Source organism: Dipodomys merriami, unplaced genomic scaffold (genome assembly GCF_024711535.1).
Source record: "Dipodomys merriami isolate MVZ:Mamm:240054 unplaced genomic scaffold, mDipMer1.0.p SCAF_3, whole genome shotgun sequence".
Lineage (NCBI taxonomy): Eukaryota > Metazoa > Chordata > Mammalia > Rodentia > Heteromyidae > Dipodomys > Dipodomys merriami.
This window is the reverse complement of record NW_027204492.1, coordinates 6412179-6484267: the sequence shown is the minus strand read 5'-3', so window position 1 is coordinate 6484267 and position 72089 is coordinate 6412179.

The window sequence follows — 72089 nt, the reverse complement described above, 5'->3', positions numbered from 1 at the left end:
TATGTATATCTGTCTCCAATTATATCACCTTAGACAAATGCAGCTGATGGAAAGGTCCACATGGTTTCATCTTGTTAGCAGCCCCATGCTTTGGTCAAATCTATCATCTGATTCTAGGATTAATAAATGCCCCAAGGAATGCTCATTTTATTTCAGAATGTTTCTCCCTCTTCAGATTTGTTTGCATTATAATTCAGCTTGATTTGATGTTGCTCTGCTATTTTCAAATATATTACTTTTTAACTGTATCTGCTTTTTGTTTTCATCATGAATATTGATCAACAATGTACTGTTTTATCTTCTTCAGCTGCAGAATTTCAGATCAGCTTTCTGAAAACTTTTGCTTTATACAGTCTTTGATGTTCAAGAAAAGATAACAGAAAACATTTTACATATAGTAAAATACATGTTCCTGGTACAAGAAGACATAGATTTCTAAACTGTCCAAATATAACAAAAATAGCAAATGCATATGAATGGCAGAAATAACAAATAATAGCAGTATATGTATATTATTTAGCTATCTAGGGAGTCATACAAGAAACAGCAAAGAGAACTGAAAATAGTTTTAGCAGTTTGGCAGGATGATAGCTGTCATTTCTTAAAAAAATGATATGAAAAAGTTTCATTAGAATTAATGTTTATGTATAGTAGTTTTCTTTGTTGCTTGCTTGTTTGCTTGCCTTGCCTTCTTTCTGGCTTTCTTGCTTTCTCCCTTTCTTTTTCTCTCTTTCTTTCTCTTTCTGTTTCTCTCTCCTTCCTTCCTTCCTTCCTTCTTTCCCCTTCCTTCCTTCCTTCCTTCCTTCCTTCGTTCCTTCCTTCCTTCGTTCCTTCCTTCGTTCCTTCCTTCCTTCCTTCCTTCCTTCCTTCCTTCCTTCCTTCCTTCCTTCCTTCCTTCCTTCCCTCTCTCTCTCTTTCTTTCTTTCTCTTTCTTTCTTTCTTTCTTTCTTTCTTTCTTTCTTTCTTTCTTTCTTTCTTTCTTTCTTTCTTTCTTTCTTTCTTTCTTTCTTTCTTTCTTTTCTTCTTCCTTCCTTCCTTCCTTCCTTCCTTTCTTTCTTTCTTTCGTTCTTTCTGTCTTTCTGTCTTTCTGTCTTTTTTGTAGGTCATGGGGCTTGATCTCTGGGCCACAGCACCACTTCTGGTTTTCTGGTGGTTAATTGGAGATGAATTTCACAGACTTTCTTGTCCAGGCTGGCTTTGAGCTGCAGTCCTCAGATCTCAGCCTCCTGAGTAGCTAGGATTACAGGCATGAGCCACTGGCGCCAAGCTAGTATGCTTCTTTTTAAAATTTTTTTTTTCCACCCCCCACTCCCCGGCCAAAGTTGTAAAGTTCGTTTTCCGACATAAGGACTTGCATATCTCATTGTTGCAATGGGTCCACCTGTATCCCTATTTAAGCAATTTATTTTTTCCCTTCCCCACCACAAATTATACCAACATCAAATACAGTGAAAGCGGGTTGGGGGGGTTATACCGTAGGGGAGGGACATACAAAGCAACAAAGAAATAATCTTATAAATATGTTAGGACCGATCGCATGAAAGAAAAAAAACATTTGAATACTTACCTTGGGGTTCATTTCACCTAACATCAACTTATCTGACCTTCTAAAATATACCTAGAACTCAAAAAATGAAATCCCCCAACAACAAATCCTCAAAGAAACAACTGCCCAATAAATAAGTGGGCTAAACATTTAAAGAGAAACTTCTCTGAAGAGGAAAGAAGGATGGCCAATAGACACATAAAGAAATGTTCAACCTCCCTAGCCATAAAAGAAATGCAAATCAAATCTACATTGAGACACCTCACCCCAGTTAGAATGGCTATAATCAAGAACTCTAATAACAACAGATGCTGGAGGGGATGTGGACAGAATGGAACCTTACTGCATTGTTGGTGGGAGTGTAAACTTGTTCTGCCACTTCGGAAAATAGTATGGAGGTTCCTCAAAAGACTCTACATAGAGCTCCCTTATGACCCAGCAATCACACTTTTGGGTATTTACCGAAATGATCACAAACAAGACCATACTAAAGGTACCAGCAGAATTATGTCTATTGCAGCATTATTTACCATAGCTAAGTTATGGAACCAACCCAGATGCCCCTCAGTAGATGAATGGATCAAGAAAATGTGGTATATATACACAATAGAATTCTATGCCTCCATCAGAAAGAATGACATTGCTCCATTTGTTAGGAAATGGAAAGACTTGGGAAAAAACTATGTTAAGTGTGTTTCTTTTACTATACTACAGCTTAAAATTCTGTGAGAAGAATATAAATAATTCTAAAAACTGAGACTGAACATAAAGAATGAAATCAAAATGATTGCAAAAGCTTTGACATATTTAATGAAAAAGGACATACAAACAGTCAATAACCCCCCCCCCACACACACATACACACACTTCATTTCATAGGAATTTTAGTTTCTCACTTCAACCGAGTGGAAAATAAGCTTAGTTTCCATAAAATGTCGCCAAATTGTAAGAGACTTCTTCACTATTGATATACCATATCACAGTGGTTATAATTTTGTTATATTAACATATTTTTATTGTTTTTAATCGATTTAAAATTTCCAGAATTCCATATAGTTTTCTTACCAATGTGTGGGCATTTCAGATTGCTGTTGTCACATCAATATTCATGTAATGTTCTTGCATTTATTTTCATGGCTTGATGATTCATTTTTATTTTGTGGATATGTCACATCTTATTTGTTCACTATTTATTAAATGATACTTTTGCTGTTTCTATGATTTCTAACTATCAATTTCACTGCTATAAACTATGGGGGGAACTTTTCTATGGTAGCCTGTTTTTAATTGACTTGATTTAAAATCCAAATATGTAATTGCTAAAGCATATGAACAGGTAATGTTTGGGATAGTAAGATGAAGGTAATTTCTCTTTCAAACTGACTCTGCCATTTGGCATTACTATTTTGCAATAAATATAACAGTACCTTGTTGGTTAATATCATGATGAAAACAAAAAGTAGATACAGTTAAAAGGCAATATATTTAAAAGTAGCAAAGTGACATTAAATCAAGTAGAATTATAACTGAAACAAATCTGAAGAGAGAGAAACATTCTGAAGTAAAATGAGCATACCTTGTGGTATTTATTAATCCTAGAATCAGATGATAGATTTGAACAAAGCATGGAGCTGCCAACAGGATAAAATGAACCACGTGGACCTTTCCACCAGCTGCACTGGACAAAGGTGATATGATTAGAATATATATATATATATATATATATACATATATATATATATATATATATATATATATATATGGCTACTTTTCCATGGTGTACCTCAAAATTTTTCCAAATATATTTTCACATTTTATAGATTTGACATGGTACCATAGTCTTAGTACCAAGTTTTGTCTTTAACCATTTGAGATGTCCTAATAAATATTCCACAAATGTTCTAAATATAAAACAGATGGTTATTTTCTTTTCTGTATGTAATTAGATGATACAATAAAATGGAATACGAATGTAAGTAAAATAATTCATAGTGGTGAATAGACAATACTCGATCGAGTAAATTAAAAGTTCAGGGAACTTGATCTATTAAGGAAAGGTCTTGATATATGTTCTCAAAGAATGTGCTAGGTATGTATCAGTGGTAGAGCTTTTGATTAGCATGTTTAAGGCTCTAAGTCTGATCCCTGAAAATTATAAAAAAAGGTAAGCAAAAGGAATTTGACATTTTATTTAAGACATCTTAGAATTCTAGAAGTTATATCATGAATATTATTGTGCTGAGAAATATAAAATTTCAGAACAAGTTTTTGAATTTGCATAGGTTCTAATTTTTTCGAAATTAGAATGAACAGGATAAAAATTCTCCCTAGTAAATCTTGTATATTTCTTAGCAAAGATTATATTTGATTTTTATATTATACAAAACCTTTTTATCTGACATGCCTCAAAAGTTTGTGTTTATGTCATTTATGAATCCATAAGTAAACTCTTGTGGCAATTGCACTTGATGCCTTCTGATTTAAAATCAAATGTTTCATCTTGAATGTTTTGCCTAACTTATTTTACCAGTATATGTTTCTCTTGATTCTGTCTGATTAAATTGTTGGCAATTTTCTTCTCAGACACTTTAAAAGCAATTTTAATTTAAACAGTCAGCTTTCAGGTTAAAAGTGGATGAGATTTTACACACACACACACACACACACACACACACACACACACACACACACACACACACACACAAACATACATATATCAAAAACAAACATTAAACAAAATACAAATTGAATGAAAATATGGCCATATTAAGCATGTATAAATCTATCTTCTTCATTTCCTGTAGTTATCCATTTCAAACATGCTCTAGAAAAGAAGAGGTATGTGAATGGATAGCCCACCAAAGAACTCATTCTTTAAAATTGTTTACATTTTATTTATTTATTTATTTATTTATTTATTTATTTATTTATTTATTTATTTATTGTCTGTCGTGGGCTTGACTTCTGGGCCTGGGCACTGTCCCTTGGCTCTTCAGCTCAAGGCTAGCACTCTACCACATGAGCCACAACCCCACTTCCAGTTTTCTGGTGGTTTGTTGGAGATAAGTGTCTCAAGGACTTTCCTGCCTGGGCTGGCTTCTAACCTTGATTCTCAGATCTCAGCCTCCTCACTAGGATTGCAGGTGTGAGCCACTGGTGCCTGGCTTACATCTATTTTTAAACAGTTTTATAAAGGGGTTTCAATTCCACAAATTAGACTATAAGTACAATAAATCTCGGTTAATGTCAGCATCATTCAAACAAACCCCAAGATAGGGACACAAGAGGTTTTATCTTTGTTGCTGTTGTTTTTAATGTACTTATAATGTACTGTGTGCTTTGCTTGTTTCTTTTGCTTGTTTCTTCCCCCATGGTATAACCCCTGTTTTCACTGTATCTGATTCCGGTGTCTTTCGTCTTGTATATACATTTTTTCTAATTTGGGGAGGGGAAAGGAAATAACAAGATGCTGAAACAAGGATACAGGTTGACCCATTGTAACAATGAGATGTACAAGACACTATGTTGAAAATGAACTTTACAGCTTGGTGGGGAGGGGAGGGAGTTGGGCAGTGGGGAAGGGAAGGGAAAAACAAAAGGAGGGGGTAACAATGCTTGATAGGAAGTGTAGTCATTACCTTATTCATGTAACTGTAACCCCCTTGTACAGTATCTTTAAAATAAAAATATATATTAAAAAAGAAGTTATGTTTAATTCTAAATGAAGAAGCATCTATATGGAGTTATATTCTAACATATATGAAAATTGCATATTAAAATGTTATCATATATTTTACCATAAATTTTCATTTGAAAACATATCTGAAATAATTTAAGTTAGTGAATGAGTTACGATTTCTTCTTAAGGAAACAGATTCCTGATTTAGGACTAGATTTTCTGCATATAAATCTATAATTTTATTCACTTAAGACTGATAAATAACACATGCTTTAATTTTGATATTTTTTTAAATTTTCAGCTAACTTTTACAGAAGGAATAATTGGTAACTATCTCTAATGAATTGTTACTCTTCATTTATTTTAAAATAATTGTATCTAAGGGGACATGAGTTGTAAGCACTAAAGTTAGGATCAAAACCATGATCTCATAGATTTCAAATTTTGAATAGTTTTGTTTTGTTTTTTAATCATGAAAATACCGTACAGAGGGGTTACAGTAACATGGGCAAGGTAATGAGTACATTTCTTATCAAGCATTGTTGCCTCCTCCTTTGTTTCCCCTTCCCATCCCTCCCCATCTCCCACCCCCCACTCTGCCCCTCCCCCGGGCCAAAGTTGTAAAGTTCGTTTTTCGACATAAATATTTGTACATCTTATTGTTGCAATGGGTCCAACTGTATCCCTAATTAAATGATTTGTTTTTTTCCCTTCCCCTCCACAAATTATACCAACATCAAATACAATGAAAGCAGGGGTAATACCCTGGTTTTAGTATGTTATGCCACTAAATTTTTGTAAGTAAAAGGTAACCAGAGGCTAGGATCAAGTATACCCTAGACAGAAATTCTATTTAAAAGAAATGTTTTATTCTGTTTCAAGATGATAAGCTCAGTACACATTGGAGGTTTAAATTCCCCAAACAAATCCCTAAAAATATCAGAAAATATATGTGGAAAATCAATCAAGTACCATGCTGAAGAACAAGAAGAGAAATTCTAAGAAAATCATTAAATATAATAAATCTCAAGCAGAAGGTAAGCTCATGTTCATAAAAATAATGACACAGAAAATAACATATAAGGAAAACCTGCTATGAAAACTAGCCATCTGCTCTAGGGTAGAGGAAAATACTAATAGAAGAGGTTCACAGAAATTGACAAGATGATTACTTTGGAATAGTATATTAGCAGAATCTTGGTCATGCAATTTCAATAAGAATAGGGCACATTCATGCCCAGCTTATACCTACCAAATCCCAAATCCCAATCCCAAAGCATATCCTGACCCTTTTCATTTTCCCTGAATATAGCTTTTAAAAGTTCTTCACAACCTTGTTACCAGTATATTATACTAGCAGATATAGCAAACTGTCAGCTGTCAATGTCATATAGAAAGAATAAATAATGAAGAGTAGCCAACCAGGTAAAGACAGTTGATATCCGAACATAACAGAAGATTTCCAACATAAAAGAATAAGTAAATCAAGAAAACATTTTAAAGAAAATTAATGCAAACTAATAAATGTGAAAATCTATACTACTTGATCTAACATCGTTCCTTGTATATTCTTTCCCATCTAACAAGATGGAGATCACATTTGAAAATCTGAGCTCCAAACAGAGATCTCTTTGTTCCTAAAACACTTAGCCAGACAGTTTTCTTCCCAAGAAAAGTAAAAATTTAGCATTTTCCACACAGTGTCTATCTGCCTTTTATTAATGCTAAGTTCTAAATGGATATATGTGGAAGATTGAGACTTACTTCTTCCCACTCTCCACTGTAGGAGTTATATCTCTGTTGGATGTAGTTACTATGAATACTGGAGCTCTTTTCCTGGTTCATGAGATGTTGTTTCCATGCCACGAATACTCAAATATTATGGGGGAGACATGTCATTCAGGAAAAGATTAATACAGTAAACTTGTCCTGCAGTTAATAAAGTATAAATAAGTGTGCTTAACGATAAAAAGCCCTACCAGTATCAATGTGATAATTGAGTGTTGATGTATTCAAAGGTGATTCCTTGGGAGGAATAGCAGAGAAGAGCTTGTGTGTATGTGTTGGTAGGCGTTGGAGCTGGAGAACCTCACTAAAGTAATGTAAGCTGCCAAAAAATAAATAATCAATTTATTGAAGTGGTCTAGAAATTACCTAGAAATTACCACAGTATAGGATCTAAAATTATAAAAATGTTAAGACAGTAAAGTACTATACAAATATGTAAATCAAAACAGGCAATATAAATTGTTTTTGAAAGTAACCAGACAGTGCTACAGTGAATATGGCTAAACAAGTGTTCCTACTTTCTTGTGACTTGTAATATTTTAGATAAATGCCCAAGAGTAATATCACTGGATCACAGGATAGTTCTACGCTTAGTTTTTTGAGGAATCTCCAAATTGCCTTCCCAAATACTTGCACTAGTTTACATTTCTACTAAGAATGTATTAGTATTTCTTTCTTTTTTGTTGTTGTTGTTGTCAGTTGTGGGGCCTAAACTCTGGGCCTGGGCGCTGTCCCTCAGCTCTTCAGCTCAAGGCTGTGCTCTACCACTTGACCACAGCATCAATCCCAGCTTTTTCTGTTTATGTGGTGCTAAGGAATCAAACCCAGGGCCTCATGCATGCAAGTCAAGCATTCTACCACTGAGCCACCTTCCAAGCCCTGTATTAGTATTTCTAATGCCCTACATCACCACCAGCATGTGTTTTGTTTGTATTTTTATGATGGCCATTCTTTTTGGGAGAAGTTGAAATCTTGATTTGTACTTCGTTTATGGCCAAAGATACTAAACATTTCTTTATGTGACTATTAGCCATTTTTAGTTCTCTTGAGAAATATTTATTTAGCTTACATGTCCTTCAATGGATGAATGGATTAAGAAAATACGCTATACATATATGCATACATATAATAAAAGTTTATTCACCCATGAAGAATGGTATTATGTCATTGAAAGAAAATAAATGTACCTGGAAAGAGGTATGGTAAGTGAAGCCAGTCAGGAACAGAAAGACAGTGGATGTGACATATGGCTTCTCTCATATGTGGAAGTTATATCTAAATTATATATGCATGTATCTGTAACCATATGCAGGGTCATATACTCACACATTCACCCACATATATATACAAAGGTATTAACTGTAGCATAGTATATACAAGGGTGGACTCCAATGGTGTAACTGATTTAAAAAATTAAATTACATTTTAACAATGAATAACACAGCTGGAACATATGTGGTGAAATGCACTCGAGGGGGTATATTAGATGGAGAAAGGAAGGGTTGGTGAACACAGTCATAATATTCAAGTATATATGTGAAAATAGAACCACATAACTTGAGAATATGCACTCGAGTTTGTTAGTTTCCAGCTTCAAGTAACAAGTTTCTTAACCTTGGTCTTCACAAGATTGACTTTGGTCATGAACTTCATCAACTGTGTAGGATTTAGCCCCATGACTTAGGAAGGAGTAGGTTTAAAATGTGGTAAAAATGGAAGGCTCACTTAAAACTTTACATAAATACATTTCATAGATCGTTATAGAAATTGACTCTTACTCTGTGCTGTGCTACGTCATTTGGCTCAGAACCAACACATTGTACAAACACTGAATCAGAGAGAATAGATCAGCTAGAAATCTTAGAAACAGTTGTGTGATTTATATGTCCATAGAGCTATCATGGTCTTTATTTTATAAAAGAGCAGTATTCAAAACAGAGAGAAGAACCTTTAATCTTCTTGTCACTGTACCACTAATATCTAATGGGATATAGTCGCACATCCTGACATAACATCATCCATAAAAATTAAAGATTGAATTTGTTTTATTTTGTTGTTTGAATTTATTTTAATTTGTTTTGTCTTTTTATATGTTTTTATTGTAAAAATAATGTACAGAGGGGTTACAGTTACATGATCAAGGTAATGAGTATATTTCCTATCAACTGTTACCTCCTACCATCCCTTCCCTACCACCTCACCAACTACTCTCCCCCCCACCGCCTAAATTGTAAATTTCATTATGCCTTGTACATCTCATTGTTACAGTGGGTCAACCTGTATCCCTATTTAAACATTTTTTTCTTCCCCTTCCCAAATTAGAGAAGTATATATACAAGATGCAGGGCACCAACATCAAATACAGTGAAACAGATTGAATTTCTTTTGGCTAATTTCTCACTGAAAGGGACCCTTGGGAGACAGAATAAAGACAAGTGATTGCATACTTAAGCAAACACACACAAATATTTGGGCTTAAAAGTGCAAGTTAAACAATACATTAAGAAAATGTGGTAGGATATATTTTCTTCAAGGAAAATTCATGAACAATTTAAAGTGATTTTTCCTGAAGGACAAAGCAAAAAATTTAACTCAGTGTCATATGTAGAAATATATTGCCAATGTTATTCAAGGTTCCCAAACTGTCAGGTATTATTAATTTCAGATGCCCACATTTCTATTTTTAGTGGAATTTTTAATTAGAGTAAATTTTAAGTAAAGTAAAGTACTTTGTTAATATTTGAAGGTTTTTTTTACAGCTTATTATAATGAAAGCAATATCATCATTTATTGCTTATGGTACTCACACTAATTTAAAGAAAAAGACATTGCAAATGCCCTAACTAAAGATTTCTTACAAATATTATTTAATTTCAGTATCTTTAAACTTATCTATATACATTATACAGTCATACCCATACATACATATTATATGTATATATATGTATATATATATGTATATATATACAGTTATTTACCACATGATAATTTAGTCACTGTTGGATCACACATACAAGGTGCTAACAAAGGATTATATTGCCTTCTAATGTAGCCATTTTTGCATAAGTACTTTCTATCAATATATAGTGTTCACATAACAATAAGCTTGTCTAAAAATGTGTTTGCAGAAATTGATCTTTTCATTAAAGTATGTGCGACTATGTGTGTGTTGTACCTGTGTGTGTACTAAACTTGTTAATAAAACATAGATAAAACACTTGTAGGAGACTGTTAGATGTCAACCAGTCCTAGTCTGGAAGTTAATAACAATGCCAACTCATAGTATTTACATGAGAATGCTACTTCCAGCAACATGTAAGCAGAAGTATCAATGTGCCCAACTGAAGTAGTGACAAATGATAATTGGTTAAGTTTTGTTAACTAGTATGAAGCAGCCATGAGCCTCAGGGATCTGATACCACTAAAAATTTCTAAAGGTCTGATTAGAATGCTTCTTTATCATGTTTACTTACACATAAAATAAGAAAAGTAGAAATACTTCCAATGTACAGTTTAGGCTTTACCTGGTCTGACATTATTTACTGTAGGACTGAGTTACTTAAAAAATTTCCCACAGATTAGAGATCCTTGACAGGTTTATTATATATGAAGAAAATATATTTATTCAAATAGCAGCTTGTAAAAATTGAAGATATAATAATTTCTTGGGGATAAAAATCTCATTTTTAAGGTTGGAAACCCAGATATTCAAAGACATGGGTGCAAACAGAATAGGAGGATGGAGTTAGAGTCAGGCAGGAGAACAAGTCTTCTACTCCAGGAATCCTTCCAAAGGAAACAAGCAAACAGCCTCTTGAACTGTAGAGTATTTCTAGAGAAACTGATAATGGAAATGAGTCCAATATTCAAGCTTTGAGTAAAATGCAGGTATCTTGCAGAGATATTGTAGAAATAAGACACTTGAAGACACAGGTGGAATGCAACAGGCTGCTGACCATCATTGCACATTAAATTAAATTTCAATCAAATTAACCAGATTCCTATGAAGCAAGGGGTCTTCGTCATTGTGGTGAAGATATGAATTAAACATATTTGAGGCAGTCTAACATGACACAATACTTAAGTGTCTCTTTTGAAACCAAATAGATCAAGTTCAAGCAAAACACATTTCAGCAATAATTATTAACAGTTTAGTAACCATTAGACCCTGAGTAGGTAATTTAGTTCTCTCAGAGCATCTTTCTATAATAGAAAATGAAATGATTGTTCATAGAGATGTTTAGTGTATTAGATTAAGTAATGATACATAGATGATTTTCATTAAATGATCATGTATTCTTTTTTTTTTTTTGTCAGTTGTGGGTCTTGAACTCTGGGCCTGAGAGCTGTCTCTCAGCTCTTCAGCTGAAGGCGGGTGCTCTACTGCTTGAGCTAAAGTGCCACTTCCGGTTTTCTGGTGATTTATTGGAGATAAAGAGTCTCATGGGTTTTCCTGCCCAGGCTAGCTTTGAACCATGATACTTAGATCTCAGCCTCCTGAGTAGCTAGGATTACAGGTGTGAGCCACCGGCACCTGGCTCATGTATTCTTATTAATCATAAACAATCCACGTTGAATCTTACCCTTAGCAAAGAGTATAAGAATGCCTTCTTATTAGTTATACAATATTTGTTAAATTTAAATAAAATTTTTCTGTAAGTATCAAAAGATAACCATTTGCAAAAGAATATTTGTAGTTTATACTATTTTAAAATGTTAATTCTTCCCATTCCAAAACTGTATGGCTTCTAAGTAAGGAGTATCTCTTTGAATAATTTCTAAAATATGCCCATGTTTATCAAATGATCTTTCCGAGAAGATCCAGACACAATGTGTGGAACAGAAAGTGCCAATTTATTTTTGTCATTTCTATCATCTCAAAAAGGCAGCAATTGTGAAAATGCCATCCATAACCTTCTCAGCATAATGGTGACTTTAATATTTTAAAAAGTGTACAATATTCAATATGTGCAGAACATGATGAAGCATAAACAGCATGCAGGCAGCAACCCAATTACTTCAAGAAGACGAGAGCACAAAAAGATCAGTGTAAGATTGAAGAACACCTTAGATTAAAAGACATTTGAAAACTAACAACCAAATACCAGATATGGATCTTCTTATATTCTGATTTGAACAAATCAACTGCACAGATGGGGCATTTTAGATGATTATATGTTTTTATAAACTTGATATTGAGAAATTACTAATAATTTGGTTAATAGTGATGATGCCAATTTTTACAGATAAAATGGAATATTGCATGATATTTTCTTTTTTATTTAAGTTTATTGTCAAGCTGATGTACAGAGGGGTTACAATTACATATGTAACACAGTGAGCACATTTCTTGTCACATTGTTACCTCCTCCTTCATTTTTCTCCCACTTTCCCTTCCCCAATTCCTCCACAAGTTGTAAAGTTCATTTCCAACATATTATCTTGTGAGTATTACTATTGCACAACTATAGTAATAAAAACACCTTGGTACTGGCACAAGAATTGGCCTTAGGCTTGAAGACCAAGAAATAGAACTGAAGACCCAGAAATGAAGTCAGAGAACTATGGCTACCTAATCTTCAATAAAGGAGCCAAAAACTAGGATGGAAGAAAGAAGGCCTTTTCAGCAAATGGTGCTGGCAAAATTGTTTAAACACCTGTAAACAACTAAAGTTACATCATTATATATCACTTTGCACCAAAATCAGTTCCAAATGGATCAAAGACCTCTAGGTAAAATCAGATACCCTGGAAATATTACAGGAAGGGAAACAAGAAACACTAGAGCTCCTTGGCACAGGTTGAAAAATTTCTAATAAAGACCCAGAGACACAACAAATAAAAGAAAGGTTGGACAAATGGGATTGCATGAAATTGCATGGCAAGGGATATAGCTAGCAAGATCAATAGAAAGCCCATGTATTGGGAGAAGATCTTCACTAGCCATACAATAGACATGGGACTCATATCTAAAATATACTTAGAACTCAAAACATTAAATACCCCAAAAACAAATCTCCTAAGAAACAACCACCCCATTAATAAGTGGGTTAATGACTTAAAGAGGCATTTCTCTGATGAGGAAATAAGAATGGCAAATGGACACAAGCAAAAATGCTTAACATCTATGTCCATAAAAGAAATGCAAATCAAAACAATATTGAGATTCCACTTTACCTCAGTTAGAATGGCTATAATCAAGAAATCTAATAACAAAGGATGCTGGGGGGGAGGTGGCCAAAAAGGAATGCTACTACACTCTTAGTGGGAATGTAAACTTATTCGCCCACTCTGGAGAGCAGTATAGAGGTTCCTCAAAAGACTAAAGATAGTGCTCCCCTATGACTCAGCAATTCCACTTCTGGGCATTTACCCAAATGACCACAAATACGGCCATACTAAGATTACCAGCACAATCATTGCAGCATTGTTTTTCACAGCTAAGGTATGGAACCAACCCACATGCCCTGTGGTAGATGAATGATAATGTGGTACATACACAAAATGGAATCCTATACTTCCATCAGAAAGAATGACATCCACCCCATTTGTAAGGAAATACAAAGACTTGCAAAAAAAAAAAGTCATATTAAGTGAAATAAGCCAGACCCAAAGAAACATCGGCTCCATGGTTTCCCTTATTTATAATAATTAGTACATGTCTAAGATAGTCCTAGAAGAGGATCATAAATCTCAATAGCTATGTACTTAAGACCATATAGATGATACTTGTTGAAATAAATTCCAAGATATGGAAACAAGAGGTTTTCCTTTGTTGTTGTTTTTAGTGCACTATGTGAAGTTATTTCTTTTCTTTCAATTTTCATTTTTTCCAATGATTTATCCTTTGTTGTCACTGTATTTGATTTTGGTATCCTGGGAATTGTATATCCATTTGTCTGAATTAAGGAAAGGAAGGAGAACAACAAAATGGTGAGACAAAGGACAAAGGGCAAACCAATGCAACAGAGATTTTCTTTAAAACATGTTTTGGGAAAAAAATAGATGAAAGACTTAATGTAAGACCAGAAATTTCTAAACTGCTGGACAAAAATAGAGGGAAATTCCTTGAATATATACACACAGATAACACTTTTCTGATTAAAATCCCTTTTTGCCTATAAAATAAGAATAAAGAAGAAAGTGTTTAAAATATATAATTTCATCAAATTAAAACCTTTTAGACCCTATGGAATGGGATAAAGTCTTTGCCAGTTATTAACTGGATAATGATTAACATCCAGAATATAATCCAAGTGATTCTAGTTCTTTGAAAAGCTGAGAACAGGAGATTTCAGTTTAGGAATAGACCAGCAGAAAAAGTTGAGAGATCTATTTTCAATACACAATGAGACCCAATGACAATCACCTGTCATATCAAACTGTGTAGGTAGCTAAACTTTAGAGCATTACAGTTCCAGGCCATCTCAAGCCAGAGTATGAGACTCCATCTCCGAACAGGGACAATGGGACAACTAAGCTGATTCAACAAATTAGCAGTTTTCAGTAGTGCTGACTCAATAAATTAGCTCTTTCAGTAGTACTGCAATAAACATAAGTATGCTGTGATTCCACAGTAAAGTGACTTTGATCTTTGTATGTAAGCATATAAATGGTTTATGAAGATCATGTTATTCTTCTCTGTTAGTTATTAGTTTATTATCTTTAGTTTTACAAGAGGCTTCAAATCAAAATGTAGGTTTATGAGTATAATGCATCTTGATCAATGTCACCCTTTTCATTGTTCCATTATTTTAATGAAATTCCATTCTGATCTCCATCATGATTGGACTAATTTCTTTTCCTATCAATATAGAGTATGAGTTTGTTTGAATCAACATTTGTTAGTTTTTGTTTTCTTGATCAAAATCATTCTGACAAGGGTGAGATAGAATCACAATGTTATTTTGACTGGCATTTTCCTGATGAATAAGTAGGTTGAACTTTTTTTCAAGTATTTGTTTTTTGTACATCTTCATTTGCAAATTGCCTGTTCAGCTGTTTGCTCACTTACTGATTAGATTACTCATTTATAGTCTTATTTTTTTCTTTTTTTTTTTTTTTGTCGGTCACAGGGTTTGAACTCAGGGCCTGGGCGCTGTCCCTCAGCTCTTCAGCTCAAGGCGAGCACTCTACCGCTTGAGCCACAGCACCACTTCCAGTTTTTCTAGTGGTTTATTGGAGATAAGAGTCTCACTGACTTGCCTGCCTGGGCTGGCTTTGAACTGTGGTCCTCAGATCTCAGCCTCCTGAGTAGCTAGGATTACAGGCATGAGCCATCCAGCTATAGTCTTAATTTTTGAAGTGTTTTATATATTTTGGATATTAACCCTCTATCAGATCAACTAGAACTTGCTTGAGCTACAATATTCTTTGCAATGTAAGGATGTTTGAAACCATTCTGTCAATATTAAAAAGTCAACAGAAGTTTTGTTTCCTTCTAAAATTCAGTTACTCTTTTAACAAAACTTTTCTCAAACATATTAATTAAATTTTAGCTGTTCAAAGTGCATTAATTGCATAATGAATGAATATTAATTTTGTTATTTTTGAGATGGTAGGAGTTGAATTGTAATTAGTTAAATCTAAATATAGTGTAGTGCTTGCATTTCCTTGCTTTGAATAAGATAACTACAACAGTAAATTACTCAATGTGAAGAGTTCCAGGTATTTTGGATGTTATTTAAGAAGGCTTGAATGAAGTATGCTTTTTCCAAATTTCTTTTTCAACCTCTTTGAGAGAAATAATTGTTATGTGAAGAGACCTCTCAGAAAAGTGGGAACTTTTAATAACTAATGCATTAAGGTTACTCCAGCTTAGTCTAGGGATCATAGTAATTACTCAACAAATGCTTATCTTTCCTCCCCTAAATTGGAAAATATAGTAGGGCCCTAGTATTGGATGCAAGAATATTGGGGTGTAGGGGCAGGAAGTGGGGGCGGGGGAGGGGAGTTGAGAAGGGATGGGAAGGGGAAACAAAGGAAGAGGTTACAATGCTTGATAAGAAATGTACTCATTATCTTGCTCATGTAATTGTATCCCCTCTATACTGTATTTTCACACACACAAAAAAATTCTGTGCCCACTAAGCATGTCACACAACTATAATCCCAATACTTAGAAAACTGAAGAAGGAGTATGGCAAGTCCAAGACCAGCCTGAAGAGGACAATGAGATTTCCATATCACAACTTCAGTGTCTCTCAATCTTGCTTGACTAAAAGACTTTCATTGTTGTCTCATTAGATAACTGTTCTTTAATTTGTTTTAACAGTAAATACTTGCTTAAGGATAAAATACAAAAAATTAAAATATGTTTGGATGAATTTCCATGTGTAATAGCTAACTGGCTCAAGGGCAGTAAAAGTAATAAAAAATAAGTTCTTAATCTTTGCTCATGCATTTACACTCTAAGAAAGCCACACCAAAAACTGATGCTCTTTGCCTAAATCTTCTTAAATCGTATAGTGGTTTGAAGGGATTTCTGTCTATCTTCTTCTCAGAGACTGGGCCTAATTGCATTTAGATGACATTTATATATTTTCTTTCTCTTCTGTAAGCCAGAAATCCATCCAACCTTTGCTCTTTTTACATCTCTTATTGCTGAACTTTCCTTCCTTTATTGGCAGTAATTTGATTTTTGATGTCCTCTGCCTGTTGTCAATCACTACACCTGTGCCTGAGAAAGACAGACTTGCTAAGGATTACTTTGGGCTTCTAATATTAATATCTTACTTATTTTTATTATAGTCGATCTTTCACCTTGAAATGAAATTGTTTAAATCACCAAATTCTCTGTTAAAAGCTGCCCTGATAAGAATAATCTAGAAGTGTTTCATTTCTTCTGCCAGTTCTCTCCTCCCCCACCCCCCCAGCCCCTTTCTCTCTGGTGTGTGTGTGTGTGTGTGTGTGTGTGTGTGTGTGTGTGTGTGTGTGTGTGTGTGTGTGTGTGTGTGTGTGTGTGTGTGTGTTGGAACTAAGCTACTATGAATACTATGCTCTTGTAAACTCTCTCTGAATATTTACCTCACATTCCATCCTGGTGCACTTAAGTGATTCATTCTGTGCACCCAGGTACTAACCTGAACAAGCTTTGCTCTTCTTTGGTAAAATTTTACTTGCTGTGAAAGAACAAGTTTTATTTTCATGGAGTTACTGTTTGTTCGGCAAGTGTGCATATGTGTCTGTTGTGTGTTGGGGGCACATGTTTTGATGCTACTGAGGTTGGAACTGAGGGCCTCATACATTTAGACAAGTGCTATACTGCTGAGCCACACTTCCAGTATTTTCACTATACTCTCTTCTTTCTTTCTTTTTCTTTCTTTCTTTCTTTCTTTCTTTCTTTCTTTCTTTCTTTCTTTCTTTCTTTCTTTCTTTCTTTCTTTCTTTCTTTCTCTTTCTTTCTTTTCTTTCTCCTTCCTTCCTTCCTTCCTTCCTTTTCTTTATTTTGTCAGCTGTAAAACTTGAAATCAGGGCCTAGATGCTGTCCCTGAGCACTTTTCACTCAAGGCTAGTGCTTTACCACTTTTAGCCACAGCTGTACTACCAGTTTGTGAATTATTAATTGGAGCTAATCTTAAGGACTTTCTTGCCTAGTCTAGCTTCTAACTGCGATCCTCAGATCTCAGCCTCCTAAATAGACAGGATAACAGGTGTGAGCCCTCAGTGTCCAGCATTATAGATGTTTCTTGCTTTCCCAAACTGTGCCTTACTTGAACTATAATCCTCATAATTTCTGCTTCTTACCATAATTAGGGTGATAAGTATCTATCTTTATACCCAGCTTCTTCAACTGAGATGGAGCCTCATGAAGTTTTTCCCTGGACTTGCATAGACTGCAATGTCTTGATCCCAATATCATGTATAGCTGAAATGACAGATATACATCACCATGCGAAGGCATTTATTGACTGAGGTTGTAGTCATATGAACATTTGGTCCAAGCTGTCCTTTTATATAGCCTTTTCAGTAGATAGGATTACTGGCATGATCCATGATGCCTGGTCTCAAATGTTTTTATAAGCACTGGCTTTCAACCACTCCATAGCTTTCTCTTTAAATGAAGTCTCCTGCACAGATTTCTATCTGTGCTATGCATTTTAGTGACTTGAAAACGTCTATCTTTTGTTTTTAGACTTATTTCATGACAATGAAATGCATGTATTAACAAGATTATATTGTGGATGCAGTTATTCTTTTTTATTTATTTCTCTGTTCTCAGCTCCTCCATGATTCCTAGTTGTCTAAGTTCCATTCACTTTGGTTTGTTGTATATAATAAAACAGCATTTGCTGAATTGATTAATAAACTGATCCTTACTCTGAGAATTTACTAAATTCTTCCAGGTACCATGAAATTTGTTGTGTCTTCTGTGTACTTGTTAAATTGAAAAACAATCCAACCATTTCTCACAGTAACTGAGGTTTACTGCCAAATGTTTCTTAGCTGACAAGGCTCCTGGGATCTTCCTGATTCTCAGACATGCCACGGGCTATTTGAGCACACAAATTCTCATTGTCAGCATTACAAATGTTTACAATAGGATAGAGGGTGTCAAGTATATTGTTGTCAAACAAACTTAGATATATAATGATACATATATCGCAGACTCACATGGAATGTCTGTCACTTCTTCAATGGTACATGCCTATCTTATTCATCTGATATAATATCACGTTTTTCTGAAAAATCAAATGGTCTCAATTATTTTTCTGTCTGTCACTTTCTTCTTTCTGCCCTTCTCTCTTAAGAGTGTAGGGGATCAAACCCAAGGTATTGCTCTAACATAGAGAAGCACTACTATCTATTCTGTATCATTTTTTTCTGGAAGAAATGCCAAGCTATTATTTGAATACATGTCCTTATTGCCTTGCATGTTATTTGGCAAAATTAGCTCTTCAAATATTTGCATTGAGATAATTTTTATTAGAAATAAATTATTATGAATTCAACAAATGATACTGAAATGTAAAACTAGCATATGCATCACATGTATTTGTTTCTAACATGTGAGAGCAGATCAAACCTATTCACATTGAAAATATGAATGACAGTGCCATGCAGTAAATAATGTGCATTTATACACTGAAACATAACATGTAGTCACTTTCCATTTTAGGAGCATTTAGATCCAGAGATTTTTTCAGAAATATAGAGAAATATAGTTTTCATTAATGATAACATTGTATATTTCCCAAGACAAAGATCTGTTGGTAATTTTGAAAATAGATGATAGCTAACATCACCATCTAATTTTCTCAGTTGGCAGAAATGTGTGTATCTGAGAGAGATCAGGGAAGAGATCAGGAAAACAGCAAAACTGAGACGAATGAGTCAAATGAAGAGAAAATGGGAAAGAAGCAAGTAGAAAATCCTCATGAATTTCTTCATACTTTTTTTATGCCTCACATTTATTATAGTATTTGTATTGGAAAAATGAAAAACTAACCTTAGATGTAGAAACAAGAGGTAAAAATCTTTTTTTACATATCATCAACCCATGTTCTTTTTTTTTATTGTGAAAATACTGTACAGTGGGGTTACAATTACATGGACAAGGTAATGAGTGCATTTCTTATCAAGCATTGCTGCCTCCTCCTTTGTTTCCCCTTCCCATCCCTTCCCATCTCCCCCACACATCCCTTCCCCGGACCCCGCGGCCAACCCTCCCTCCGCCCCCCCCCCCCGCGAAAGTTGTAAAGTCTTGTGCATCTCATTGTAGCAATAGGTCCGCCTATAACCCTATTTAAACAATTTGTTTTTTCCCTTCCCCTCCACAAATTATAGCAACACCAAATACAGTGAAAACAAGGGTTATACCGTGGGGGAGGGACATACAAAGCAACAAAGAAATATCTTATAAATATGTTAGAAAAAATAGCAAGAAAGAAAAACCATTTGAGTCCTTATCTTGGGGTTCATTTCGCCTAACATCAACTTACCTGACCATTTCTGCTTGTCTCAGACATATACTACTTATCGCAAATAAGGGAAACCATAGGACCTATGTTTCTTTGGGCCTGGCTTACTTCACTTAATATAATTTTTTCCAAGTCTTTCCATTTCCCAACAAATGGAGCAATGTCATTCTTTCTGATGGAAGCATAGAATTCTATTGTGCATATATACCACATTTTCTTGATCCATTCATCTTCTGAGAGACATTTGGGTTGGTTCCACATCTTAGCTATGGTAGATAATGCTGCAATAAACACAGTCGTGCTGGTAGCTTTAGTATGGCCTTGTTTGTGATCATTTGGGTAAATGCCCAAAAGTGGGATTGCTGGGTCAAAGGGGAGCTCTATGTGGCATCTGTTGAGGAACCTCCATACTACTTTCCAAAGTGGTTGAATAAGTTTACACTCCCACCAACAATGCAGTAAGGTTCCCTTCTGTCCACATCCCTTCCAGCATCTGTTGTTGTTAGAGTTCTTGATTATAGCCATTCTAACTGGGGTGAGGTGGTATCCCAATGTTGTTTTGATTTGCATTTCTTTTATGGCTAGGGAAGTTGAGCATTTCTTCATGTGTCTATTGGCCTTCCTTCTTTCTTCTTCAGAGAAGTTTCTCTTCAAGTCTTTAGCCCACTTATTTATTGGGCAGTTGTTTCTTTGAAGATTTGTTGTTGGGGGATTTAATTTTTTGAGTTCCAGGTATATTTTAGATCCTGCACCAGAATCAACTCCAAATGGATCAAAGACATCGGAGTCAAAGCAGACACTCTGAAAACATTACAGGATGGAATAGGAGAAACCCCAGGTCTCCTTTTAAGAGACCTGGGTCTCTTAAGAGAGACCCAGAAACACAACAAATCAAAGAAACTTTGGACAAATGACATGGCATGAAATTGCAGCGCTTCTGCATAGCAAAGGACATAGCTAGCAAGATCAATAGAAAGCCCATGGATTGGGAGATCTTCACTAGCCATACAAAGGACAAGAAGTAAAAATATTTAAGCTACAATATATACAGTATAAGTTGTTACTCCTAAGCTATCAGGATTTCATATTTATTTGTAACAGTCATTTTAAAATAAAAATTAATTATACAATATAATTGTATCATCATTGTTTTTCTTGACCCAATAATTGTATTGAGTACAAAATGTTCAATTGAATTGTTAAATTTGGAACTTTAAATCAAACATCATTTTAGTTCACAAAATTGAAAACATTACCAAGCTTTTGTCAAAATGCTTTGAGCAGTACGTGCAGGTGGGGTGCAAAGATGGTTCTTTAAGTTATTTGATTCATTTTTACCCAACGAATCAGTGCACAATACATGTATTGATGTAGGTTCTAAATTAACCATGATTCACTGATTGAAGATTTTACACTAATAACTTCAAAAATGTGTTTCCACTGGAAAAGATTTTAATGACTTCTCTACATATCAATCAGAAACTGCTAATAAATTGGTATTTCTGTCTCATGATTCATAGATATCAGAAATTTCCAATTATATCAAAGATGCAAAATATGCTACCCTGAATTGAGTTATGTCCAATATAACATGACACTTGGTGATAGGAATTTAATAACAAAGTAACTTTTTGTGGATTTAAGTTGCACCTCTTTCTATGAACACTTAACTTGTAAGAGAATACGGAGCTAAGGAAACTGCTAATAAACACTGAAAAATTCAATCTAAAGAAGACTCTCAAAAATGATAATCTTGCTAAAATTATAATTTTAATTTTATTATGTATTTATGGTAAATATGAATCATTTACTACTCTGATAATTTTAGCTTGGTGAATTTTGTTAAGCTAATGACTTTTGAAACTAAAGCAAAATATTGAATTTTCACAGAATGTTCTCCAGATGATTCTGTTAGAAGATACAGATACTCAGTAAAACAAATTTGTTTTGCGTGTCTATTGACATGCATTTTCTTTCATTTTTATTTTTTTATTGTAAAAATAATATACATAGGAGTTATAGTTACATGAGTAAGGTAATGAGTACATTTCCTCTCAAATATTTTTGTTTTATTTTTTATGCCTTCTGTTACTCATTTTGTATATTAATTCAGATAGGGTTGAATTAAATATATTTAAGTTATAGAACATATGTGTGTGTTCCTGATCATTACCACAATCATGATTAAAACTCATGATTTCACAGACTCTCAAATATACTTTAACATGGAAAATTTATTTTATGGGTTTTTCCTTTCAATTTTTATTTCAACAAATTTCTGAAAAATTGAAAATTGCAGATATAACAAAAAATACAAATGATCTCTCCAGATTTATTATGCATATTTTTCTAAGTTTTCTTTGCATTGACAAGTTTAGTTAATTCAAAAATTTCTTCTAAATATGTGCTAGGTGAGAGAACCCTTGTAAATTTTCAGTGGGAAGATAAATGAGTCATGTCATTGTAGCAAACAATCAAACAGAACTACCATATAATCTACCAATTCCATTCTTTGGTGTATATCCAAGGAAATGAAATCAGTATTTTACAGAAGCAGCCACACCCCAATGTAAATTACAGCATTATTCATGACAGACAATATAAGCTATAAAGCTAAATGTCTCATCAACAGATGAATGGATAATGAAAATGTGGTGAGTACACAGTGGAATACAACTAAGATGTACAAAATAATGAAGTCCTCACAGCTGAAATACTTCACATGCGTTAATAAAAATAAAATAATGAAACCCTTAAATTGTTTTAAAGGGATGAACAAGGGGGAAAGTGTAAAAGAAGAGATGAATTTAATTAAAGTAAACTTTATGAATGCATGCAAATACCACAACGAAACCCATTTCTATAGGGAAATAATAATAATAAGATTATTATATAATTATAATCAACTTCCAAGGATTATTATACTCCTGCTTTTGTGGCCATATGTATGAAACTGAATCTCACTATGTAAAGTGATGTTTATCTAAGTATAGAAAGAGAAACACCTCATGATCTCACATATAGTATCTGAAAAAGTCAATTTCACAGAGATTGACAAGAGGATGGTAGGCTGGGGATAGAAGTTTGGAGGGATGTGGAAAAGCTTCATCAATAGATATTGAGTGATCAGATGAAGAAATTTTGGTTTTTATAACAAGATGATTGCAGATAATTATAATGTATTATAAATTTCAAAATGCTAGAAGAGTCTAGAACTTTTTATCATAAACAATATATATTTGAACCTATATATGTTTAATCTGCTTTCAATATTGCATTAATAATGTGTTTCAAAACATTATATGATAATTGATTAATGCTCATAATTTTCTTGGATCTATGATTCAGATATAAATAAGCTTAACTATTAGTCTCATTTGAATTTCATATCATAATTGATATACCAAAAACAAGTTTAAAATAAGGTGAAATGGAGATGAACTTGTAAAGCACAGTAATGGTTGGAAAATGGTATATTTTCATCAAAAATAGAAATTTAACGTCAAGTATCAACTTTCACTAATAATAATGTATCACTTGCCATGGTTCATTAATGGCAAAAAATGTATCACTCTATCACTGTTATGCAATATGTTAACAGGGAGAGGTGTGATCTCCATGGAGAAGATATATGGGGAATCTCCAAACTATCTTTTCAGATTTTTTTGTAAATATATATCTGTTCTAAAAAAAAACCCAGCCTATTAAATGAGAAAGAAAAACCCATGTCATATTTAGACAGTGGATTCTTTTCTTCATGATCACTAACCATTTTATTTTGCTTGTCCCCAAACATGAATCATGTTTTATTCTCTTACTGTCTAGTTCTGACATCTGTGTACATTAATGTATCCATGCCAATGGAGAAGGAGAGTCTGTACTCCTTGTCTTAGGCTTTATGCAGACTATGAAACATTATTACAAGGCATAACACCTTTTCCTAGTGGATTTTCTCTTCAGTATTCAGAATTCAGTTTTACAGAAGTCATAAGATCCTGTCTAAATATTTCTACTTAACACAACTTTAACAGCTACTATGCAAGTGATTCTCATGGTAATAGCAAGCCTGAATGATAGACTCACTGAAGTCAATCTTAAAGAGAAAGTGAGAGGTATCCCAGCAAGAACAAGGCTTGGCATTCTGAGTAGAGGCATGGAACAATTCCAAATGTGAACACAGCACCAAAAGGACAAGGAGATGTTTGCAAAATCTCAAGAGTGACTACCTCTCCATACTTGAGTAAGGAATAAAATGGCAAAGATAGAATTACTAAGATCACACACACACACACACACACACACACACACACACACACACACACACACACACACACACACACACACACACACACACACACACACAATGGAATTCTATGCCTCCATCAGAAAGAATGACACCGCCCCATTTGTCAGGCAATGGAAAGACTTGGAAAAATATCATCCTAGGTGACGTAAGCCAGGCCCAAAGAAACATAAGTCCCATGGTTTCCCTTATTTGAAATAACTAGTATATGTCTAGGACAAGCGGAAAAAATCAAAAGCTATATACATATAACCGTATAAGATGATGCTAAACTAAATGAGCCCCAAGATAGGAACAAAAGAGGTTTTATCTTTCTTGCTTTGTTTTTAATGTACTTACAATGTACTATGTGATTTCTTTTGTTTATTTTGTATATTCTTCCCCCATGGTAAAACCCCTGTTTTCACTGTATTTGGCTCCGGTGCCCTGCATCGTGTTTATACATTTATCTAATTTGGGGAGGAGAAGGGAAATTACAAAATGCTGAAATAAGGATACAGGTTGACCCACTGTAACAATGAGATGTACAAGACACTATGGTGAAAACGAACTTTACAACTTAGGGGGGGGGAGAGGGAGGAGTCAGGGAATTGGGAGGGAAGAGAGGATAGAGGAAAAACAATGGAGGAGGAAACAATGCTTGATAAGAAATGTACTCATTACCTTAGTCACGTAACAGCAAGCACTCTGAACAGTATCTTTACAATAAAAATATATACCAGACAGTTTTTTTTTAATTTTTATAAATGAGAAATCCACAGTAGTCTTCTTTTGCAACAAATGAGAAATTATAGTCCCTTCTATCAGGGACACAGGAGAAAATTGAGTAATAAGATCTCTGTGCCCCCACCATTAATAAACTCTTCCATTCAGTTAATTAGTAATGAGACAGTGGTATTTCTCAATATTGGCTATAGAAACAATCATATGTGATTATATATATATATATATATATATATATATATATATTATTGTTGGCTTTTTAAAAACTATATTCATTAACTGAATATGTACGTAACCAAAAGACAATTTCTGAAGATAACAATCTCCTTCATGATAGCACACATTAGCACTAAATGATATATTTGCAATACAAGATTCGTCTAGAGGTAATACAGTACATTCAAATTGTAATCTGAAGACATGAACTTCAGCCTCAAACTGCTACTTCTAAACTGTGTGACCTTTGCAGGGCTACTTAAGGTCTTTAAAAATTAATTGTGTATAACCTACTTATTTTACAATGGTAGAAAATGAAAATAATGGCGGCAATCTAACAACAGGTAATTAGGAGAAGGAAAAGAAGATTAAATCAATAAAGGGGTTTAAATCATTTTCTAGTACCCCAATAATGATGGAACCACTTTAATTAAGGCTATTTAGCTTACTAATTCTCTTCTATTCCTTAAAGCCAAGGTCCTTGAAAAAAGCTATCACAAATCATGTAATTCTTTTCATTATATCCCACTTCTCTTTAACTCACTTTAGGTTTTCTTCTGGTCCCATCACTCCACAATAATTAATTCCCTCAGCTTTACTAATGACTTCCTTATTGCACAATTTCAGTGTATACTTTTTCAGATTCAATGTTCCTTGATCTCTCAATACCATTGACTAAAGTTCTCAATTCTCTCCCTCTGTATTGAAGATTTTTCACTTCTTAACTTCTGGCAGATTGCTTTTCCACTATAGCCTCTGGCTTCTCCTTGGTGTACTTACTTATCTCTAACTAATTTTTAATGTTAACATTTTTGAACCTATGCTCAGGTCTGTCTAGTTAGTTAATATCTTTTCTGACCTAGATAAATAATTGTCTGGAATTTCTATCCATCTATCTCACAAACATATTAGAGTGCATTCATTTACACCAACTTTTTACCACTAATCACAATTTTAGTATATACAGTTATGTGTTGCATAAGGAAGGACATTTTGGTCAATGATAGGTCCCATGTACTATGACAGTCACATAAGAGTATAATAGAAAAACAAAAATGTCCTGCATTCCATTATTTTTACTGTATACTTTTCTATGTAGTACACTCACATACATTTATCAATACCATTTGGTATGTGCTCTATTGAACCACAGTTTAGGAATAATAGATTGTACCAAATAGCTTAAGAATATAGTAGGCCATAATATCTAGGTTTATGTAAGTACACACCATGATATATTCATAGTAAAATTCCTGTGTGAATATATTTGTTTTTTGATGTGAACACAATATAGTAACTGAATATTGGTTGAAATTAACATTATGGAAACTAGAAAAGAAAAGCTGGAAGAGGAAAACAAGAGCAAAGTTCAATGGAAATATATACCATGAGTTTTAAAAAGACAACTCTGTCTCTTCTTGGAAAAAATATAGTATCATTTGTTGTAGGTAGTTTTAAGTCATCATATTATTTCCATTGAACTGTAAGAGTTCATGAAATATTAATACCTGATGTAAAATGTGTTAATTCTGCCCTAAATGCAGTAATATTAGAGTTTTCCACTGGAAATTCAATGACCTAAAACTGTTGATGTTTACTGAGCTAATCCTTCTCATAACATGTGTTCTCATTAATACATAGGCTCAGAATATTTTCTAATAATACATCACATTTGTCCTCACATACTAAAAGTGAGTGTGCAAGTGTGTATGTATGCATGAGTGCATGCATAGCTGTGAATTATAGTTTAGAAAAAATCACAGATGCGTAGTACATTTTTTTCAGGCTGACACTGCAGATAAATAGCCTATTTGGGTTATAGTGATATTTAATCCTAGGGGAACAGAGGACACAGATTCAGATGCATTCTGCTTTGATGATATCTTTGGTTGTGAATTCTTCCATTTGGAATTCATAATTACAATGTCCCTGTATTTGAGGTTATTCTCAGCATCCAACCCTCTGATAAATCTGTCTACATAAAACGGCAGCTGGTCCACTGGCAATTGAACTGCTTCTGATGACATAATTTCATGATGTTTTTAGTCTTTGAAAGAGAGCAGCTGTCCAGAGCTCTAGAATCATTGTGCATGGGGAACTTTGCTCACATTTCCCTGTGCACAAGGAAACTGTGTGGGTGGAAATTGGTGGATATGGTCAGGTAAATAACCATCTCCTGGAAAAAATTCTCCCTTTGCTTATGTCAGTTCCAATGTTTATTAGGATTGTAAGGTTTGTAAGTGAGAAAATATTTTGATGGAGAAGATCAACAAATACTAGGTCTGCCCAAATTGCTTTTCATCTCAGTCTCCAAACTGAATTAAGTATAAAACAGACAGGAAAGTATAGGTAATCTGAAGGCAGATGTTTCTGTTCTAAGTGGAATTTAATTTTCTTAGCCTATGGTCAAATAAGGGTTTAAAGAAAATTCAGTTTTCTCACAGAATGCAGTGACAAATTGTACTTTTATCTTGTGGTGAGGTAAAATTCTGTTGCTTTTAAGACAGGAAGAATAGACTATGTCAGCCGGGTACTGGTGGCTCACTCTTTTAATCCTCGCTACTCAAGAGACTGAGATCTGAGGATTGCAGTTCAAAGCCAGCCTGGGCAGAAAAGACTGTGAGGCTCATATCTCCAATAAACTACTCAGAAAGGATGGAAGTAGCCTCAGTGATAAAATACTAACCATGAGCTCAGAGACAATATGCAGGCCTTGACTTCAAGCACAAAGACCAGCAAAAAAATATGTATTATAGAAATATTTACTATACAATTTTACTCCAACCCAAGCTAGTTTGAACATTTTTTAAATGATGAAACGCCACTATTTGTCTGATCAAGAGAATAACTTTTTTAGAAATCCTGCTTTATTGAAAATAGTTAAACATTTTTTTATAAATGGTTATTTATGGGATTAACAGTTTTCTACTAACCTCACCCTATGTCACTGCAACACATAACTTCAGAGTATTAAAAGAACTTAAAAATGTAAAAGAGAATCTCCAGAATGATGATGAAGTAAGCTTTTATGTTGATTCAGCGGAGGTTGCACAAACCCATATATTTGATAAAATGGCACAGGTTTGCATGCAAACCCCATATTACCATAAATTGCTTTGTTTAAATATAGTGAGATAGTTTGAAAGGTATAAGTTTAACAGAAAACAGCTGAATAATGAGTATGCAGGAAATATCTATACTCAGTATATTAAAACTAAAACTTAAAATATAACTGGTGACTCATGCCTACCTATTAGAATGGCTGAAACCTGGAGGATTATGGTTGAATCCAACCCAGGAAGGAAAGTCTACAAGACTTCATCTCCACTTAACCAATGACCATGCTGATGTGGAGGTATGGCTCAAGGGGTAGAATATCAGCCATGTTCAGAAAGCCAGGTAAGAATGAAAGCCCCTGAGTGCAAGCTTAGGATACCATTACACAACAAATATCCAATGAAAACAGAAAAACAAGTGGAATAAAAATAATGGGATCTCTTTATATCACATTCAGTGTGGTAGGTGTCTTGCCTATCTAGTCTCAAACCACCATGTTCATGCAGAGTTCTGACTGGAAAATAGAAAATATATAATAGCCTAAGAGTGATATAGATTTCAAAATTGCAGTGTGGAGACTGCAAATATAATGAAATTATATTTTCTTTTCGTAAAATGTAAGTGTCCTCAACAAATGAAAGAAAGGTTGGACAAATGGGATTGCATGAAGTTGCAGAGCTTCTGCATGGCAAAGGACATACTTAGCAAGATCAATAAAAAGCCCACAGATTGGGAGAAGATCTTCACTAGCCATACAACAGACAAGGGTCTCATATCTAAAATATACTTGGAACTCAAAAAATTAAATCCCCCAACAACAAATCCTCAAAGAAACAAGTGCCCAATAAATAAGTGGGCTAAAGACTTAAAGAGAAACTTCTCTGAAGAAGAAAGAAGGATGGCCAATAGACACAGGAAGAAATGCTCAAGCTCCTTAGCCATAAAAGAAATGCAAATCAAAACAACATTGAGATACCACCTCACCCCAATTAGAATGGCAAAAATCAAGAACTCTAATAACAACAGGTGCTGGAGGGGATGTGGACAGAAGGGAACCTTACTGCATTGTTGATGGGAGTGTAAACTTGTTCAACCACTTTGGAAAGTAGTATGGAGGTTCCTCAAAAGATTACACTTAGAGCTTCCCTATGACCCAGCAATCCCACTTTGGGGCATTTACCCAGATGATCACAAACAAGACCACACTAAAGCTACCAGCACAACTATGTTTATTGCAGCATTATTTACTATAGCTAAGATATGGAACCAACCCAGATGCCCCTCAGAAGATGAATGGATCAAGAAAATGTGGTATATATACACAATGGAATTCTATGCCTCCATCAGAAAGAATGACATTGCCCCATTTGTTAGGAAATGGAAAGACTTAGAAAAAATAATATTAAGTGAAGTAAGCCAAGCCCAAAGAAACATAGGTCCCACGGTTTCCCTTATTTGCAATATCTACTATATGTATGAGTTAAGCAGAAAAGGTCAGATAAGGTGATGTTAGGAAAATGAACCCTAAGATATGTATTTAAATGTTTTTTTTTTCTTTCATGCATTTGTTTCTAATGCATTTATAAGATTATTTCTTTGTTGCTTTGTATGTCCTTCCCCCACAGTATAAACCCTGCTTTCACTGTATTTGATGTTGGTATAATTTGTGGAGGGGAAGGGGAAAAGCAAGTCGTTCAAATAAGAATACAAGTGGACCCGTAGCAGCAATGAGAAGTACAAGTTGTCAAGTTGAAAACGAACTTTACAACTTTGGGGGGGGGGTAGGGGAGAAATGGATGGAGAGTGGGTGGGGGGGTGGAGGCTGGGAAGGGATGGGAAGGGAAAACAAAGGAGGAGGCTACAATGCTTGATAAGAAATGTGCTCATTATCTTGCTCATCTAATTGTAACCCTTCTGAACAGTATTTTCACAATAAAAAAATTAATAAAAATTAAAAAAATGTAAGTGTCCTAAGTAAAAGATATCACTACGTGTTCACTGTTATTCCTATATTCAAATTAAAGGGATGTAGTAAGAATTTAATATAAGTACAATTGTATACTTAGTTTCATTAACAACAATACCTTCTAGTCAACCTAGATATTTTATATTCTATAGGGCCCTCCTGTGCACATGGAAATTCAAAGCATGGTCTTCTTTGTCTTAGAAAGCTCAAAAGCTATGTGGCTTCAAGTTGTGATTATTGGAGGATCTGAGATCCATATGAACAATATTCATTCTAAATTATAACAGTCACCACTTCAGTTCCAGTTTGTTTGGAAGAGAATTCCAGAATGATGTAAAATCTGTGATTTTGATAAAAGATCTGGAGAAAAACAAAGTATTGTCTCAAGCCTATTTCAATAATTTGATTTCTAAATCTAATGACAGGAGAATTTTGGAAAGAGAAGAAGCTTATTAACACAAGAATATAAAAAGAGTGAGGATTTTAAAATCAGGGAACATACTCTAACAAGTGAGTAGCAATAGTGACTAATGGGGGAAAACCCAGAGAACTGATAATATGGCAACTCTCATTTGGTAGCAGATGTTTCATCTATGCGAAGTCCTTAAGGACTCCACTGGTTCTTTCAGGTACAATTGAAGATGGGGTATTTATAAAATGTCTGATTCAGTAATTTGTAGGAAAAAAGAAACATCCAGGAAAAGGCTGAATAATCTTGTGAGGTTTTATGAAAAAAAATCTTAATTCGTCTTTTTCCTAAAATTTGTATTTTTTAAGACTGGGATGAAACTCATACTCCTCCAACTTCTACCTCCCATGTTTGGCATTACTGGCATGTCATTATAACTTAAAAAACATATTTTGCAATGGACCAAGTAAACATATAGCACAGCAGAATTGAATATACTTTTAAAAGATGCCTAGCAACTGTAAAAATCAAATCCATGATGTATTTCCAAGTTAATGAACAAAGTACATAACATTTATCTATAGTGGAAAGATATGATTATTTATTTTCTCATAAATCATGTAGAAGAAATTTGCATATCACTTTAACCAAGTACATCATTGGTACAGAAGTCATTTGGGACTGCAGGAGACAATTGTACTCCAGCTCAAAATCTGAAAGATTGGTGAGTTGAAAGCAATCAAGAAGAAGCAGATATAGGAAATTCTCTGCCCTTTGTCTATTTGCCTAAGGATATCATAAAGATTCTCAGAGACAAATAAAAGCAACTAGAGATTGCTATAAACTCAGGAATGAAACTAGAGGAATCTGCAAAAATAAGCTTTCCTAAGAATCTTTTATCTGCCACAGGTTTTCCTTTCTATAATTTGCAACACTTTGACACTCACAGTCCCTTTTCCTTTGTCCTGTTTCTTCAAAATGTATTGTTCTCTGTCAAAAATGGTATAGAAGCTATAATTCAAAGCCACCTCCTTGAGTACTGCTTATTCCCTGGCTGTCATCAATGTAAAGTTGTAAAACACATGATAATAAAATATTTTTCCTGTAAATTCAAGGTTTTCACAATGATTCTTTTCAACTAAGAATTTATGAAGGTTGAAGAAGATTACCTTACTTTTCTTCCCCAATAGGATTAAATTAAGTCAACCTAGAACAAGGGCATGAATGGGAGGAATGGGAATGATTCATGAAAAAGAGTTCAAGCACATTATCTTATCTGACCTTATATATATATAAAATTTTTTTCCTTTTCTAAAACTTTTATTAATCTTTATTGCCTTTTTGAAAAAAAATTTGTTTTACAGTAACTTTTATTTCCCTCTTATAATTTTTATTTTATGAATACGTGAATGTGCGTTTTCCTTTCTTTTCTTGTCTTCTCTCCCTTTTTCTTTCTTTCTTAATTATCTTTTTGTTTTTTGTCTAGCTCTACTGAACTTCTGATGTTTTTTCTCCCTTTCTTATCCTTTACACCTTTTCCTCTCTTTTGTTCTTCTTTATGTGACTTAACTCTTGTCCTGCACATCCTCAGATAAACCCGTAGTTAACTAGTAGACCCTATCCCCCATTTTGTACACACTTAATCCACAAATTTATTACTCAATTCAAAACCTCTGAGACTTAAATTCCTTAATAGCAGTACTACCTCTTTATACCTATATAATATTTTAAGCATTTTCTTAAGTTTTTCACATCTGCTCTGTGTCCCTCCCCTTCTCCCAATATATTCACATTCCTCTCTAAATAGATGGTCTTTTAATCTCCATAATTATGTTACCTTTTACGTTTCTATTTTTTTCTGGTCTCTTTTCGTTTCCCTTTCCCTTTCTTCTTTTTCTCTCTCTCTCTACTTGCATCCTACCCAACCTATTTCCTGCATTGAGATTAGGACATACTTAACTCTCCCTGTGCCTCCCCACACCAATCTATTCCTATTTTCTACCCACATCTCTCCCTAACCCTAAAAATTTCTGGTTTTCCAAATTCTTCTCTGCGGTTCGAAGCCCATTAACATGTAGTTGTTTGATGTTGAATAGATGTATCTGTTGAACTAGAGTGTATCTGTAGACTATTGTTGTACAAATGCAAACTTTGGTTGATGGTTGCCTTAAGATAGTGTTCTAGCACAAAACTGGTGCTATTTTCATCTCAAATGGGCAGAGTAAGCCAGAAAAACACAAGAAAAATGGCAAATCCGGGTATCACAATTCCCAATCTTGATAATCAGGGGTCAGAACAGATAATGAAAAATCCAGAGGAGAATTCCCAAATAGCTCTACAAACACTGGTGGCAAACATGATAAATGAGAAATTTGACAACTTACAAAGGACTCTGTATGAGTGTGATAGGGAGAGAGAGGAGGCATCCCAAAACTTTATAGAGGAATATCATAAGCGTGAGGAAGCTACTCAAAAACTGATACAAGATTTGCGTGAACAACTGGAGAATACTCAAGGAAAAAGGGGGGAATGGCATGAGCAGGCTGAGAACAGTCAAAGAGAACTGCGGGAATCCCACGAATGGGAGGAAAGAGAACTGCAGGAATCCCACGAACGGGAGGAAGCTAATCAAAGAGCAATACAGGAATTGAGAGACCAGGTAGAGAATACACAAAGATCACTAAAGCCATTCATGAAATCCATTAACAAAGAGCTGAAGGAAGTCAGGGAGACCACAAAGGGAATGCTGAATGGAACACAACAGAAGGAATGGGAGTCCAAAGAAACCATAACCAATCAACTAAGTGATTTGAGAACAAACACTGAACACCAAATTAAGGAAATAAAGAAATTCATACAATACCTAAAACAGAGCTTCAACAAAGAACATGAAGCCATCAAAGCTGACCAATTAGAAGGAAAAGAGATAAAAAACAAAGTAGAGAGTCTTGACAGCAGGTTAGACCATGCAGAAGATCGAATCTCAGTGATTGAAGACAGCCTAGATATTATAGAGAAAGAACATACAACCATCCAAGACAAGTCCAAGAAATATGATAAATCTATCCAACACCTGGAAGACACAATCAGAAGGCCTAATCTAAGGATAATGGGTGTAGAGGAGCACCTAGAAACAGAAGTTAATGGTTTAGGAAATTTGTTTAACAGGATCCAAGCAGAGAACTTCCCAAACATACAAAAAGATAGGCTTATTCAGATACAAGAAGCTTTTAGAACCCCAAATAGACCAGACCAGAATAGGACATCCTACCATCACATTATAATCTACACAGGATCAACTCAGACCAAGGAAAACATCCTTAAAGCTGTCAAGGAGAAAAGGGTAATCACCTATAAAGGGAAACCAATTAGAATCACCTCAGATTTCTCAGCAGAGACAATAAAAGCAAGAAGAGCCTGGAATGATGTATGCCATGCCCTAAAAGCAAACAATTATCAACCAAGAATACTGTACCCAGCTAAACTCTCCTTCATAACTGAAGGCGAAAAAAAACCTTCCATAGCAAAGAAAAATTGAAACAATACATCTCCACCAAACCAGCCCTACAAAAGATTCTTAAAGATGTCCTACACAAAGAAAACCAACAAGACCGCAATAAAGCCAAGAAACTTCACCCAAACTGAGAATCCAAGAACCATAGGAAGAACCCAGTTTTCGCAGCCCCCAAGAATGTGGATAACATGGCAGGAGCTCCCAAATACCTCTCAGTCCTTTCTCTTAACGTTAACGGAGTGAACTCTTCAATTAAGCAACATAGACTGTCTAGTTGGACTAAAAAACAAGACCCTTCTATCTGCTGCCTGCAGGAGTCACATCTTGCCCATAAAAATAAACACATTTTCAATGTTAAAGGCTGGAACAAAATCTACCAAGCAAACGGCCCCCATAAACAGGCGGGAGTTGCAATCCTAATATCACATAAAATAGACTTCAAATTAAAATTCATGAGAAGAGATAAAGAAGGTCACTACATACTAATTAAAGGATCTCTCCTTCAGGAGGATATTACAATTCTAAATATCTATTCGCCAAACAATGGAGCACCCAAATTTATAAAAGAAACACTACTTTCCCTCAAATCCCATATAGATCCAAAGACATTAATTGTTGGGGATTTTAACACACCACTCTCCCCATTAGATAGATCAACTCAGCAAAAACTCAACAGAGAAACCGCAGATCTAAACCGCTGCATAGATCAACTAGACTTAACAGACATCTACCAAACATTTCACCCAGCAGCATCAGAATACACATTTTTCTCAGCAGCACATGGAACGTATTCTAAAATAGACCACATTTTAGGTCACAAAGCAAACTGGTCTAAATTCAGAAACATTGAAGTTATACCTTGCATTCTCTCTGACCACAAGGGAATAAAATTAGAACTCAACACCAAAAGCCACCAAAGAAAGTCCGGTATCACATGGAGGCTGAACAACACACTGCTGAATCAAGAGTGGGTCATGGAAGAGACTAGAAAGGAAATTCAAATGTTCATGCTATTCAACAAAAATGAACACACAAATTATCAGCTCCTCTGGGACACAGCAAAGGCAGTATTCAGAGGCAAGTTTATAGCTCTGAGCTCCTACATCAACAAATTGTTGAGATCTGAAACTAGCAATTTAATGACACATCTAAACCTCCTTGAAAAAGAGCAGCAAGATAAACCCCAATCCAGTAGATGGAAAGAAATAATCAAAATTAAATCAGAATTAAATGAATTAGAATCCAAAAAAACTATAGAAACAATCAACAAAACAAAGAGTTGATTCCTTGAAAAATTTAACAAAATTGACAGACCCTTAGCAAATCTTATCAGAAAAAGAAGAGAACACATCCAAATTAATAAACTCAGAGATGAGAATGGAAACATTACCACGGAAACAACCAAGATTCAGAACATTATAAGGGAATACTTCTCAAAACTTTATGCTAATAAGTTTGAGAACTTGACAGAAATGGACCTTTTCCTAGCAAATATTGTCATGCCAAAACTAAACCAAGATGAGTTAAACTATCTTAACAGGCCCATATCAAGCATTGAAATAGAAACAGCAATAAGAGACCTCCCAGCTAAGAAAAGTCCAGGACCAGACGGTTATACAGTGGAATTTTACAAGGCCTTCAAAGCAGAGCTCACACCAATACTCCTCCAACTCTTCAATGAAATTGAAAGAGAAAGCTCACTACTGAACACATTCTATGAAGCCATCATATCCCTCATCCCAAAACCAGGCAGGGACTCATCAAAGAAAGACAACAATAGACCCATTTCTTTGATGAACATTGATGCAAAACTTCTCAACAAAATTTTGGCCAATCGACTTCAACAACTCATCCAAAAAATCATACACCATGATCAAACAGGATTCATTTCAGGGATGCAAAGCTGGTTCAATATACGCAAATCAATTAATATTATTCATCACATCAACAGGAGCTAGCATAAGAACCACATGGTTATCTCAATAGATGCAGAAAAAGCATTGGACAAGATCCAACACCCCTTTATGATGACGGTTTTGGAAAAATTAGGAATCCATGGAACATTCCTCAATACAATAAAGGCTGTATATGACAAACCTACAGCCAGCATTATCCTCAATGGTGAAAAACTAAAGCCATTTCCTCTTAACTCAGGAGCAAGACAAGGATGTCCACTCTCTCCACTTCTCTTCAATCTAGTATTAGAATGCCTAGCTACAGCAATAAGACAAGATGCAGACATAAAGGGGATCCAAAGAGGGAAAGAAGAAATAAAACTCTCCCTCTTTGCAGATGACATGATCTTGTATTTAAAGAATCCCATAGATTCCACTCCCAAATTACTCAAGCTGATTGAAAACTTTGGCAAAGTAGCAGGGTACAAAATTAACCCCCCAAAATCAATGGCTTGTCTGTATGCAAACAATGAGAAAAGTGTGGCTGAAATTAGGAAAGAAACTCCATTTGTAAAAATCCACAAAAAAAAAATACCTAGGAATTAACTTAACTAAAGAAGTGACAGACCCCTATGATGAAAACTTTAAAATATTAAAAAAGGAAATCAACACAGAACTTAAAAAATGGCAAAACCTCCCATGCTCCTGGATTGGAAAGATTAACATCGTGAAAATGGCAATACTTCCCAAGGCTATCTACAAATTCAACGCAATACCTAACAAAATTCCAACCTCAATCTTCAAGGAAATAGAAGAGGCAATCCAAAAATTCATATGGAACAATGAAAGACCCCGAATAGCAAAAACACTCCTCAACGGAAAGAACAATGCTGGAGGAATATCAATACCAAATTTCAAACTCTATTATAAAGCCATAGTAATCAGAACAGCTTGGTATTGGCATAAGAACAGACCTCAGGACCAATGGAATAGAATTGAAAACCCAGAAATGAACCTACAGACCTATAGCTATCTAATCTTCGATAAGGGAGCTAAAACAATAGAATGGAAGAAAGACAGCCTCTTCAGTAAATGGTGCTGGCAAAATTGGTTAACTACATGTAGAAAACTAAAGCTAGATCCTTATATATCACCCTGCACCAGAATCAACTCCAAATGGATCAAAGACCTCGAAGTCAAAGCAGACAGTCTGAAAACATTACAGGATGGAATAGGAGAAACCCTAGGTCTCCTTGGCTCAGGCCGAAACTTTCTGAATAGAAACCCGGAAACACAACAAATTAATGAAAGGTTGGACAAATGGGATTGCATAAAGTTGCAGAGCTTCTGCAGGGCAAATGACATAGCTAGCAAGATCAATAGAAAGCCCACCGATTGGGAGAATATCTTTACTAGCCATACAACGGACAAGGGTCTCATATCTAAAATATACTTGGAACTCAAAAAATTAAACCCCCCAACAACAAATCCTCAAAGAAACAACTGCCCAATAAATAAGTTGGTGAAAGACTTAAAGAGAAACTTCTCTGAAGAAGAAAGAAAGATGGCCAATAGACCCATGAAGAAATGTTCAACATCCCTAGCCATAAAAGAAATGCAAATCAAAACAACATTGAGATATCACCTCACTCCAGTTAGAACAGCAAAAATCAAGAACTCTAACAACAACAGATGCTGGAGGGGATGTGGACAGAAAGGAACCTTACTTCATTGTTGGTGGGAATGTAAACTTGTTCATCCACTTTGGAAAGCAGTATGGAGGATCCTCAAAAGACTTCACATAGAACTCCCTTATGACCCAGCAATCCCAATTTTGGGCATTTACCCAAATGTTTACAAACAAGACCACACTAAAGCTACCAGCACAACTATGTTTATTGCAGCATTATTTACCATAGCTAAGATATGGAGCCAACCCAGATGCCCCTCAGTAGATGAATGGATCAAGAAAATGTGGAATTCTATCCCTCCATCAGAAAGAATGACATTGCCCCAATTGTTAGGAAATAGAAAAACTTGGAAAAAATTGTATTAAGTGAAGTAAGCCAGGCCCAAAGAAACATAGGTCCCATGGTTTCCCTTATTTGTAATATCTAGTATATGTATGAGTCAAGCGGAAAAGGTCAGATAAGGTGATTTAGGAAAATGAACCCTAAGATATGTATTTAAATGTTTTTTTTTCTTTCATGCATGTGTTTCTAATGCATTTATAAGATTATCTCTTTGTTGCTTTGTATGTCCCTCCCCCACAGTATAACCCCTGCTTTCACTATATTTGATGTCAGTATAACTTGTGGAGGAGATGGGGAAAAACCAGTTGTTTAAGGATACAGGTGGACCTGTTGCAACAATGAGAAGTACAAGTTATCATGTCCAAAATGAGCTTTACAACGTCGGTGCAAGGGGGGGGGAAGGGGGGAGAAGGAGAAGGATTGGGATTGGGGGGAGGGGGGAGGCTGGGAAGGGATGTGTAGGGTAAACAAAGGAGGAGGCTGCAATGCTTGGTAAGAAATGTACGCATTATCCTGCCCATGTAATTGTAACTCCTCTGTACAGTATGTTCACAAATAAAATAAAATTAAATTAAAAAAAAGAAATCTGTAACTAGACATAAGGTCTTGTACACCTCATTGCTGTAATAGGTCCACAACTTTGGCGAGGTGGGGGGTGAGGTGGTGGGGATGGTAGGGTGGTGTGGGGGTGGGGGTGGAGAGGGGAAGGGATGGGAAAGGGAAACAAAGGAGGAGGCAACAATGCTTGATAAGAAATGTACTCATTATCTTGCCTATGTAATTGTAACCCCTCTGTATGGTATTTTCACAATAAAAAAAAGAAATCTCTAACTAGAGAGAAAATTAGTCTCAGCTTATGAACATTCATTAAAAATAGTATTTTAACTCACTTGTACCTCCAATAAGAGTGATAAGAAGCAAAGTTTTCTCAGCATTTTTTGATTTCTTTTTCTCTTCTTTATTATACACACAAGTTTGTGGTCAAACGGGATACTTTTGTCAATGCTTTCATGTTCGCATAGCTATAGAACAGCCTTTTACTAGTTCCCACACATTCTGCCCCAAATGATAGTTGAGCTTGACTTGCATTAAAGCTCTAACAAGACAATGTTTTCAACCACTTACCAAAGGTTGGAGTGTTACCATCCTGTGTGCTTAATCTGTTTGTATTTCTGGTGCTGTAATTTCAGCCATGTCTACCCTAAGTGAGGAAATGCCTTGCCTTCCCAGTGAGTCCAAGAATAATGAAAAATAATTGCTTTTGAACCTTTTAAAATGTCTTAATTCTTATCATTTTTAGGCTGCAACACAGATAGATAATATCACCTGACATGTTTAAAACATGCAAAGGCCCCTAATCCTTGTTTGTCTACTCTCAAATCTCTTCAGATGGCAGAGAGACATATAAAAATCTACATAAACATTTTTCATCCTTTAAAGGTAGCCTTTAGACAGTATTAACTATACATATTTCTCCATGTGGCCTAGTTTTTAGGTTTGCAATTGGGACTGTGAGCTTTGTGTTGTCACTTCTATTTAATCCTTTCATGAATCTTTCACCAAAAATGAACTCATTTTAAGATGAAGTGGTGAATTAATGCAATTATATAAGCCAGTAACTACATCTAATTTGAGAGTATGTCAATTAAAATGTAGCAAGGCCTCTGGCCCTTCAAATCAAAATATCAATCTGATGTTGCGGAATTTATTTTCGTTTCTTTTTTAAAAAAAATATATTGTTTGTCCTCAGATGCCTCTCACTTTGAACCTATTTTTAAGTCCTTTTGTATCAGGGACCATCTTTCACTCAGGATGGTGAAAGGCAAAATGTGTAGGTCTAGAATCTCAAGCTTGGGGTTCCAGGAATTCTGGAGTAGGTATTTCCTGTGAGAGCAGCAAGGTGGTAGATGTACACTTTATAACAGTGCATGTAGCTAATGGCTGTTCAAACTTTTCACGTTTCTATTTATGTCTTTCATTAAAGTGAACAAGATAGGCATTTTGTAAAACCATAAGGAGGATAGGCTTACATGTTTGTAATATGGCTAGGAAGAAGAGCATCCACTAGGTAACGTCAGATAAGGCAATTAATTATTCAGCGAAGACATCCTAATTAAATCATAGAGTACTGTACGCATGAGGAAAGATAAATCTTTTTTTTCTTTTTTGTCGGTCATTAGCCTGAACTCTGGGCCTGGCCGTGTCCCTCAGCTCTTCAGCTCAAGGCTAGTGCTCTACTACTTGAGCTACAGAGCCACTTCTGGCTTTTTCTGCTTATGTGGTGCTAAGGAATCAAACCTAGGGCCTCACTCATGGAAGGCGAGGACTCTACCACTGAGCCACCTTCTCAGCCCAGATTAATTTTTTTTATTATTTAGAAGTTGTACAGAGGGGTTATAGTTACATGAGTAAGGCAATGAGTACATTACTTATTGATCATTGTTACCCCTTCTCTTCCTTGTAGTTTTCCCAGTATCCCTTCCCTCCTCCACTTCCCACACTCCTGTTCCCCCTCCCTCTACACTCACCACCTGAAATTGTAAAGTTCTTTCCAATATACTGTCCTCTGGGTATCTTTCTTGCAATGGATCATCCTGTGTCTTGTTTCAGCATTTTGTTAATCTTCTTACCCTCCCCAGATTAGACATATGTATATACAAGAAGCAAAGTATCAAAATCGAGTACAGTGACAACAGGGGATATACCATAAGGGAAAGAATATACAAAGAAACAACAACAACAGCAAAAAATAAAACCACATGGTACATTTAAAACAATAACAAGAAAGACAGACTCTTGTGTCCCTATCTTGGGGTTCATTTCACTTAGCATCATCTTATCATCATCATTTGTACATGGTTTTTGAGTTTTTTCAGCTCATCTGATAAGATTATCTTATGTGTATACTAATTATTGCAAATAAGGGAAACCATGGGAGCTAAATTTTTTTGGGACTGGGTGACTTCACTTAACATGATTTTTTCCCAAGTCTTTCCATTTCCTAACAAATGGGATGGTGTTGTTGTTTCTTATGGAAGCATAGAATTCCATTGTATATATGTACCGCATTTTCTTTTTTTTCAAATTTTTTTTAGTGTGAAAATACCATACAGAGGGGTTACAATTACATGGGCAAGATAATGAGTACATTTCTTATCAAGCATTGTTGCCTCCTTCTTTGTTTCCCCTTCCCAACCCTTCTCATCTGCCTGCCCCCCCTCCCCTTTGCCAAAGTTGTAAAGTTCGTTTTTCCACATAACGTCTTGAACATCTCATTGTTGCAATGGGTCCACCTGTATCCCTATTTAAACAATTTCTTTTTTTCCACATTTTTTTGATCCATTCATCTACTGAGGGGCATCTGGGTTGGTTCCATATCTTAACTATGGTGAATAAGGCTGTGATAAACATAGTTGTGCTTGTAGATTTAGTATGGCCTAGTTTGTTATCATTTCGGTAAATGCCCAGAAGTGGGATTGCTGGGTCTTAAGGGAGCTCTATGTGGAGTCTTTTGAGGAACTTACATGCTGTTTTCTAGAGTGGTTAAATAAGTTTACATTCCCACCAACAGTGTAGTAGCATTCCCTTTTGGCCACATCCCTGGAAGCATCTGTTGTTATTAGATTTTTTTTGTTTGTTTGGAGTTTTTAACTATATTTTCTTTGTCTTTTCTTTTTTGATACTAGAGATCGAACCCAGGACTTTTCACTTACTCGGCAAGCACTTTGCCACTGAGATACATCCCAGGCCTGTTATTAGATTTTTTTATTATGGCCATTCTAACTGGAGTGAGGTGGAATTCCAATGTCGTTTTGATTTTCATTTCTTTTATGGACATAGATGTTTAGCATTTCTGCATGTGTCCCTTGGCCATTCTTATTTCCTCTTCAAAGAAGTCTCTCTTTAAGTCTGTAGCCCACTTATTAATGAGGCAGTTGTTTCTTTGAGGATTTGTTTTTGGGTGACTAAATTTTCTGAGTTCTAACTATATTTTAGATATGAGGCCTATGTCCATTGTATGGCTGGTGAAGATCTTCTATAGAACTTGCTAGCTATATTCTTTGCCATGCAGAAGCTCTACAGTTTCATGCAATACCATTTGTCCAACTTTTCTTTGATTTGTTGTATTTATGGGTCTTTATGAAGAAAATTTCAGCCTGTGCCAAGGAGCCCTAGAGTTTCTCCTGTTCCTTCCTTTATGGTTTTCAGTGTGTCTGTTTTTACTTCTAGGTGTTTGATCCATTTATAGTTGATTCTGGTAAATGGTAATAATTAAGGATCTAGCTTTATTTTCCTACAGATGTTAAACCAATTTTAACAGCATCTTTTACTGAAGAGACTTTTTCTTCTATTCTATTTGTTTGGCCCCCTTATCGAAAATTAGGTGACTATAATCCTGTGGGTTCATTTTTGGGGTTTTTGGTTCTATTCCATTGGTCTTCAGGTGCATTCTTGCGCCAGTACCAAGCTGTTTTGATTACTATAGCTTTGTAGTAGAGTTTGAAGTCTGGTATTTTTATTCCTCCAGCACTGTTCTTTCTGCTAAGGATTATTTTTGCTATTTGGGGTCTTTTACTGTTCCATATGAATTTTTGGATTCCTCTTCTATTTCATTGAAGAATGAGATTGGGGTATTGATGGGTATTGAATTGAATTTGTAGATAGCCTTTAGCAGAATTGCAATTTTCATGATGTTAATCCTCCCTATCCAGGAGTATGGGAGGTTTTCCACTTTCTTAGTTCTGCTTTAATTTCCTTTTTCAGGTTTTAAAATTTTCATCCTAGAAGTCCTTATTCCTAGGTATTTTATTTTTTTGTGAGGCTATTACAAAAGGAGTTGCTTTCCTGATTTCAGCTGAGCTCTTCTCATTATTGGCATACAGAAAAGCCATTGATTTTTGAGGGTTAATTTTATACCCTGCTACTCTGCCAAAGTCTCAAATCAGCTCAAGTGGCTTGGGAGTGGAATTCATGGATTGCTTTAAATACAAGATCATGTCATCTACAAAAAGGGAGAGTTTTACATCATCTTTCCCTATTTGGATCCCCTTTATGTTTGCATCTTGTCTAATTGCTTTAGCCAGGCATTCTAATACTAAATTGAAGAGGAATGGAGAGAGTGGACAACCTGGTCTTGTTTCTGAGTTTAGAGGAAATGGCTTTAGCTTTTTGCCATTAAGTATAATGCTGGCTATAGGCTTGTCATATTCAGCTTTTATTGTATTGAGGAATGCTCCCTGGATTCCTAGTTTCTCCAAAGCTTTCATCATGAAAGGGTGTTGGATCTTGTCACCAGATTAATCATTCTTAACTCTAAAGTGTAACCACAAAAATAAGGCACATGAGTAACTTGTGAACAAGGATAACAATGACAATATTCTTTCTCTTTCTTTGAATATTTCATTATCTTTAAGTAGTACAAAGGAGTTGCTATTAACCAAAACAATTTATGAATATGATTTATGAATATGAATTTATGAATCATATGAATATGATCTTGATCACTGTCACCCTTTTCAAAATTCTCATCTATCCCTCCCAACCCACCCTCACATTTCTTAACTTTAGATTATGTATTGATGTTTTGCCATTTAACAGAGCTCTGTATGCGTAGAAGACATCTTCATTTGCGTCATCGCTTCTATACCTTTGTAACCCTTTGCACTCACCCCTTCCCTTATATTTCTCAATTCTGTGATATATACAATGAATTATTGCCTTGACTTCTCCATTTCCCCCTTCATTTCTTTGTCCCTCTCTCCTTGATTTCCCTCTTTCAAGTATACATTTCCAGCTACTTATTTTATTGCACTTTGGCTTAGTCTTTTAAAAGATTATCTTATGTGCACTCTGCATAGTGTTTGTTCTACCTTAGTTAATTCATTTGTAAGCCCTTGCTTACCATCTAGTGTGTTTAATTGTAGATGTGTTTAAAATTCTAGCTACCACAAATGAGGGAAACCATGCAACCTGTGTTTCTCTGGTCAGTCTTACTTCACTTAATATAATTTTCTTTCAAGTTTATCCATTTCCTTGCCAATGGGGCATTATCATTTTTTCTGATGGATGAATAGAATTGCTATACAGATATAGATATAATCTATGTCTACCTCTCTCTCTATATATATATGCATATATATATAAGTATATTACACTTTCTTGATCCATATGTTCACTGAGGCTACCAGAACAGCTTTGTTTGCTGCAACATTATTTTCAAAAGCCAATGTATAGAATCAGTCCAGGCAACAGTCTTTCTAATGTACTTAAAGATAGAGACCACTAGGAAAAGCCATATTACTGTATAGAGGAAAACACCATTGATCTTGAGTGCTTCCATTATTATCATATTCAGTAGTGGCAAAGAAAAAATTCTTTCAGAAACAGAAATGTTCATATAATTTACCCCATATGTACTAGCCTCTCAAGAAACATTGAATTGACTATGAGTTTGATGAAAAATTATATTATACACAATCCTAATTCTGGTAATGGGATAAGTAGGAATATAGACTTCATATGTGTAGGTAAATAAATACATATCAAACCTGTGCCAAATGTATTTTCAATGCTGACTATATAAAACAAAAGTAAAATTCATGCCTTTTATATTTCACAGCAATTATAAACAGTAAAATTATGCAGGAAATGAAGACAATGTAATTATACTATTTTGAATTATTTGTACAATTCTTGAACTGCTTTTAAGATAAATCAAGAAAAGGTTTTTTTTAAAAAAAGTCAAATTTTGTTCAAAAACCAACAAAACAACACAAACAGAATGAAAAGTTACAGAGGAGAGAAAATGATGAACTCTTTCAGACAAGAATAAGGGGAAACAAAGGAAAAATATAACTGTACATAAAGAAAATAAATTCTATTGGAATAGCATAAATTAAAACACTTTAATAATTTAATACATATAAATAAATTAAACAGCTTAGTAAATATTCAGAACTTATCAGAATTTAAAACAAGGAAATGCTAAATTATATTCAAGTATTATTTAAGTATATAACAGTTGGAAAATAAGCAAACTCCAAAGATTATCCCATGCAAATCATGTAAATCTTAAGTACAACAGACATACATGTGCATATATATGTAGTTATGAAACTGTTTGAAGGGAATGAATGGGAAACAGAAATATATGGAGTCAACAGTATTAAAATGAAACATGTCTATATATGAAATGGCATGATTAACCCACTATAAACTGTTGAGTATTAGAGGAAGAAGAAAAACAGGAAAATGAGAGTAATAGATGAGATCAAAATATAATACTGCATGTATGAAATATCAAATAAAATATCAAAATAAAACCTCTTTGCACATTTAATTGTACACAAATTTAAAAAGAAAAACACAAAGATGCTATCTGTATAACAAAAGAAGCTTGTATTTTAAATTCAAAGGTATAAGGAGAGAACAGAAATAAGAAACAAGAAAGAATAGGAGGGGATTTTATATGATGAAAATATATTATATGCAAGTAAGTATGGAAAACCACAATGAAATCTCCCATGTGATACAATTTACATGTCTTGAAAGTAGTTTTATTATCACTATGATTACCTTCATAGTGCACTATCCAGTAAAAATGTCAGTATCTGACATGGGAGGCCAGGCAAAAAACAAAAGCATGCCTGTTTCTTGATGTATGAACTATGTGCTTTAGTTTGCACTATGTAAGCAAAACGTACAAAATTTATTTTCGAAGCACAAGACTCACATAGAAGCAAATTAAAACAGCACAGCAGGAATAGAATTAAGAAATGAACACAGTTAAACAGTCATAATTCAGTTATTGAATAGATCATACATGAATGTTAAAAATAACTGAGAAACATTAAAATGGTTCATGTAGGGGATTTTAGTATAAATGTGGAAAATATAAAAATGTATCAATCTGTAAGCTACTGCTGTCTAAAACAAAAAAAAACTCACAAAACTTAATGAAAGAAAAAATGATCTAATTACAAAATAGCCACTGTAATCCTACCTACTTGGCAGGTGGAGGTAAGAATATTTAAACCCAAAGCCAGACTTGTAAAAGAATGATACACTATATGAAAAAGAAGCTAAAAGTACAAAGACTGGAGACATGTTTTAAATGGTAAACCACTCGCCTACCAAGTACTAGACTCTAAGTTCAACACACAGCACTAAAAAAAAAGAAAAAAATGATTCAAATTAGCTTTCTTTTTTAAAAAAGTGTTTATATGGGAAAATCATATGGTTTTTCATGGTACTTCATTGCTGTTAAGAAAACTATTAAAGCTCACTCCTGTAATCCTAGCTACTCAGGATGTTGAGGTTTGAGGATAGCAGTTCAAAGCCATCCCGGGCAGGAAAGTCCTTGAGACTCTTATCTCCAATTAACCACCAGAAAACTAGAAATGTCACTGTGGCTCAAGTGGTAGAGCGCTCACCTTGAGCTGAAGAGCTCAGGGACAGCACCCAGGCCCAGAGTTCAAGTGAGCCACTCAATCGATAAAAGAAAAAGAAAAAGAAAAAGAATAGAAAGAACGAAAGAACAAAAGCAAGCAAGAAAGAGAGAAAGAGAAAGAAAGAAAGAAAGAAAGAGAGAGAGAAAAAGAAAGAAAGAAAGAAAGAAAGAAAGAAAGAAAGAAAGAAAGAAAGAAAGAAAGAAAGAAAGAAAGAAAACTATTACCACAAAGCAAAGAGATAAGAAGTATTGATGAAGGTTTGGGAATAGGGAGTACTCAAGCAGGTTTTGTGGAAATAAACTATATTTTAGCCATGTAGAGAATAATATGGAATTTCCTGATGAAATTAAAAATAAACCCATTGTATGGTCAACTAACCCTTCTTTTGAGTATATGCTCAAAGGAAATGAAACAAGCATGTTAAAATTCATCTATAGCATTCATAGCAGCATTCATAGAAGCATTCACAGTACCATTATTTATAATAGAGTCTTCATCTAAGTGTTCATTAGTGGATGAGTGGAAAAAAGCCTTCATGTATGAAAATGGAATATTATCTGATCCTAGAACCAAAAGATGACAGGGTTACAACTCAGAGGAATGTAACATGCTTAGTATGCATGAAACTACGGTTCCTAACACATATATTAAAGGGAAAGAAGAAAAAAGAAGTACTTTGTCATCTTAGCAACATGGATAAATATAGATGACAGGAAGACATTATGTTAAAGCTAAATCAGACATAATAAAATATTTCCATATAATACCACTCATATGTGAAAACTGAGAAAGAGTAAAAAAATGTAGAACTAGAGAATAAAACAAATTGGTATGAGGAAGGAACAGGAGCACAGATACATAGATTATAGAATAAAAACAACAAACATAATGAGCAAATCTATAGAGTTAATATACAAATAAAGCCTTATTAATCAGACTCTATTTGGCTTTTTTCAGTGTTGGTTTTACTTGATCTTGCCATGAAATATTGACAAGTATATGAGGTTGTGAATATGATAATTTTGTTAACTATATTAACCTTTATGCCATGTATCTATAGGCCAAAATACCTTCTAGTTTACCCTTAAGATATACAATAATTATCATAAAGAGAAACTATTAGGAAGAAGTGGAAAATAAAAACCATAAAATACATAAAACTCCTTTGAAAAGCTAATCAGAATCCATGTCTGTAAAGAATCAGTAAACGTGAAGGAAGGTTAATAAAATTACCACAAATTAGATGTGGAGAGGAGCAAAAGAAGAATAACAAGTAAAAATTAAGTTGAAGGGAAAGTACAGTGAATAGAATAAAATTTCTCCAGTTATACAAAAATCATCTAAAAAACCTATAATTAACATTAAAATTTATTGTAAAACATAACACCTTTCCCCTATAACCAGGAAGAGGGCAAGGAAATATTTTACTTCATATGCAACCTTATACTAAAATTTAATACACTACAAAAAGCAAGAAAGACATTAGGAGGCTTAAAATTTGAAAACTTAGAAATAAATTTTTGTTTATCCTAAAAGATATAAAGAATTTAAGCCCTGGAACTGACCTAATTTAGCAACAATGACACAAAACAATCACTATGAATTTTTTATTTCTATGTTCTAGCAGCAAGTAATTACAAAATGAAACAAATTATTTCAATTTTTAATAGCATCCAAACAGAGTAAATACTTAATTTGATAAAGACGTTCATAATATCAGTATATTGCAAACTACACATTACAAACTACAATATGTTGTTAAGATGTATAAAGTAAAATAAAACAAATACAAACTATTTTCATAGACTGAAATCTCAAATGCTCTTGTTCATAAAATGCCTATAAAGTTCACTGAAATCCATATCACTAATTTAGAATTTTTCATATAATTACCAGTATAATGTATCAAGATAATCTGGAAATGGAAAATAAATACAAAATATTTGAACAAACTAGAGTAATTAAAACAGTGTGGTGCTAGTGAATAAACAAATAATTCAAACATAACAATTCAGAAACTGACAAACAACTAATTTTGAATGAAAATGTTAAATCCATTCAATAGAAGAAAGTAAATGTACTCTAGACTGCAGTGCTAAATCCTTATGTGTAAATCTTTTAGAAAAAAATATTTGTGAAAGTTTTGTAACCTTAGGGTGAACAATGCCCCTTTCAATTTTCTAAACTCTGATTAATAATTTCTCTTATGTTTGATATTAAAATTAGAGTTCCTAGCCGGGCGCTGGTGGCTCACGCCTGTAATCCTAGCTACTCAGGAGGCTGAGATCTGAGGATCGCGGTTCAAAGCCAGCCCCGGCAAGAAAGACCATGAGACTCCTATCTCCAATAAACCACCAGAAAACCGGAAGTGGCGCTGTAGCTCAAGTGGTAGAGCGCTCGCCTTGAGCTGAAGAGCTGAGGGACAGCGCCCAGGCCCAGAGTTCAAGCCCCACGACCGACAAAAAATAAATAAATAAATAAATAAAATAAAATAAAATAAAATTAGAGTTCCTTCCTTTCAAAAGTAACTATTAAAATTGGTAGACAAGACAGAATGATAAGTGTTCTCAGCTCAAACCTGCTCTGTTGAAATGCCCATGCTGGAAGACTTGATCAGTCATAACTTGGCTTCTGGCGATATAGGCAGTAAACACTTGATGATGCACTCAATACAATCAGTCATAAGAAAATGTAAACAATATCCTAATAAGATAAAAAAATCCACATTTATTATATAAGCTATAAGAAAATTATACTAGATCACATTTAGGCAAGAATGCAAAACGTGAAGAATGCCACATATAAAACATTGTGGCATTTCATCTGAAGATAAAAACACATTTACCCTATGACCTACCAATTCAATTTCCAGGTTTGTACTGGGAAGACATGAAGGCAAATATCCACAAATTGACTTGTAAAAGATACGATTTATTCATAGCAATCATACCTATAATAGCCCCAAACATAAAACTACCTAAAGGTCCATCAAGAGGAACATGGCTTATCAAATCATGGTTTATTTTTTATAGCAGAATGCTGCTTAGCTACCAAAAGGAAAGAAATAGAGATGAATGCCTAAATATTTCAAAATATGCATGATCTTAATTGAAAGAAGTCATTGACAAACACATTTTTATGATTAAATTTATATGAAATACAGAGAATAAACACTAATATCCAGTGAAATAAGTGAGTTAGTGGTCATCTCTAGAGGGACAGTATAGAGACTCGTTAGGCAGATGCAGGAGAGAACTTCCTGAGTCATGAATGTGTTCTATATTTTCATTATGTTGATTGCTCTTTTTGTCAGTCCTGGGGCTTGAACTCAGGGCCTGGGTACTAGCCTTGAGCTTCTTTTGCTCAAGTCTAGCACTCTGCCACTTGAGCCACGGTGCTTTTTCTGTTTATGTGGTATTGAGGAATTGAACCCAGGGCTTCATGCATATTAGGCAAAAACTCTACTATTAAGCCACATTCCCAGCCCCTATTATATTGAACAGGGCAGAGATTCAAAGAACATATGTGCTTTGCTTTACCATTACTTGTTAGTATAATATAGAACATCAAATACAACACATGAAAGAATAAAAAATAAATACATACATATATGTGACTGAATCAAGAGAGTATTTGAGTTATTTGCAGATCATAGAAAAGGTAGGCTGTAAGTGTTAATCTCTAAGGGTTGGTATTTACTCTGGGCCCCAATGAGACAAGGTAGGTGAGTTCTTCTAGCTGGAGATAGGAAAATATAAGATGCCACAAATAGAAAGGAAAATATGTGTAGAGGAAGAAATGTGGAAACGAGGGTTTGGAGGGCTGTGTTTATTTTAAAGAGGGTATGAAATGATATAATAGATAAGTGGCTGGAGATATTGTTGGAAACAAGATAATAGAGTTTTCTGACTACCTATTATGTTCAGTGATTTTTATCTGGTACTCAAAGATATACAGATAGTTTTTGGTAAACATTTCTTTCAAGGAAAACTTATACTGGGCCCAATAAATAAAATAGAGGAAAGATTCTATTCTGAAGTTAGACAAGGACACCTATAATGTCATTTTTTCCAGATGCTAGAATCTTACCCTACTCAACCTCATCAATTTTGTTTACCTTGGAATAAAGTATTTCTTCCTTCATGCCTTAAGGAACTCATCTGTTTGAGCCAGAAAAAAATGTCATCGCCTTTATGGAACTATAGGCCTTTCAAGAAGAGCACTTGAAAAACAGTGCTGTAGGTAATAGAAAGTTATTGAAGAGTTTCAAACAGGTTAAGGGATTCAGTCAGCACATATCATTTTGTTTTCCTTTTTGGTTTAGAAAAAGACCGCAGCCAAGGGTGACTAAGAGAATCAACAATATAATATCAGAAGGGCAGTACAAATGGAGGAAAGAAGATAGGTTGTAAATATTATGAAATCACATGACCTGTTTAGATGAGAGAGTTAATATGAAGAACAACTCAAGTTTCTCACTTGGGACTCATATACATATGCTATTATGAGAGAATATTATGTTCAGTATAAGTTGGGATGAGTACAGGTGAGAATCACAGGCTTGTAGAAATATTTCTCAAATGTGTATGCCAGTTAAGAGGAAAGAATATGAAGAAATTTCCAAAACTGATACTCACAATTCACTATTAAAAGTTTGTCAATAATGCACTGGCATAACTTTAGTAGAGAGATACTTTTATGAACAAAAAGCAATTTGAAGGAAATAGTTAAGAGTAGATTTTTTTAGAGTGTACCTTCCAATCTGTTGATAGAATTAAAGGACAGAAGGAGAGGGAGATGGCTTGGCTTAGAGGTTCATGATTTCCCAACATTGTTCCTATATACTTGACAATGAAATGGGTGAGTTCTTCTCTTCTGTTTTACTTTCATTTTTTTCTCTTTTCTTCCCCCCCCTTCCCCCTTTCTCTTCTCTTTTATTTGTAAATATTTGGGTTTGAACTCAGGACTTTGTACTTTCAAGGCAGGTCCTTTATTACCAGAACTATGTGCTCAGCCATGTATTTGTTTGAGTTACTTATTAGGTATGGCATAACATCTTAAAATGTGACTGGCGGGGCTGGGAAGGTGGCTCAGTGGTAGAGTGCTTGCCTTGCATGCCTGAGGCCCTGGGTTAGATTCCTCAGCATCACATAGGCAAAAAGAAAAATGCCAGAAGTGGTGCTGTGGCTCAAGTGGTAGAGTGCTAGCCTTGAGCTGAAGAGCTGAGGGACAGCGCCCAGGCCCAGAGTTTAGGGCCCATGACTGGACCACCCACCCAAAAAAATGTGACTGGCTATTGTTTCTAACGTATTTATAAGGTACCATGTGATTATTTTGTTGCTTTGTATGTCCCTCCCCCAGGGTATAACCCCTGTTTCCACTGTATTTGATGGTGGTATAATTTGGGGAGGGGAAGGGAAAAAACAAATTGTTTAAATAGGGATACAGATTTACCCATTGCAACAATTAGATGTACAAGATGCTATGTAGAAAAACGAACTTTACAATTTAGGCAAGGGGAGGGGGTTGTGGGAGTGAGGGGGGGTGTAGTTGAGGAGGTGGGAGGGACAGGATGGTAGGAGAAAAACAAAGGAGGAGGCAACAATGCTGGATAAGAAATATACTCATTACTTAACTGTAACCCCTGTGAACAGTATTTTCACAATAAAAAATTTAATTAAGAAAAATGTGACTGGCTTTGACTGTGGTCCTTCTATTGGGCATCCTATGTTACTGCCCAGCAACATACCCACCTTCTTGATTGAAATGGATCTTTGCCAACACTTTGCCTAGGCTGACTCCTCTATGATTTCTGTCTGTCTGTCTATCTGTCTCTCTTTCGTAGGTCATGGGACTTGAACTCTGGGCTTGGACGCTGTCCCTGTGCTCTTCAGCTCAAGGCGAGCATTCTACTGCTTGAGCCACAGCTCCACTTCCAGTTTTCTTGTGGCTTATTGAAGAGAAATGTCTCATGAAATTTCCTGCCCGGGCTGGCTTTGAACGGTGATTCTCATATCTCAGCCTCCTGAGTAGCTAGGATTATAGGCATGAGCCACTGGCTCCCAGGTTATGATTGCTCTTTATCTTCTCATCCTACATTACACGTCATTTTAGGTTTATATTCTTTCTGTAATTATCCCAATTGGTGTCAATTCCAGTTTACAACAGAGATAAGTCTATTTGACATCCATGGTCAAGAAGATCAATGTCAAATATCTAGTTGTGGAAGTCAGTACTTGGAGAGTTATCAGAAGAGTGTGAAAAGAAAGAAAGGCATACGTGACAGAATACAGTGAAGAATCAGAAGTTGGGCTACCAGTGGGAATTAGATCACTGAGATTATTTGTATGGACCAAGTACATAAAGGCAGTCTATAGTCACTGGGTTAAATGGGTGTGCCTGCTATTTTTATTGTCTCAAGGAGTAGCACAGAACATAGCCTCAGTACATGCTCATTTATCCTTCAAAGTCATATGATTTCAAATTATAGATTATATTCATAGTAATTAAAATACCTTGTGTAATATTTGCAAAATGCGGTGCCTGGAGGCATAAGATTAGCATTACCTGGGAACCTACAATTTCTTAGGCTGCAGACTAAACCGACTAAACCAAAACCTTTGGGTGGGAATCAGTTATCTATGGTTGACAAAGCGCACACAGTGATTGTTATGCACATTTCAGTGAGAAAGCAGGTGTCTCTGCAGACATAGATACAAGCTTATGTATCACACATGTCTTAGGACCACATATGGTCTACTTTATTTCATTATGGTTTATTCTTACATGCTTAAATGTGTTGAAATGTGTGTCAACATATTTACAGTTACTTATTCTCTGAAATGTCAAACCTTCTAACACTTCGTTTATCCAAAGGATAACAAAGAATGTTTATCCTTCAGAAATTTTGCTTAATGATAATGTCTGTTTGAAGATATTTGAATTACTTGTGCTAGTGTCCAGTCCTCACTCACTCTTCTATGATATTTTACTGGAAGTGTCTGCTACTTTCAGGGAGACTAATACACATTTCTCAATGTATTACACACACACACACACACACACATACACACGTGCGCGCATGGGCACACACACATACACACACATGTTTAACATTTCTCTTTAACTGTAACATCTTCTTCCAATACCAAATCATAAATTAGTTCACAGATGGAGCACAATATCTAGATACAGAGACACACATGAAAAATAAAAAGGACAGTTATAAGCAACCAGTCTAATTTGCCAATCAATATATAAATGTTTTAAATTAATTAATGTTTGTCTTTCTGTTCAGCACTATGGTAAATCTTCGTTTGTTCTTGGCTTTATGTCAACAAATGATCCTAAGATCACATTTTACCTAAAATCAATTCTTGCCAAGCCTTGAAAATGTGGAACAAATGTGAAAAGCATTTCAAAATACTTTATAACATTCATGAACTTAACAAGTAGTAAATAATATTGTATTAATAATAGAAATAAGCCCAAATTGTGAACAGAAGGACAGTCCACTACTTGTGAATATTGGGTAGTAAAGAAATGAAAAAAAAATTCTCAGGAAAAAAAAAACAATATAAGAACTGATTCCTTAAGAACAACTATGAGTTGTATATAAGAAGGAGCAGGAGGACTGGGAAGGTGGCTCAGTGGTAGAGTGCTTGCCTAGCATGCATGAAGCCTTGTGCTCAATTCCTCAGTACCACAGAAAAAAAGCCAGAAGTGGTACTGTTGCTCAAGTGGTAGAGTACTAGCCTTGAGCAAAAGAAGCTCAGGGACAGTGCCCAGTTCCCGAGTTCAAGCCCTTAGACTGGCTAAACAAACAAAAAAATGGATCAGGAAAGGAAACAGGGAAGTAGAGAAACAACAGGGCTAGGGGTAAGCAATGTAATGATGTGTTTGCTAATTACATGTGGCTAATGAGAATGGTATCGTGAAGGAGGAAAACAAGGGCTACTAGTATGTACATACCGGATGACACTTAGGCTACTGAAATGAATAGGTAGAAGAACCAACTGGAAGACAGGAGAAAGTTCATATGAGGACTAGCCAACTCTGAGTTAATTTTGGCTTTTGCTGAGCAATCCTTTCCCCATGTTAGTGTTCAGAGCAATGCTGAACACTTTATCCTCCACCACTCTATTTGTAAACTAGTTTGGTAAATACAGACAGAAAAATTATGTTACCCTGAGCAATTTTGTCTTTTGGAATGAGGTCTTGCTAGCAAGTCTAGTGGTTAGATATAGTCTTTGTTGACTTTCTCCTGTTATACATAAGAGATCTGTTTGCCTCCTTGAATCCTTGTTGGTAATACTTAATCATTTTTATTCTAAGTGGTGTAAGCAACTCAAAGCCTTATACTTTCTGAAGTAATAAAAAAAATCTTTTAACATGTGAAAACAATCTAGTCCTAATAAAGCCACTGTCAAAGAGCTGAGTATTGCATGCAATTACCACCAAACAGAAAACTGAAATAAAAATTGATTAAATCAGTTTTCCTTAAGCAGATTCTGCAGATAGCAGTCTACTAGTAAGTATATTGGCCCTATGGTCATCAGTGTTTCTGTCGTTTTTTTTCCCCTTTTCCATCTCCTTCTGTCTGTGTCTTCTGTCCATAGGGTCCTCATTAATGTTCTCAGTAAGGATCACCAAGGGACCACAAAACGAGTCATTCAGTATCTTTGCTAGGCAGAAAGGAAGTGGAAGTAAAGTTGGAAAAGACTCTTCTTCTTCTTCTTCTTCTTCTTCTTTTTCCTCCTCCTCCTCCTCTTCCTCCTCCTCTTCCTTGTTCTTCTTCTTCCTCTTTTCAAATCTCATGAAAAATTTCTACTTCTTCATCTATCACTCACTTTGTAGCAAAAGCAGGACTAGAACCTGCTATGTAGCTCCAGCTAGTCTCAAAGGCTTGTCTCAAATTCATGATCCTTCTAAAGCAACCTCTGAACATGCCCACCTAGTTCTCACTTTTTAAACCCTCTCATTCACTACCAATGTCAACAAACAGGATAATTTGTGCATATATATGTAAATGTATGTATGTGATAATATTCTAAGCACAGGCATAATTTGTATTGCAAACATGGGCATCATCTTCTGAGAGAAAAAGTGTTTTGTATTTGTGCTTTGCAAACTCTATTCATTTGCTTTCCCAGCTTCTCTCTGCTTTTCAAAAATTTTCCTTGAAGAAACACAGTGGGTTGTCTCATTTGTCAGCAAGTGAAATAAAAAGGAAAAAATTAAAAAGAAGCTCATGTATTTTATAATTAGAACTTAAGCTTACATCTGTGTCCTGGAAATTAAGAGTTTAAAAACAACTCCTTAAGGGCTAATTAGAGGAAAGTTGGTGGTTGTGTGTTTTGGCAAGAGTTCTTTGCAATATGATATTTAGAAAAGATGGAAGGATGGCTTCACAGCATAATTCTGAGCTGATGCAAAAAATAAAATCATTCAGCTACTATAATATTGAATATTTTATCAAGCATAACCTTCCAAATTAACCCATTCCCTGGATGTTACTTTGTTCTGATCAGTTGAAGAGAGATAAAGTAAAAAATGAAATGAAACAAAATGACACAATTTGGCATGTAATATAAAGAAACATTCAGTAGATATACAGCTCATATTGCCTCTGACTGATTTTGAAGTTCTCTTTAAATGTCCAGCTTCTTAGACCTGAAGAGTGTTTCGTGGGAGATAATTATTTTCAAACACAAACAGGTAGATGAAAGATTTCTTCATGCATAAGAGTAAATATTTGGCAAAAGAGAATGAGTCTACATGACTACTGTTTTGGTCAATTTCCTGTCTTACTCATTCACAACCCCTGTTGTCCAGTCCATCTTTTTCTGCTATCCTCCCTCATCTCCCTCTACACAAGCAATTATGAAGCTAGTTTCACATGAACTTTCTTTAAGTCCCCTAAGCCAGTTTATTTCCCCAAATAGTTTCATATGAATGCAATGGAATATAAAATTACTTTGTTTTAAAATTCTTAGAATATTGATTCCTGAGTTTTGCATGAGAAAATAAATATGTACATGTTTTGGATACTATAAAGGATCATCCAAAGGCAAAAAAATTGTTATTACCATAAAGAAGTTGAACTTTATCATGTATAATTATAATGCATGGAAAATACAGGCTAACATACATATGCATGTATACATACATACATATATATATATATATATATATATATATTTACACATATATACAGATGGAACCTGACAAGATGGCTTGACATGATTTTTCAACTTATCAGTATATACATAAACTCAAAGCAAATCAAGGAGAAAATGTGAATAATTTTGTAACACTTTAATATACATGTGAATATTTGTATGTACTTAATATATTATTTTAGCTAGCTTAAAGTGGCACATGAATTTTTCACTTTGATAAAGACAAATTGCTCATCCCAACGAATGTATAAGTATACATCTTTACCATAGTCTATAAGATTTCTTGTTTCTCTGCAGTTTTAATGGTATTATTAGTAAATATTTGTGCTAATATTCAATAATAAAAATGGCATTTCATTTGAGTTATCAGATGTATTTATGATGTTGAATATTTCAATACTTATTTTAAAAGTTATTTATTGTCTCTTCTGCAAATAGATTACTTGTATTTTCTGTACTTATTGTTCATTGCTGTACTTATTGTTTTCATTGTTCAATTTCTGTACTTATTGTTTTATTGTTTTCCGTGTAATAAGATAGATTTTTAAATAACTCAAAATAATTTTATAGAAGTACTTTAAGAAATCACTGGATCACTTGCAAAGTACTATGAAAGTTTAGGACAGCGGTATAGGAGAGCTTCAACACTAATAAATTTGTCCACCTCACACAAGACTTCAGGATAAATGAAGTCAAGAGAAATGACACCAGAAAAAAGCACAGATGACTGTGAGAATATTGTTTTTTGATGCTAATATGTAGACCTTCTATTGACCACTATTTGCTAGTTTAATTAGGTCCAATTTTAGATACATTAAGGTAAATAATGAAAATCTGAATAAGAAGAGGAGTACCACTTCATCATCTTCAGCTTTGATATTATTTCATTGGCTAATCCCTGAAAAATCGTCCTCAATTCTAATGACACTCCCCACATGTCCAATGTCAGGTTAACCATATTTTGTACATTTCTAAATCTCCTTCCTTGCTCCTTGAAATCCTATGCAGTATATTCCAATTTGCAGTGGAAGCACACCATTTACTTTTCAAGTTCATGCCCAGAAATACAAAGAAAGTAACCAAACAAGTTATATTCAGCCTCATTTCCCATTTGTTTTCAACTCAGTGCCTTTCTTACTCATGGCTAATGCTCTATCACTTGATCAATGCTTGCACTTCCAGTTTTGAGTGGTTAATTGGAGATAATAGTCTCAAAGACTTGCCTGCCCAAGCTGACTTCAAACTGTGATACTCAGATCTCAGCCTCTTGAGTATACACATGAGCCACCAGCAACAAGCTTTCTCTTTGTTTTTAAAGATATGACCAATTCCGAATCTTACAAAAATTTCTACTTCTAAAGCTAATTCTTTATTTTTCTTCAGCATTGTTTTTTCAGATCAATTTGATAGGTTTTCATACATGTCAAGCTATGTACAGCCGTCTTGTAATTAAAACATTAGTGATGAAATCAGTGACATCTTAGTCTCATCTCCATTATGGAGTTTGCATCGAATTGTATTATTCTTTACTCTAAGGGTATCTTTGTATCACTAAAAGTGATATGAGATGACAAATCTTCATACTGTTCTTTCAAACATTACTGACAACAAAAATCTTTCCTGGATATGTGTATTATCATGAATAATTTCAGTTTATCTGAAATTAGTAAGACATATTAGATTTAAAAAAACAGCAGCTAGTAAAACAAACAGCATAGCATTTCCATAGTAGCTCTTGTAAATTTTGTGTTTCTGTGTGCTGGTCCTGTGGCTAGAACTGTTTCCTTGGGTGCTGTTGCTGAACTTCATTTTACTCAAGACTAGTGCTCTACCACTTAAGACACAGTTCCACTTCCAGCATTTTTGGTGGTTAATTGGATATAAAAGTCTTGCAGAATTTTCCTACCCAGGCTACCTTTGAACCACAGTCCTCAGATCTCAGCCTCCTGAGTAGCTAGGATTATAGATGTCAGCCACTTGCACTCAGTCACACTTGTAATATTTTATAAGAACAATTTTATATTCTCCAATTTGGATATAGCCATGTATGATTTGTTAAAATGAACGTAAATCTTTTTTTCAAACACATTTTTATTGTCCTAAACTTTGTTAATTGTGTAAGCTTTTGTTAATTCTGTGTTCCAACATGCTAAAGGATAAATGGTTTTTTTCCAGTATTTCCAGGGGAGAATTAACATTTTAGTTATTAAAATGAGTGCCAAAAAGATAGAGTGCCTCAAAAATACTATATTTTACTTCAAAATGTTGCTTTCTTTGAACATGCTTCCTAAATTATAAATTCCCATGAATGATAACTTTATGTATACTTAAAAAAGATCTATAATACAATTTTATTTCTGATACATATAAAACTAAAAGTAAATAGGGTCCGGTGGCAGAATGCTCATTACTTGCCTTCTCATTTCTTCCTATGCCTTACCTGATATGACTGGTGATATAGGAGAAAGCACTATAGCTCATGAACATTTGAATAGGATTGAATCTTTGAAACCAAGTTCCATCCCAGCACCAAAAAAATAAATAAACAAAAACAACTTTGATAAATGAATCAGACAGAACACTTTAATTTAACAATGTCATGATAATTCCTCTCTAGAAAGACCTCTCAATCCTATTTAGATTCTAAATGTTACAAAAACAAATTACTTTCTTGTCCTTGTATAAGGTGTTTCAAAGGCAAGTGAAAACAATTCATTCTTCATTGATATTATCTAGAGTGAAACAAAATTTAGTTTTCTCTTTAAATGGACAATATCATGGTTTCTACTTGGTCAAAAATTATATGATTTTATGATTAACCTCAATAAGAAAGTGATTCATAAGATAGGAAAAAACCACTTTTCTCTCAAAATATCTGTCACATACAGGATTACACTTTGACATAGTAAAGGTACAGAGAAGTATAAAGAGGCAGACGATGCTAGGATATAGGTCACTATGCAAAGGAGAAACCTAACTTGTATTATAGAACACTCCTCAGTCAAAAGCTAATCACAGCTGTACACCCTTCAGTAGTACATGCTATTTCTTAGAAGAGTTTCACCATATGTTTGTACATAGCATCTCTATTACGCACATAGATTCTGTAGATTTTCAGTGTTTTCCATTTTTGGCACAATCAACTAAACCTATTCTTGAGAGAGGTAAATTATTTACACAAAGGAAATATGGCTATTTTATGTCAAGTGAGTTTTTCCAATTATGAGCAGCAAGAGTAAAATGTGCTTGTGCTACAATTCAAAAGTGTCAGATATTCCAAAGGCAACATTCTTGTTAATGACTTCTTAGAGAAATTTGAGTAGGTTGACAGCTATCTTCTCTATTGGAAGTATTTTCTGTTGCCAACCTTGAGTTTACAAGTGATCTATTTCAACTTCTTAAGTCTATCTACAATTCTTGAGCACTTTTGAACCTCAATAACTACGTTCTAAATTTTTTATTATCTTTAAGTAAGTGTACAATTAAGTTTGCATTTAACAAAGCAGTTTATGGATCCACTACATTTCCTCAATGTCATCCCTTTCATCATTCTCACCTAGCACTTCTGTACCCACCTCTCCCTCACTCTTTTTAATTTTGTAGGACATACATTAGATTTTTGTCTGCATTCTTCTGTTCTTCTCCTATTCATTCTTCTATCCCACACCCATACTTTTGAATAAGTGCTTCCTGCTATTTTATTTTGCTTACTGTTGACTTTGCTTTTTAAAGGAATTATACTATTTGAATTCTCCCTTGAATGTATCATTTTTCAGCTAATACATTTGTATGCACTTGCATACCACCCAACATAGTTACTTATAAATTTATATGCTAAATCTAGTTTCCACATATAATGGAAAACATGTAGCTTTTATCTCTTTGGGCCTGACTTACTTCACTTAACACATTTTCCCAAGTCTTTCCATTTCTTCACAGTCAGCATAATATTCTTTCTAATAGATGAGTAAAATTCCATTGTACATTTATGAAATTTTTTGATCTATTTGTCCATTGAGATGTATCTTCACTGATTCCATACCTTGGCTCTGATGAATTACGCTTGCATGAAAATGGTTGTGCTGGTGGCTTTACTTTGGTTTTGGTGTTGAAAGACGGGGATAGCTTGTGTGCCCATAAGATATACTGAAGCTCTTTCTTTCATTGGATATAGTGAAGTATGAAACGAACTTTCAAGCTTGAAATTTGTATGCTTTCTACAGCAAAGAATAATATTATAAGAAATAGTTGTTCTATTACTTCATAGAGTGTTGTTAATTAACACTATTAAAATGTGTTAATGTAGGGATGATCTCTAAACATAAAGCCTCCATGACCTAAATTTATTCATTATGTGAAGTCTTACAATTACAAGTTGACTCTTTGAGAAAGTGTCTACCATATATTAGTAAGAATGACATTTACAATCAGACGGTGGCTGTAATTAAAGTTTTGGGGGAAATGGAGCAATAAAACAAGATGATCTTAGTGAGATTATCTCTATTTATGGCAATTCAGATTACTGAACAATAAGTAGTTGAGTATTAAACTGGACATTTTAAGAATAGTGTCCAGAGCCTGGCACTTGAAGCTCATACTTGCAATTCTAGCCACCTAAGGGGCTGAGATCTGGAGGATAACAGTTTAAAGTCAGAAAAGTCTATGAAAGTCTATTTGTAACGCAACCAGAAACACGCTGGATGGGAGGTGTGGCTGAAGTTGTAGAGCGCCAATGCAGCAAGGAAACAGCAAGCGCAAGTGCAAGGACATTGGGAAGGGAGAAAAAGAGGGGGGAGGAGGAGGAGGAGGAGGAGGAGGAGGAGGAGGAGGAGGAGGAGGAGGAGGAGGAGGAGGAGGAGGAGGAGGAGGAGGGGGAGGGGGAGGGGGAGGGGGAGGGGGAGGGGGAGGGGGAGGGGGAGGAGGAGGAGAGGAAGGGGGAGGAGATTGCCTGAGTCTAGAGGTGTATGGGAAATAATCTGAACCTAGTTTTAGAAACTGGTTTTATAGAATGATGGAAGAATATGGTGGTGAAACAATAGGAATCACCGTAGCTCTCTCTAATTAGAGATTTCAAGTTCTAACTTGCACTTCCCCTCAAGAGATTGATAACAACAAATATATAAGCAAATATAAAATCATAGGAATAAAAAAACTAATAACTAGTACTATAAGGATATAAAATCATGAAGAGCCCTCCCCAATACCCCATCCTGCACTGTCAGCATGGCTAAGCTGTGAGAGTGGCCTTGTGGATGCCCAGAAGTTCAGGACCTGACCAGTGAGACTGTAGCATCCACAAGCAGAAAACTTCCACATTGCTAGGACCTGGCCAGTTCAGTCAATGACACAGATCAGCAAGAAGGCAGAAGTAGCCATATTGATATCTGATAAAATAGGCTTTTCAATAAAATCAAATAAAAAAGAAGAAAATGAAAAAATATATTTGTGTCATATTCACCAATTAATTTTGTAGTACATATAAACATTACTACAATATCAATAATAAATTTCAAAACTTCCCTAAATATTTAAATAAACACCTTATACTTTGACCTCTACTGTTATTGTACATATAGAATCATACTTGTACAACTGTTATGACCAAGAAAACAATATGTATGCAGAATAAATCAATAATAGTGAATGCAAGAAAATGAGAATATACTATTTTCTTGGGTGAGAGAAATATTTTGAAGTAATCCTTTTTATAATATTTAAGTGAAATTTTAGTGGATTCATTTTTGTTTTGAGAATGTATTGTCTGAAAACTAAACATAGAATTGTTTATACACACATATACACACATATATGTGCATGAGTAGATATCTGTATATATATAATTTTAGTAAAATAATGATTTGTGAAAATGTCACATACCTACCTATAAATATGAATATAATAAATAAGAAATCTCTATTTAAAAAATTGGTAGAAAGACATAAGAAATGTCATTACATAGTAATAAAGGGAGTGACCCATGGAGAGGAAATTACAGTGGTCATTATCTCTGCACTAAATAATGGAACACCTAAATATGCAAATACTTTTGAACTTACAGAACAGGATATGCCAACACACAATAATAGTGGGAGATTTTAGTACCCCGCTCTTACCAGACAGGTCAGCCAAACAGAAAATAAGCAAAGAAGCCTATGGATTAAATGACATCATAACCCAAATGGATTTAAGATATCTACAGAGTATTCCACCCAACAACTACCCAATTCACCTTCTTCTCAGCAGGCCATGGAACATTCTCCAAAATGGATCATATCATAGTACACTAAAACAACCTAAGAGGATTGGCAAAATTCCTTGCTTCCTAACTACTGTGGAACCAACCAAGTTCTCAACAAGAACCATACTAAAGAAATTAATCAAACACATGAAGGCAGAATAACACACTACTGAATAAGACCTAAGTCTCAAAATAAATTAAGGAAGAAATTAGAACTTTCATACAATTCAATGAAAATGAAAATACATCACAATGGAACCTCTGGGAGATAGCTAAGCAGTGCTGAAGGGAAGTATATAGCTCTAAGTGCACCCATAAAGAAACAAAGAACTTAAGTAAATATCCTCATCATGTAATTAAAACTTTAAAACAAAACAAGAAAAAAATCAAATCTAAAAGTACTAGATAGATAGAACAAAAATTAGGGCAGAAATCCACTAAATAGAAACTTACAAAACCATACATGAAATCAATGAAACAAAAAGCTGACTTAAAAAATAAAATTGACAGACACCTTTTGAGGTTAACAAAAAAAGAGTACATTCAAATCCGTAAGGTCAGAGATGCTACAAAAACATTACAATGAACATCTACAATATCTGAATTATTATAAAGGATTTCTTTCAGAACCTATATTCAATAAAGATGGAAAACCTAGCCAAAACAGATGAATTTTTAGAAACCTAGAAACTGCCTAAACAGAACCAAGAAGATATAAATCAGCTAATCAAGCCAATAACAGCAACAAGATAGGGAAAGTAATGAATTCCCAGCTGAATTCTATAAAACTTGGAAGATGAAGCCAGACACTGGTGGCTCATGCCTGTAATCCTAGCTATTCAGGAGGCTGAGATCTGAGGATCATGGCTCAAAGGCAGCCAGGGCAGGAAAGTCTGTGAGACTCTTATCTCCAATAAACCACCAGAAAACCAGAAATGGTGAGTGAAGGCAGCCAAGGCAGGAAAGTCTGTGAGACTCTTATCTCCAATAAACCACCAGAAAACCGGAAATGGTGAGTGGCTCAAGTGGTAGAGCGCTAGCCTTGAGCTGAAGAGCTGAGGGATAGCGCCCAGGCCCAGAGTTCAAGCCCCATGACAGGAAAAAAAAAAAGACACCTGCACATGCATGTTCATTGTCACACTATTCACAATAGCCAAGATATGGAAGCAAGCCAGATGACCCACAATAGTGGATCCAAAAAAGGTGATACCTATATACAACAGAATTTTACATAGTTATTAGAAAGAAGAAACTGTCATTTGCACAGAAATGGATGGAACTATAACAAATCATGTTAAGTGAGTTAAGTCAAGTTCAGAGAGATAAACAGTGCACATTCTCTCTGCTTTGAGGAAGTTAGAACTAAAATACACTGGGATGTGGCAAATTACACAGAATTCTAGATACTGACATACAGTGACATCAAAAGCAACTAGTGTAATGATAAAAAGGTGCAATGCTCCAGTACCTATTTATATGTATATTAAATAATATACATACTGAAATGAACTCCAAAGATACAGAAACAAAGGACATTTTTCTTAAAATTTTTTGAAAAATTTTCCAATGACTGCTTTCTTTACCTTATATAAGGTGTATTCCCACACATATCTATGGCAGAGATGGGGGAGGGCACAGAATCCAAGGGAAAAGAGTAAAAAAGTGCAGCAGTTCACTGATGAAAGTGAACTATGTAACTCACAGGTGGATATAGGAGGGAGGGAATAGGAGAGAATGAATGAAGAGATGACACTATTTGACACTTATTACCTGACTTAGGTAAATGTAACCCTACTGTATATCACCTCTAAAACCACCATAAAATTAAGAAAAATTTATTTCAGCAGACTAGAGTCTTCAAAGTTATTTAAATACTATTATCAAGACTGAATATTGTTTTCTGCTACTGTCAACTGTAGCAATAATTGGAAAGCAATGGAAAGGAAATATTCTCATTATTGAAAAACCTATTCCTGGAGAACAATTAAATGAAGTATTCACTCACTGAGTGATAGAGCTTTGAAATTTTATCATAAATTATGCTTAAATGCATTTAAATTTTCTTTGCCTTAATTGAGAGATACTAGTAGATTGCCAAAGCCTGAGAGGTGGGTTAAAAACAAAATTCCTTTTCCATTACTTCATAGTGATGCTGTTAATGTCTGCATTAAAGTCTCAAGTTTGGGGCAAATTTTAAGAGCATATTGAAGAAAAATTAATGTGCAGTTCTGCATGAATAATAAAATTTGATAATAAAGATTTAAATGATGATTCCACTTGCTTTATTCCCATCTTTTTAGTGCCACAAAGGTCGCTAAAACATTCCTGTAGAAAAAAAAATGCTTTCTCTTAATGACAAGTTGCCTTTGCCAGAAGTGAAGTATGCTAATGATTTTAATTCAAAATGTAAAAAGTTTGTCAAAAGCACCAAAAGCACACAGAAAATTTTTGTTTTACTTTAGTTGAAGGCAAATGCACAGGAAATTCTCTGAATTCTTTAAACTTACCCTTCTATAAACCAATTTCTTGGAGTTTTGACTTTAGTCCCAGAATTACAAAGAAAAATAAAGGCTCATAATCAGCCTGAGCCTACCATGCATTTAATATAATATATTCTAGTTTTTAGATTTTCCTGTCAATTTAGCTTTGACTACTTCCTGATTATCGTAAACCTATGTTATTACTTCATCTATGAAACATTTTCTTAGTCTTCTAATGTTCATTGATAAATTAATAGTTATTTTTTCATTATAATACAGGGACTTGTAAATTCTAGAGACCTAGACATTATATTCTACACTGTGTTCTAGTTAGTTGTGTACATATATTTATATGTATATAAATATAAATACCTTATATAGCAATATATGTTAATATATACATAAATAAATCATACATAAATATATCATATGTTATATACTATATAATAATATTCAACATTATGGATTTTCTATGCAATATATAATATATAAATATATTCATATTTATATTAAATTATTAGTACTGTAAGATGTTTAATTTTTTTGGAGAGGGAAATATTGTCCTAGAAACTTTAAACTAAAGGAAACTTGAGGATCCTAGTAAGGATTAATGCCATAAGAAGACCTAAGATTTTGAAAGTTTATAAGCTCATTTTAGAAAGCTTAAACCAATGATGTTTGGCATTATTATAGCATGGTTCAAATTCTGCTTTACTTGTTAGTAAATGATGCTTGCTGGGTAGATTTCATAACTCTATGTCCTTTCTCCACATCCTATATCCTATGCCCAAATTGGCTTATGTAAACATGGTTTATGTAAACATGTCAATCTGGTGTGGAGTTGAGTTTAGTCAATGGTATTCTAGAAGCCACAGATAAGGAATGAGATCAAAGTGTGTATTCTCCTGATTTTCCCTCTCCAAACTATGTAACTCCAACAGGCTAGCATCATTCCAGTCAAAGAATCAAATTTTCCATGTCTTTTCAGACAGTTTTGACACTGTTTTTTTGGGGGGGGCGGGGGAAGTCGGTCGTGGGGCTTGAACTCTAGGCACTGTCCCTGAGCTCTTCAAGTCAAGGCTACAGCCCTACCACTTGAGCCACACTACCACTTCCGGTTTCTTGTGGTTAATTGAAGATAAGAGTCTCACCTAATTTCCTGCCCGGGCCGGCTTTGAACTGCAATCCTCAGATCTCAGCCTCCTGAAAAGGATTACATAAGTAAGCCACCAGTGCCTGGCTAGTTTTGTCACTGTTAACATCAGGGTTCTAACAGTATCATTTACAATTCCTCCAAAATGTTATTTATTTTTATAGTTGGTAGTATGATTATTTATATAAGTTTGTATATAATTACATATAATTATATATAAATTAATTATATAAATTTCTTTTTTAGGGTTAATTTTATATCCTGCTACTTTGCCAAAGTTTCCAATCAGCTCAAGTAACTTGGGAGTGGTGTCCATGGGGTTCTTTAAATACAAGATCATGTCATCTGCAAAGAGGGAGAGTTTTATTTCATCTTTCCCAATTTGAATCCCCTTTATTTTTGCATCTTGTCTTATTGCCCTAGCTAGGCATTATAATATTAAGTTGAAGAGGAGTGGAGAGTATGGACATCCTTTTCTTGTTCCTGTGTTTAGAGGAAAGGGCTTTAGTTATTTGCCATTAACTATAATGCTGGCTGTAGGCTTGTCATACACTGCCTTTATTATATTGAGGAATGTTCCATGGATGTAGACACTAGTTATTCTATTAATTATCCTAATTCAAATGAAAAAAATCCCAGTGAGGGCTGGGAATGTGGCTTAGTGGTATTGCCTAGCATGCGTTAAATCCTGGGACTGATTCCTCAGTACCACATACATAGAAAAAGCTGGAAGTGGCACTGTACCTCAAGTGGTAGAGTGCCAAACTTGAGCAAAAGAAGCTCAGGGACAGTGCCCAGGCCCTGAGTCCAAGCCCCATGACTGGAAAAAAAAGACAAAAAAGAAAAACAAAAACAATGAGCTGTTTGAATCCAGCCCAGGCTCAAAAGTTCCCATGAGACTCTTATCTCCAATTAACACCACCAACAAACAAAGATGCCCAGTGGATATACATTGGGTAAATCACTAAACCTATAATGATTACCATCCAACATTCTTACCTGGGATAAAGAAGCTTATTAATAACCTGTCTACTACATTTCATAACATGGATTTAGCAGACAGCACTGATTCATATTTTAACCTATATATGCCAGAAACCACGTATAGAATCTGACATGAATTTGTGCTTACCAAGTGTTGATAAAACAAGAAAATGAGAAATAAGGACAATTTTGATCTCAATTACTCAGTTTACTCAGTTATACATTATTGTAGTTATGCTCTAATTTTCTTTTTATTTCAATTATCACTTTTTGCTATGCCTGTACTATGTGACTTATTTTTTAAGCTATTTCAGATTAGGAACTGTGGATATTAATGAGAGTGGGGAGGTTTTACAAGTTTAGTGCAGTAGGGTTACTATGGTCTAATTACTTTATGCACACTTGTGAAAATGGAACAATGAAACTTGTTGGGATTAGTTTGAGAAGAGGGTAGAGGGAATGAGGAAGAGTGAAAGAGGAGTGGAGTCTTTGCATAAATAGACATATTGAAACAAAATCTTTTTTGAGGGGTGGTGGTTGTGGGGCCTGAACTCTGGGCCTAGACAGTGTCCCTCAACTCTTCTGTTCAAGGCTAACGCTCTACCACTTGAGCCACAGCACCACTTTTCTGCTTATGTGGTGCTGAGGAATCAAACCAAGGGCATGCAAGGCAAACAATCTACCACTGAGCCACATTCCCAGACCAATAAAACCTTCTTGTAAACTAATGATGCTAATTACAAATATGAGAGAAATGAAACAATTTTACTTATTTCATAATTTCTGTTCCTTTCAGATGATTGTTGCTTGAACAATGTTCACTCAACATCAATAATTGAAATTTAGAGATGATTTTCCATGCTAGCAAGTATCTTTATACTTGCTAATGTATTAAATGTAATTCATTTACAACATAGAAGTGGTTGAACGTTCTTTTGATCCACTAAATACTGGAAACATTCAAATAGCAAGAAGTTACCATGGAAAACAAATACACTTGTACCAACAACTTCAGCATTTTCCATTTCATTGTAATCCAACATAAAACAATTTAATTTTGATACTGTGTATTTGTGCCCCTTGTCCTGGGCAGTTACACTGTCTAGCCAGGTTTCTGTAACATCATTCTTTTCTGGTTTTCAAACAATGTCAGTGTCAATTTATGTCAAAATGTAGCATTATCTTTGTAAATGTATCACTTTTGATTGTTTGAAATGACAAGCGTGCTGCCAAAAGTAGAAGGAAAGATTTTCTAATTATTTTACAAAGTTAGTGAAAAAAGAAAGCTCTTGATATCAGAAATATAGACTTTTTGTAAAATAAATGTGTTACGCTTTTATAATTTCATTAAAGAGTAAATGACAAGCTGGGAGCAATAAAATCCTTTTCTGCTTCATTTTGTCTATATTTGGATTTAATTTCTCAAAGAATTGAGATGCATCTCATTTCCAAATTAAATGCAGATTATATTTTTTAATTCCTGCCACAAATACTCCACTTGGTTTCCTAAGTGTATAAATACCTTGTTTTTTACTCCAGAGGCAGATGATAATAAGAGGTAGATTGAATATACACATCTAACTTCACTTGCTCTGAAATTTTACTAGGACCCACAAGGTCAGAGGAAACAAAAGAGAACAAAACAGCAACAATATTTTGAAAGTTAGAAAGTAAATGATCCATTATAATTGATTTACCAGATGTAGAATCTCAAACAGACTTTGACAAAAGCTAAGAACCAAAACATACTTGTATTAAAAAGCTCTTAAGTATTTTGGAAATATGCACAACCATGTTCATTGCTGCGCTATTCACCAGAGCTAACTTATGGAAATAACCCAGATGCCTTGAAAATTAAACACACACTATCACACAAACATGTGTGTGTGTGTGTGTGTGTGTGTGTGAATACTCACCAACTTGTCTATCAGGGAAAATAATACTATGTCATTTGTAGGGAAATGAATGGACCTGGAAAAAAATCCGGGTCAGGCTCAGAAATACAAAGGATACATTTTTTCTCACATGTTGAAATTAGATCAGAAGAAACCATATATGTAAATATATACATGGTTATATTCATATAGTAAATGTATAAGCTAAAGTATGGTCTAGGCATGGGTGGATTGCAAGGTGTTAATTTCAATATCTATGTTACAATTCAACAAGATTAAAACCACCAGGAACCTGAAGCATGTTGTTGGTGGTGATGAGGGGTAAGGTCAGGTGGAAGGAGGTCAGAAGAATGAAGAAATGAAGAGGAAGGAAATTTAGTCCTAATATTCATTGTACATATATGAAAATATAATCAGAAAACTTGAGAAGATGAGTGAGGTTAGGAGAGTTATAGGGGAATCTACTCACAAAATTTATCTAAGTATTGTTAGATACAGTCAAGTCTCTGTCTTTAAGTAATGTAAATCAGTTTTTCTCAATAAATATGGCAAATGTATGCACATTACAAGCTACTCATTTCATTCGAGGAAAGTCTTTAACTTTGGATTGTATATGAATTTTGAATTGAATATTTTGATCTTTAGTAACATCTTTTAGTATCTGATGTAGCAATTTCTCCATGTTTTCCTTTTGTGGATTTAATTAACACAGCCATAAAATAGAAATTAATATTAGTAATTTATGAAAAAGTATTTGTATTAATATTGAGAGCGTGAATTATGGAAGAGAAATGAATGTAATAGAGAAAGTTCAATGATGTTATAGTACACACAATATGATTAACAGGCCATTATACAATTCTTTTAATCATGGATGTATCTTTTTCAGGAAGAATATATTCTTTGTTAAATATAAAATTCGTAAGTATATAGATTTTTTAGAATAGTTTTGCTTTCTCATTTTTTCTGAATTATTTTTCCATGTTCTTTTCAAATTTTCACTGGTCATCTGAAAAGGAACAGATTTATTTTTAACTTTTCTTTTTATTTTCTATCATTAACAATTATTGGTTATTGATTGCTATATATCATGTATTTGTGGGTAGAGAATTATGGTTTTATATTTTAAGAGTTGCTCACATAATTTGAACTACAGTCTACATCATCATAATCATTGATTTTCAAGGATTCACATCAATTCAGAGAATTCTGCCTTCTGGATTTGCTGCCTATCTTAAGAGGTTTCAATCCTCCAAACGAAGCACTGAAATCTGACGAATGCTAGGTTTAAAGCTACCCAAGAGGCCGAGATATGAGGATCACAGGTCAAATCCAGCACTAGCAGGAAAGTCTCTGAGACTCCAGTTAGTCACCAGAAAAGCAGCGGTGGCACTGAGTCTCAAACTGCTAGAGCAGTAGCAAAAGAGCTCAGGGACAGCGCCCAGGACCTGAGTTCAAGCCACATGACTGGAAAAAATGCTAATGAGGTTATTTTCCTATTCTGCAACTGCTCGAAAAATTTGCGACAGTGAGATGTAGAAGACACTATGTTGAAAAATGAACTTCACAATTTAGGGAGGGGAGGGAGATGGGGTGGGGGAGGGGGGACTAGTGGAGGTGGGAGGGAAGGGATGGTAAGGGAAAAACAATGGAGGAGGCAACAATGCTTGATAAGAAATGTACTCATTATCTTGTTCATGTAACTGTATCCCTTCTGTACAGTATTTTCACAATTAAAAAATTATTTTGAAAAAAGATGGCAAAAAAGTACAAGTTAAGCCGGGTGCTGTTGGCTCTCTCTTCTAATCCTAGCTATTCAGGAGGCTGAGCGCTGAGGATCTCAGTTCAAAGACAGCCCCAGCAGGAAAGGCCCTGAACTCTTATCTCCAACAAACCATCAGAAAACCAGAAGTGGATCTGTTGCTCAAGTGGTAGAGTGCTCGCCTTGAGCTGAAGAGCTGAGGGACAGCATCCAGGCCCAGAATCCAAGACCCATGACCAAAAAAGACAAAAACAAAAAAACTGTCATTTTTTAGTTTTTGTTTGTTTTCTTGTTTTACCTTTCTTTTTTGTTCCTCTGTTTAGTCTTAGTTATAAAGTATAAGGTGATTCCTAAGCCTGGTTCTTGGTTGTATGCATACTTAATTCTGGTTAATTTATAGCTTTTCTTCTTTTCCTCTTTTTCATTTCCTTTCCTTTATTCTTTTTTGGTCCTGATTTACTTTTCATTATTTTTCTTTTAATTTAAGGGCCTTTATCAATGGTCCTTCCCTTTTCCTTTTTTTCTTTAAACGTTTTTTCCCCCTGTCTATTTGTTTGACTGTATTTGTTTCTAATTTGATTGTGTCTAGTTGGCTTATGCTGGTATCGTTTTGGTTTAGTTTGATTTATCCTGACTCTAAAAAAGTATTCTCTCCCTGGCTAAAACCATGTATAATCAATTATTCTGCACCACAATATACCTCCCTCCAAAAATGTGAAGTAGTATTTAGATGGGGGAATGCCTATCTATGATTTAAAACCTCTGACTTAAAGTCTATGCAATTTTAAGGGCCTGGCTTGGGTTTGTCTTTATATCGTATCCTGTTGTGATTTCAGATTTGAGTGCTTTTGTTTTCCAACAAAAACAAAAGGAACAAAGGAAAATGGCAAGTCAAGA